Here is a 70,341-nt window from a genome sequence, read left to right on the forward strand (position 1 = left end):
CATTTTGCAGCCTCCTAATGAATTCATGCATTTAGACAGTGATCAACCATGACTGCTAACATACAAAAGGAGAAACATATAGATAGTTATGTGCTTCCAAATGGATCAATGAAATAGTCTTGCCCGCCCCCCCTCTCCCCGCCCCAAATCAAGCCGGGATCTAATCAAGCTCCAAGATCTAACTACAATTTAGCAATCAGCAAAATTCAGACTGTGAGAAGCTGTGAGGACAAATAATTTTGTTTCTTCAATAAATAAATGTGTGTGTATGTGTGTGTGTGTCAGAAAGAGAGAGGGAGACTGAGATATGAAGAAGGAACCTAAAAGACATTTATCAACTATTGTCGCTTTGTACTTTATTTGGGATCCTAATTCAAATATACAAATTTTTTAAAAAAATCACGAGACAATTGAGGAAATTCAAATACAAAGTGGGTATTTTATGACTTTTAACATTGCTGTTAATTTTTTGGGTGGGTTACTAGTATTATGGTTATATTTTTAAAATAGATTTCACTTTTTGGAGATATTGAAATTTTTACTAATTAAATGATAAGATGTCTGGGGTTTGCTGCATAATACTCCAGTGGTGGTAGCCAGGTGGAAATAGGAGGGGTGTAGATAAAACAAGGTTAACCCTGAGCTGACAACTGTTGAAACTGGATGGTGAGTACATGGAGATTCATGATACTGTTCTCTCTACTTTTGTTTGTTTCCCATGTTTCCTAATGAAAAGCTAAACAAATTTAATCCATGATGTCTATGCACGGGACAGTTGCCCATGAAATCTACAGAATCATTAGAATCACAAAATATCTAGGCTGGAGAGGACCCAGGGATTGCTCACCCAGCCTTCAAGCATGACTCCATAGATAAGAAGACCAAGACCTGGAGAGGTCCGGTGACATAGATAAGATGACATGGTGAGCTTTGCTCCTCTGCCACTGGGCATGTGCACCTCTCCCCGCCTTCCCCACGCCATGCCCAAAGCTCCCCTCCCTCTTAGTCACCAGAAATTATGATGATTCCTTATCAAGTCCTGATTTTTCTAGCTTTTCTTTATTTAATCTTCAATTATGAAATATTTCAACCAAACAAAAGATAATATGATACTACTAAAGCTACCACACAGATTTAAAAAATGTGAACATTTTAAGATTTTCTTCAGTTTTTTTAAAGGTAACAAAACGTGATAGGTAGAACTAACTGAACTCCCACATTCTTCTCCCTTCCCTCCTCACAGATACAATTATCCTGGTGGCATGCTGTGTTCTTTCCACTTGTGTCTTTATAGTTTGTTGTGTATACTCAAATTTATAATTGTTTTGTGTGGATTTATATTTGCCATAAATAGTATCATATCGTATATTTCCTTTTGCAACTTGCTCTTTTCACACAACATTGTGTTTTTGAGATATATCCAAGTTGTTACATGAAGATCTAGCTCATGCATTTTAAAGCCTCTATACAATTTCATTATACAAAAATGTATAGGTTTTTCTTTATGTGTTCCTCCAATAATGCATTATTGGTTATTTACAGTTATTTTTTGCTGCTTCAAACAATGGGGCAATGAAAAATCTCTGTATGTATCTCTTCGTGTGTTTGTGTAGGAGTTTCTCTAGTGTATATACTTGGAAGTAGAATTACCAGGTCATAGGGTTGTGTTGCTTCTACTTTACTATTGCCAAATGCTCAACAAAGTGGATGGGTGACCCAATCATGCTCCAACAAAGCAGGGTTTGATGACACTAGTCATTCCCCATCCTCCTGGAAGCTGCATGTTATTAAACTCAAAAAGTTGCCAATCCAATGGGAATGAGTTGTTCTGTTTTGCTTTTGTTTTTTGAATTTGCATTTTCCTGATGACTAGTGAGAATGGGGCATTTTCACCTGTTTCCTGGCCATTTGTGCTTCCTCTCCTGTGAATCACCTGTTTCTACATTCTGCCCATTTTTCTGTGTTGTTTACTTCCACATACTGACTTGGAAGAATTCATTACATATTCCAGATACCACTTCTGTGTCCGTTATAGGCGATGCGTTTATTTTTTTCATGCTTTTTTATGGCATCTCTTGTCGTACAGGTGTTTTAAATTTTAATGTAGTCAAATTGACCTCTTCTATTTTTTTCATTATAGCTCTCCCTTTCTGTGTCTTGTTCAATGATCCTTTCCCTACTCAAACTCCTAAGGTTGCTCCCTAATATTTTATCCTAAAAGTTTAAGGATTTTAGTCCGGCTGGAATTATTTTTGTATGTTGTGTGAGGTAGAGATCCATCTTCCCCTCCATAAAGATGGTCTGTTGCTCCAGAACTATTGCTAATAATGCTTTTCTTCAATGATACATAATGGCACCTAGGTCATAGAGTTCATCTCTATGGAGATTTATTTATGGACTCTGTTCTGGTCCACTTGTCTATACACGCACCAAGAGCACACTTTCCTGCTGACTGTGGCTTTACAATAAGTCTTGATATCTGGAGGACAAATTCTCCTTTCTTACTCCTCTTCAAAATTATATTTGCTGTTATCGGTCCTTTATTCTTCAGATAAATGTGAGTATTAGCTTTTAAAATTACACAGAAAGCATCCTTTTTGGGTTTTGTTTAACACTGCATTACTGTATAGATTGCTGGGAAAGACAGCTTTTAAAATGAAACCGAATTTTCTCATCAGTGAATATGGTATAGCTTAATGAGACAGGCTGGGTGGGACCTGGGCCCCTTTGCTGCAAGTGCTGCAGTGCTTGCACCTAGACACCTCTCCTCAAGCAACAGAATACAAAGAAACTGTACGGGACTAAAAATAACTGTGTGCATGGTGCAGTTGGGGCAAATTCTGGACCCAAACGATACAAAGAGACCAAAAAAACCCAACTGCCACTTTTGAAGAACCTGGAGCAAAAACAGGGTACTCAGCATGCCCCCTGCACACACCACCACCTAAGGGGTGGGCAAAACACCTAAGCCGCCCCTCTGACCTGACCCCTGGACACACCCCTATCCTCACACCATATAAGAAGCAAGGTTGCCCACCCCCCTTGGGGAGCGAGCAAGCAAGGGAAACTGTTGTTTGTTCTCGCTGACCCTTGCTGCAGCAGGGGCCCCAATAAAGCCTTGCCTGAATTTCTTGTCTGGCCTCTAGTCAATCTCTATCGATGGGGGAAGGCCAAGAATCCTGGTCGGTAACATTATGATCTGCATATACGTCTTTTTTTTTTTTTTGGCTGCATTGGGTCTTAGTTGTGGCATGCGGGATCTTCACTGAGGCATGTGGGATCTTTCATTGAGGCACACGGGCTTTCTCTAGTTGTGGCTCTCGGGCTCCAGAGCACATGGCCTCTGTAGTTTGTGGCACGTGGGCTCAGTAGTTGTGGCATGAGGGCTTAGCTGCCCCGTGGCATGTGGGATCTTAGTTCCCCAAACAGGGATCGAACCCGTGTCCCCTGCATTGGAAGGCGGATTTTTACCACTGGACCACCAGGGAAGTCCCCTGCATAAGTCTTTTTAAAAATTATTTCCTTCTATAACATTTAATATTTTTCTTCATAAAAGTCTTATGTAGCTTTACTTAGATTTATTCATAGGTCATTTTTGTTGCTATTGTAAATGGGTTTTATTTCTTTAAATTACATTTTGTAATTGATTACTGCTTATGAATAGGAATGCTATTGATTAATAAATATTGATTTCAGATCTAGCAACTTGATTAAACTCTCTTACTTGTTTTAATTGTTTGTATATTTTCTAAGTATATAGTCATATTATTTGCAAATAATCATGATGTTCTTTCATTTCAATCATCATATTTGTTATTTTTTATTCTTTTATTTTGTCCTATTGCATTGGCTAGAGCCTTCAGCACTATGTTGAACAGAAGCAGTAATAATGAGCATTCTTGTTTTGTTGCTGACTTTGAAATCATGCTTCTAAAACTTAACCTTTATCTATTATTGGGTTGCTGCTGGTCTGATTTAGCTACCTATTGTCAGATTAAAGATATTTTCTTTTATTCCTACTTTGGTACTTTAAGGAAAGTCATGAATGGGTGTTGAATTTTACAAAATGCCTTATCTGTTTCTTTTGATTGATAAAACTAAGACTTCCAGCTGTGCTGAAAAATAAGCTGTGTTCTTCAATAATTGGTTGTAGGGTTCTATGTCTCAATTATGTTGTTCAAATCTTCTATATCCTTATCAATTTCTCTCAGCTTGATCTACTAATTTCTGTTAGTGGATATGTTAAAATCTCCCATTCCTCCTTATAAAATTCTGTCCATTTTTGATTTATGTAGTTTCTATGTAGTTTTCTTAGCTTGGGAGCTCCCACTCTACATTTAAAGTCTTTTATCTATGACATTAAAGGATTCCCCTTTCTTTCAAGGTAGGCTATCAAAATTGTTTTACTTTTTTTTTTTTTTTTTTGGCTGTGCTGCGTGGCATGCAGGATCTTACTTCCCCAACCAGGGACTGAACCCAGGCCCTGGCAGTGAAAGCACCGAGTGCTAACCACTGGACCGCCAGGGAATTCCCTGTTTTACTTTAATTTTATCCAACATGTCTGTCCACACGGCTAAAGGGAACCCTAATTAGCTTGCTGTTAGATTTGCCAGAACTGGACATGCCAGACGTGCTTTTTTTCAAGTCTTGTCACCTATTGTCAGCAAACACTTGCATCTGTGATATTCGCAAGAGACAAGACCACAGCTCCATCTCACTCTTGCTTCTGGCCTCAGCAGAGCGGGAGGCCCCAAGGGCCCGCTTCTGAGCCATCAGCCCTGCGCTGTCTGATCTGCCTGGGAGGGGAGTTCGGAGTCAGGGTCAGGGTGAGCACACTGTGGAGTTTTCTGGGCGTTGACAGATGTGCCCTAATAGATGTGAGGAAGGCCTAAGCTGGGCAGTGGACACTTCTGTCCTCCTTTGCCTTACCGTCCTATGGTCTTCATCTTGAGATCGCTCATCTCCTCTTCTATCTGTGGGATCGATTCTTTCCAAGCTTCTGAGCCAATCCTAACGATGCAGCTGGTGCACCACCCACCCACTCATTCATCCATCTACTCATTCATCTATCCAGCCAGCCAGCCAGCAGCAACATCGTACAAACACTACAAATTTTGTGATCTTGGAACTTCAGTTACATCATCTATAAAATGAATACAATAATAGCATTGACTTCATAGGACACTTACGAGTTTAGAATTAGACAATGCTTATGAAGCACTGGCAGACACATACTAAGTACTCTATTAATAATAGTTATTATCTTCATCACACACTCACTGATTCATTCAACTAACATTTCCTGATCACGTACTGCGCATTAAGTACCAGAGATACGAGACACAGTCCCTGCTCTCAGAGCTCACTGCCTGGTGGGAGGGCCAGGTGGACATCAGGAGAGAGGAGGATATCATTAAACTAATAGCCACAATACACCATGCATAGCATGTGCCACAGAGAGCTGGCAGAAGATGCTCCAACAGCACAAAGGAGACACAGCCAGTTTAGAGTAGGGAAGCTGGGGCTCAGGGAAGGGCTTCCTAGAAGAAGTGAAACTGAAACTGAGTCCTAAAGAATGAGCAGGGGTTCCAAGAAGGATGTAGGGCATTCCTGGCTGGAAGAGAAACACATACGAAACTTAAAATCAGAGCGTGGTTTCTCAGGGCATTGGAGGCATGTGTGACTAGTGTGCAAGGTCAAACAGGAGAAAAGGTGAGACATGACTCTAGAAATGCATGGCTGGGCCTGGGGACAAGTTAAAAGTTCAGACACTGCGCTTGCCCAGGGCCACCGACGGGCTCCGAACAGGGGAGTGGCGAGGACAGGTGTGCAGTTTATAAAGGTCCCGCCTGAGTGTATCAGCCAGGCAAGGGACCCAGATCACGTCCAGTGATCCGGTGCACGGAACCCCAAGTCTTTGGATGTTAATTGAGGTGGGGACCTAGAGCCTGGGGCCCATCATGGGCCGTCTTGAACTGCAGCTCACCCCCTTTATTTCCTCCTCGTCCCCCTGCCCCTCCTGGCTCAGGCCGAACTCTGGCCTCTGCAGCTCCCTCCTCCTGAGTTTCACCAGCCTGCTTGACCTGAATCTGAGCCTGGCTTTTGCACGGGAGGAGACCGGCCAGGGAGAGGCAGCAGGAACTGGGACGTCAACAAGCTGGCATGGAGCTAGAACAAGGCAGAGGGGAGAACTAGGTGGGGCGGGGGAGGGGCATGGGGCAGGACATGCCCTCTTACCCCAGGCCTTAGCACATGCTGTTCCTTCTGCCTGAACACTCTCCCCCCCAACCTCCCTTGGGCATGGTACCTCTGCATTCTTCCAGCCTCAGTTCAGCTCACTCCTTCCAAGACCCCCTTGCTCTGACTCCACGCCCTGGGTAATGTCTCAGCTCTGTGAAGTGACATCTTCTGGTTTGTGCCTTCACATATCTCATGGAGTGGCAGTTGTCAGCTTATGTGACTGTTTCTCCCAGCTGGCTGAGAGCTCTGTGGGGAGGGCAGGCATTGTGTCTTACTGATCTTTGCATCCCAGCACCCAGAACCATGCCCGGCACACGTTAGGTTCTCACTATAGAAATGTTGGTTGGATGGATGGGTGGATAGAAGGATGGCTGAAGAAATGAGTAGATGAGTGACTGGGTGGGTGATGGATGGATGGATGGAAGCATGGGCAAGATGGGTGGGTGAGTTCTAGAATGTTCTCAAGGCAGGATGACTTGACTTCCATGACTACTGTGGGCCATCTCCCTTCCATGAGGAATTTCCTCACCAGTCCTCTTGAAGAGGAGGCAGGGGGCCTCATCCCCTGGATACTAATCCTCCAAACAGTATCATTCAGTCCTGCCCACCAGGCAGCTCCTTCACTAAGGGTGGGCTACTGAGTTTAGGGGAGGGGGAGGTATGAGTCACAATCTCAGCTCAGGCTGTGTGACTCATGGTGGGTTATTTACCCTTTCTGGGCCTTAACTGTCCCATCTATCAAACCAAGGTCTCAGGACAGATGTCTCTTCAAATACAAAAGGCTCAATTTTGGTGTAATGTTTAAAAATACTTGATGAGTACGGTACATTTTATAGAGTACGGTACATTTTATAGAGTACACTTTCTATTGTTGTCACAAAAGAATCAAATGATGCTTAACCGTGTAAATAAAAAAAGGTTCATCAGGTTTGTCTGCTATACTTCATATTAAAAATAGTTCATTCTCAAACACTGCGTTCTTGAAAAAAAAATTTACACTCCAGCATCGCGGGAGAGTCTCTGGCCACTTCATAACATTTAAGAGTCTTGCCGATAACACTTCCAGCTCCAGCATCCAGATCTCTGTATCTGTTCTTTCCCGTAGACCCTGTAAGTTAGGACAGTCACTGCCCCTGCTGGGGTCTGGGCTGCCTAGGGGTGGGGAACAGGGATGGCAGTGACTCAGAGAGAGGCCTGAGGGTGACTTGGTCTTAGGAGAGTCACTGCCCCTGCTTGGTCTGGCCTGGACCCTTGTACATAACCTGATGTGACCTAAAACCGTGACAGCTGGCTTCTGACGACCACGCCCTCTCCATGTGCTTCAAACAGATCTCCTTGCTTTGAGCAAAGGCAGCACAACAGAACTGAAGAACTGCAGAAGCCAGTCCCTTCTCTGGGCTTCAGTGGTGAGCACTGGGACAGCCCACTTGCCCTGAGAAACGGGATAATCTCAAGCCAGTGAAAGCTCATCCTTTATTCACCAGTACTGCCCTGGGCCTATGAAGTCCTGGGCGCTGCCCTCCAGGGAAACTAGTCTAGCTGTGCAAACAGGTGTGTGAAATGCTGCAATTAGTATGAGCCTGGATTTTTGCAGCAATAGTTAGGGGGTGACTTTGAAAAGGGCTAAGAAAATGATATCAGGGCTTCCCTGGTGGCGCACTGGTTGAGAGTCTGCCTGCTAAGGCAGGGGACATGGGTTCGAGCACTGGTCTGGGAAGATCCCACATGCCGCGGAGCGGCTGGGCCCGTGAGCCACAACTACTGAGCCTGCGCGTCTGGAGCCTGTGCTCCGCAACAAGAGAGGCCGCGATAGTGAGAGGCCCGCGCACCGCGATGAAGAGTGGCCCCCGCTTGCCACAACTAGAGAAAGCCCTCGCACAGAAACGAAGACCCAACACAGCCATAAATAAATAAATAAATAAAAATTTAAAAAAAAATGATATCAAGGTTTTCTACCATCCTGTGGAGGAGAAGGCGTGGGCAAGCTCGGGGGATTAAGGATGGAAGTCAGATTGTTTACAATACTTGGGTCTCTCCCCAAAGACTCCAAGAGGCCTCACAAACCTCAGAGTGCAGATGAATCACCTGCAGAGCAGTAAGACGCAGCTTTGGGCTTCAGTAGGAGGGGGAGATGCGGTTCTGCAAGGTGGGAAGCGTGGGAGAGCAGCGGTGGGTGGGGGAGAGAGGAAGAGAGGAAGCAGGCACAGCGTGAGGCTCGGCGTGGAGAGGCTTGGTGAGCTCCTTGTAGGACAGCGGCCGTGATGACAGGAAGGGGTCAAGGCACCAGCAGCCGGTGCCCAAGGATGTGTCCCCAACCGCACTTTCACAGGTCAAATGTCTCTCCCCACCCTCGACTGTGAGCTTCTAGCGCTCGGCCTGAAACTTGGTCATCTCTCCATCCTCGACCGTGCCCAGGAAATCTTGGTAGGACAGCCTTTCGGAGGTAGGTCGCTTCCCCTTCTCAGAAATGGACCTGATATTGGCCTTCACTCCCAGCAGCACAAGACTGGAGGTGAGCATTATGAGAGACACTTTTCTACCTGCTGGGGCATGCAAGCCTCAACTCCAACCCTATCTCGGCACCGATGGGCAACCCACTGGGCAAACACAGAACTTTCTGGCCAGGGCCTGCCATCTGGCCCCTCTGGCCCTCTGCTGTGACGATCAGACCTGGACAAACAAGGAAACTGTGGTTCAAAGGGGTGATGCTTTTACTCAAGTTTGTGCAACCAGTACAAGACAGAGCTGTCAGCCAAACTGTAGCCCCAGATGGGCATTCTTGCTACCTGCTGGAAGCTTCTCCACTGTTAAGCCTGAGAGGACAACCGGCTCCAGATAAATGACCCGTGTGTGCAGTCCAGCTGTCCTTTCTAGGCTTAGAATAGACTGCTTTATCCTGATCGTCACTCCTTTTTTCAAATGTCCAACTCCCTTTCTTGTGTGAAATTAACAGTAAGCAATTGTTTGTGCTGATTTACAATGACTGACAAAATAAGGAGTTGGAAACCGTGTTAGTCCCTAGTTCTAGAGAGATTTTGCCCATGGCTGCATGACAGCCAGGAGCCTGGGAACCATCCCAGGCCAGCCCTGCCTCCCTGAGGGCACTGCCCTACATTTCCTATCCTGCCCCTTCTGTAAATAAATCTCTCCTCCTTCAGAAACGCACCCTTAGTGAGCTAGAGAGCGGGATCAGCCCACAACATCTGAATTTAAGCTTAAAAAAGATGGTGGAGGTTTTCAGGGTCCTGAAGTGATGTCACAGACACTTTGCAATTTCACTGGAAGTTCATCACACTTCATTTTTTCCCCAAAAAGTTTTGCAGTGACAGCTGTAGAGGACTTTGGTGTCACCTGTGGGCTTCCCCTCAGGGGAAGTTAAGCACTCCCCTTAACTGTCCTGCGAGATCACTTTTTAGGGCCGGGGGCAGCATGGCAGTGCTTTGAAAAGAGAAGAGCTCACGTTTATGGATGACAAAGGAAGCTGCCCAGGACCCAGGACATGGGGGTGACAGCGCCCCGCTCTCTTCTTGGGGGGAGTGGGGTGGGGAGGGGGGGAGGCAATTAAAACGCAACAATCAAACCAACCTTTAAATAGTAACTTTTAAAAATATAAAAACAGCTCATTACAATGACTTTTCATTTTCTCTTTTCTTCAGGAATCAACTTGTCTTCCACCCTCGCCCTCCCTTGTGGGGAGAGCCTTAACAAGAGGTGGCAGCTGAGCATCTGAGACCCAGAGAGAGAGGAGGGAGAGAGGGAGGCGGGGGATGGGGGGGAGAGAAAGAGAGGGGGGGCGGAGAGAGAGAGAGAGACAGACTCTGGATACGCCTCTCCAGTCTTAGAAAGGGAAGGGCGCCTTGCCCGTCTCTGCAGCCATGCCAGGTCGGGGGAGGGGCTCACCCAGGAACAAGAGTGGGGTAGGGGGGTGGTTCACCAGAGCCCCTCCCTCCTTCTCACCAGACAGAATCACGCATTATAAAATAATCCATAAAAATGCAGTATAAAAATTATCTTCCATATGCTACATCCATGGAGAGCCCACCACCAGGACTCACGATGGCCTTTAGCTTTTCCTTAGAAGAAGAAAAAATAAGACCAAAAGGAAAAAAAAAAAAAACCCAAAAGACCAAAAACCCACCAAAATCCTAATACCTCAGACCATTTTGGTACCAAAAAGTGGCACCTGCAGGAGACGATATTCTACCTGTAAGCTGTCTGGGCTCCTAAGAGAGATGGGATGCTACAAGAAGTCAGCCCCGTGTGCCCCCAGCCCAACCCCAAGTCCCCTCTCCCCAGGCAGGGGGGAGATAAACCTCAGACTCACAGCTCTGCAGGTTAAATACACACTTTCCCTCTAAGGAGAGAGGAGGAGGTCAGAGGCAGGAAAGGGGAGAGAAGGCATTTTATGAAAGGACATCACTTCTAATTCCTTTTATTCAAATTAAAAAAAAAAAAAAAAAAAAAAAAAAAAAAGCACCCACATCAGTTACTATTTTTCCTCTGGTAGCTCCCTGAGCTGAGTTGCTATGCTTTCCTCTAATTTTGTGTCCTTTTTAGGTTGTGTCCGAAGATTAAGAAGGGCTGGAGACAGAGTGGCTTCGAGCTTCCATTTCTCATCAGGATAACCAAGTGTGCACCAAAGAGAGACGGAGGTCGAGGTTGGGGTGGGAGGAAGGAGGGGGAGGGAGGGGGAGGGAGAGAGGGGGAGGGAGGGGGAGGGAGAGAGAGGAGGGAGGGGGAGGGAGAGAGAGAGAGAGACAGGGGGTCAGACACCTGAAAGGGGAGCATGGAGCTCAGGAGACTACAGAAAAACCCACCATTGCTGCTGCAGTCAGCCCGGGCTGTCACCCATCTCAAGCTCTGTCAGTCCGTCAGTCTGTCTGGAGCTTGGTCCTGACACGTCTCAAACGATTCCCAGGTCCCCATGGAGATACACTTGTCCAGGGGGGTACCTGAGAGCCAACCTGGCTGCCAGCCGCAGTGCCTCTCCTCCACCCCAGGAGTTTTCTCCCCATCCTACTCCCTCTCCATTCTGCACCCCGCTCCCTGCCTCCCCTTCCCAGATGGGAACTTCTGTTGTTTTTTTTTTTTTTTTAAAAAAAAAAAAAAAGAAAAAAGCCACCACCACGAGTGGATTACAAATACAGCAGGCGAAGTACACGGCTGGCACTGCCGGTGGGAAGGGGCCTCCTCCCCCCGCTGACCAGTCCGAGATAGGAGTCTGTTATTTACACTTTTCACAAACCTTGTGCGCTGCACAGTCAGGGGCGTGAAACCCCCCCCCTCCCCTGGCACAAACATGTGGTCCACGCTCCAGTGTCCCCGAGCCAGGGCAGGGGAACACATCAAAAACAAAGGGGGAAGGAAAGATTCATGAGGGTGTCTGTGGGGAGCCGGAGCCACGAGCCTCCCAATCAATCTATGTGTAGCATATCTGCCAGGATTGTTAAGGGGAGGAGGAGAGGAGAAATCCATCAGAGTCCGTGAGTCCCATCAATCCACGCCTGGGAGTCCCGACTGTGACGGGGGCACCTTCTCAGCCGCGGGAGCACAGCGCTGGCCCGCTCGCCGCCCATCCTCCACGTGCACGGAGCCCCTCGCCGGGGTCTCCCTGGCACAGCTGTGTCTGTTTCTCCCAGAGTTTGACAGCCCTGTTACAGTCCTTGTTTAGTAGATGACCTCATAAACCGTGGCCTTCTTGTCACCAGAGCCTGTTACAATATATTTGTCATCCGCCGAAATGTCACAACTCAAGACAGACGAGGATTCCTTAGACTGGAGGAGGAGAGGAAAGAGAGGGCGGCGAGAGAAAGGACAGAAATTCACTTTGTGGGTACTGGACGCCCTTTCAGTGCTCTCCGAATTCAACCGCCCTCTGCCCGCCCTGGAGCCCACACTGCAAGGCCTTCAAACACAGCCCTTCCCGTTAGAGGGGCCCCTTCCACCTGCTGCCCCACAAGGAAAAGCTCGTTAACAGGGCCCAACGTGATCTTTACAGTCAGCTCTGAGAAGCAAAACAGAACACTTGAGCGTGAGCTTTGATCCTGAGTTTACAAACAGGAAGAAGCTTTTCTGAGCTGGGAGCAGGTGTCAACAGGCCAGACTCTCAGCCTGGTGAGCTAAGAAAAAGGATTTGCACCTGAGTTTTGAAGCATCCAGTGTAACTGGAGACTTGAAAGTTACGTGTATGACACACTAGATGCCAGACTTCTAGCCTGAATCCAGAAAGTGGCTTGTTGGCTCTGAGAGCAAAAGTGTGACTCTGTGTGTGTGTGTGTGTGTGTGTGGCATGTCTCTGTACGTGTGCGTGTCTGTGTGTGTGGGAGCGTGTGAGTGACCAAGTGAGAGGGTGCAGCATCAGGCCCCAGGTCTTGAAAACTCACAGAAAGCCTCTTCCTTCTCTCCCATTTCCTTCTGGATCCTTCTCCTGCCCCACCTCTCTCCCTACTTTGAAGTGTTGAGATGAAATACGAACTTACTTGAATATCAGACAACACTGCTCAGAAAAAACGCTGCCCAGTTTGCTCCAATGCCCAGCACACCTCCTGCGAGGGCTCAGCGTGCAGGCCAAAGCCAAGAGCATGTTTTCACTTCTCCTTGCTCTAGAAATCCTACAAGAGCCCCTGCTTAAAAGCCCTCACCCTGAGGGGTCAGATGCCATTAGCAGCAGAGTGTGCGGCCCACTGATGTGCCCAAGTCCAAGCCCTTGCCTCTGGAGAACCCATCCTGGACCCCTGGCAGGTAGGGGCTGGAAGAGGCCGGGGCAAGTTCTGCTTTACCTCCCCCACCCCTGCCCCCATCACCGCGGACCTGCCCTGACTCTGGGCAGAATCAGGAGGGGTGCTCGGATGGCGGGTGGTACCTGGAATATGCTGGCTCCATACGGTGTCCTCCAGGCGTTGAGAAGGTTATCTTTCCCAGTGCTCACAAACCACTTGCCTGCAGGCGGGAGGCAAAGGAAACATCAGGTTCTGGGCTGCTGCCCTCTAAAGTGAGACCCGCCCCATGCATGGCCGGCTGCCATGGAAACACAGTGTGAACCGCTAACCAGTGCTGGGCCAACTCTTCACTTGTGAGAGGCATTTTGTAACTGAGACACAGTAACACAAACATCGACACCCAGAGAATGCCTTTCTGCGCAATCAAGGGGAGGGGAGGGCAGGCTGGGACGGAGAAAGGGAGGATCTGCAGTTAATCACAGGGATTACACTGCCCAAAAGATTCTTTTTAAAGCCTCTAAGGTCGACTGATCCATCTCGATTCTACTACTGGAGACGGCAGGAAGTACTAGGAATGACAAAGCTCTGAGTGGCTGGAGACCCAGCTGAAGGCGGCGGATCTCTGCAGGTGCGCTGCCAGGGCTCTGCCTGCGTTAATATCCCAGAGCTCCCAAAGCCACGTGGGGCACCTGCAATTCCTGGTCCACAGAAAGACCCGTCGGGGTTTAGAGAGGACGGGACGCATCAGAGCTGCACAGCCACAACTACTGAGTCCGCGTGCCACAACTACTGAAGCCCGCGCGCCTAGAGCCCGTGCTCCGCAACAAGAGAAGCCACCGCAATGAGAAGCCCGCCCACTGCAACAAAAAGTAGCCCCCACTTGCTGCAACTAGAGAAAGCCTGCGCGCAGCAATGAAGACCCAACGCAGCCAAAAGGAAATAACTAAATTTAAAAAAAAGAAATAAATTTATATATATAAAAAAAAAGTGGGCCGGCAGATATTCCAATCCAGGGCTATGGCCACCAAAGCCTGGGGTCTGAACCACCTGGAAGCACTGCTGGCAGGGCTGTGAGTACTGTTCCTCTGCCCCAAGCCAGCAAGGTCTGGCTCTGGCCTGGTCTCACAAGTGCTTGATACCCTGTGCAGTATCTGCATCCGAGGATGCAGAGGCGGATGCCAGATGGGGGGTACTGGTCAGGGTCAGGGGGCCTGGTTCTGGGACCGTGCTCACTTTGGGGTTCTGGCCCTTCTCTAAGCTTTGGGCCGCATCTATGCACGGAGGGCAGGCCAGGCCTCCCGGGGTTCCCACTCCCCCAGGCTCACCGCAGTAGGCGAATTTGAGGGACAGCACGCAGCTCTCGTGCAGGTGCAGCTGGTACTTGTCGGGCTTGGTGTGGTGCAGCACCTCCACGTTGCTGCTCTCCATGCCCACAGCCAGCCACTCCCCGGTGGGGCAGTAACCCAGCGAGAAGATCTGTGGGGATGGGGCATAAAGAGATCAGCATCCTCCAGAGCCACAGGGGTGGGGGTTCCTCGAAGGCCCTGCTCTGGGACCCTGAAGACTCAGCGTCCCACCACTCCTTCCCCCAGCACCTCCTCACCTGCCATTTGCAAAGTCAAGCCCACCCCCCACCCCTAGCCCGATAACCCGGGGGAATGGGATCTCATGTTTCATCCCCATTTGATAGGTGAGGAAGTTGAGGCCCAGAGAGGTTGCTGACTCTAGAAAGTGGCAGAGCAAACTCAGAGGTGGCACAGATATTTCACTTTCACAGTTATTCTCTCTGCCTCAGTGACTTCTGCCTTTCCTTAAGAAAAATATGAGTAAATAAAACACTAACGTATTGAATAGCAAGATTAAAATATTAAAACGAGTAATAAAATAACAACAAAAAAATAGTAATACCTGGCACTTATAGAATGCTTTCTATGAGCCAGGCTTACAGCTAAGGCTTTTAGAGGGACCATTTCAGGCGCTCACACCAGACCCGTGAGGTAGCTATGACTATTCCCATCCCATGTGAGAAAACCAAGGCCAAAGTGCTCAACGGTAGAGGAGCTGGGAATCAAATCCAAGCCGTTGGGTCAAGTGTGTCCAACTCCAAAGCCTTGTCGATTCTGTTTCATTGCCACTTCCTCCAGGAAGCCTTCCCAGATGGCTCAGGTTGGTCTCAGGTCCATTTGCAACGACCAGGTGTGAGGGTCCCTTTGTCCCCTGACCCAGCCACTGGGACCTGGGGAGGGAAGGCCCCACGCTGCTCCAATGGAGGGAAGGGGGGGGTCTCGGGGGCACACCTGGGAGGTGAAGTCATGCTGCTGCAGCTGCCGGCCCTCCCGCAGGTCCCAGGAGCGCACGGTGTTGTCCAGGCCTCCGGTCCACAGCTTGGTGCCGTCGTGGGAGATGTCTATGCAGCTGGCCCCATCCGTGTGGCCCTGGAACTGCCTAGGAAGGCCAGGCAAGGATGGCGGTGAGCTCCGGGGAAGAACCGATGCCAAGCGGACAGCCATCCCAGGGGGCAGGCCAGCTCCGCCCGAGCAGAACAGGAAACTGAGGTCCATCGTCCCCCGGGGAGCTTGCAGCAGAGCCAGGCCTGGGCCCCTCTCCTACTCTGCTCAAGGGTCTTGGGCAGGGGCAGTTCTGGGGGAGCAGGTACGTAACAGGGGAACCCCCCTTAGCCCGACACCCCATGCCTCCTCAATCTGCATTCTTGATCCATCCTCGTCACCCCGCATGAACCACGTGGCCGAGGCCATAAACCAGCTGCATGGTGCTATGACTAACGCAGATGGCCACACTGCACTGAGGGCCGATGCTGGGCCCGGCGCTGGGGTTCGACTCTAAGGAAGGGGCTTCACTCTGCCCGTTGCATGCAGGGGAAACCGAGGCACGGAGGTTAAGTGACTTGCACAAGGTCACACGGCGGCAAGACTGAAACCCTGCAGCTTTGCTCCCGAGGCCCCACACTTAACCACCAAGAGGTACTGCTCCTCTACTCTGGTCTCAACGCCTCTCCTTCTCCTGCCCTGTCTGTGTGTCTCCACTCATCCGAGTCCCACACTCCCAGGCCTGCTCCAGCTCCCCTTCTCCCCAGAGCCTTGTGCAAGCTCCTGGGCCAAGAAGCCCTCCATCCTCTACCTATGCCGGGCATCTGGCACAAGCTGTTTTCTCACCTGGGTGCCCTCGCCTGCGCTGTTCCGGCCGGCCCACAGCACCTCGGACAGGCCAGTCGCAGCAAAGATACCAGGCACGGCCAGCGAGGCCTTCCCGAGGACGAGGACCCCCGCTCCCTCCCGTGCCTAACCTGACCAGCGTCTGGTTGTGCAGGTCCCACACGGCAATGTTCCCGTCGCTACAGCAGGAGAAGCAGACTTTGGCGTCGGGGCTGATGGCCAGGGCGTAGCAGGCCGGAGCCGAGGATGTCAGCTCGGCCTTGATGCGGGGCGTGGGTGAGGCCAGGTCCCAGATGGTGAGCGTGCTGGCCTCGCCGCCCACGATCAGCGTGCGCCCGTCGGGGAGCAGCTTGCAGGAGCGGATGTAGTTGTCCCTGTTCTGGAGGGGGAAGGGGCAGTGTTCAGCACCACCCACCTCCCCTGCTGGGGACCAGGAGGGTCCACAGCACTGAGCACCCTGGCCGCTTCTGCTCACTTCCTGCCCTTACTGAAGGCAGCTGCCAGTCCGACCCCGCTCCTCACTCACCCCACTCCTCATTCACCCCCCTTTCAAACTTTCACTCCCTTCGTCACAAACCCCTGGAGGTCAGCATCATCTCCCCTTACAGACGACGAAAGTGGGGCTCAGGGAGGTTTGCCAGCTTGCCCAAAGTCGCCCAGCCAATACAGGGCTGCACCTGGCCGGGGGGGATGGGGCTCTCCCCCTGACCCAGGCTGCCCCGCTCTCCTAGACCGGGTGGAAGGGACGCCCGCAGCCCTGGGGTCCTCACCAGGCAGTCCAGCTGGGAGATGGGGCTCTTGCTGCCCGGCTGGCTGATGTCCCAGATCTTCACGCAGCCCTTGCCACCTGTGTAGACGTGCCGCGTGGGGTTGCTGATGGTCACCGCACACACCACCTCCCCGTGGCTGAGTGTGTTGATCTGCCGGGCGTGCCTGGGGATGCCGGGGCCTGCCAGGGCATCGTGGGGGAAGGGCACGGGCTGCATCTGCCCGTCAGCACTCACGTGGAAAGAGTAGGCTCTGGGAGGGGAGAACCACACTTCTGCCATCTCCAATCCTCTAACAGTTTGCACAACTCCTGCCCAGTTTGACCGGCACCCGCCCCTGCCTGGCCTCCCTGCCTCCAGGTGTCCCCTCTCCCCAGATCTCAGGGCACCTGGTAACCCCAACCTCCTTGGCCTGGCTGCACTGGGCCGGAAACTGCTGCAGAGTCCAACCTTGGCTTCTCCCCCCGCTTACAGATCCTTGCTCCAAACCAGGTTGCTGACCCCCAACTGGCCGTGGAACACCCTTCCCCACCATCTACAGAATCCCGAACACGCTGACTCCAGAAAGGACCCAGCTTGAACGCCACCCCTCCTCTAGGAGCCAGTGGCATTAGGGAGGAAAACCTGTTTGCGACCCTCCAAATGAATCAACAGGGTGCACATGAGAGCCAGGGGTGAGCCAGCGTGGTCGGCCTGCTGTTTTAGGTGCCAGCTGTGGGCAGAACCCACAGGAGCTCCCAAGGCCAGGGCAGCTCCACGGCATTTGGTTGGGAGACCGCAGTGTCCGAAGTGTTCCTTCCCTCTCAGAGCCCAGGGACCACATCCTCAACCCCAGCCCTGTCTCGTTCCCCTTTCAGAGGGAGCCTGGGGGCCGTTCAGGAGTGTGGCCAGGCAGCTTTGCTGGGGTTGCAACCTGGCCTATGGGTACCCCAAGAGGGGCAGACACCTTTCCTCAGGGGAGGTCCACCAGGGCAGGGGATGGGTGGGTGGGTGGTGTGCTCTCCCCTGCCCTCCCCAAGAAGCAGAAAACAGCCAAAGCTTACGGTTTTCCACCAGGAATGGAGGCGAGGCTGGAGGGCAGGCCCGTGGCCCGCATCGGGGGGTGAGGGTCAAACCCAACCTGCAAGGCAAGGCCAGGCCAGCCCTTAGTGAGGGGTGCCGCCATACGTCCCCCCACTATACATCCCCCCCACCGGCTTCCTCCCCCACCACCTCCTGTCCCACCGGCACGGCGCTGCCTCTTCAGAACCCGAGACAGCTGGGCAGAGCACAGCCCCTTGTTCCAGAGAGCGCACGGGCCCAGGAGGGCCAAGTGCCTTGTCCAAGACAATGGCAGGAACAGGCTGATGGTCCAGACCCCGAACTCTGAACCGGTTATCTTCCACTCCCACCCCCAGCTCATTCTCCCTGCTCTGCAAGGCCGAGCAGGCCCCTCCTCACTTTGTTCCCTCCCCTGGTGTCCCAGAAGGCTTGTCATGTGGAGAGGAGGGCCAACCTGGGTTCAGGAGATCAAGAGAAAAACCGTCTCCTGGAAGAGGACCTCCCTCTCCAGTCTGAACTGCTCTCAATAAACGGCAGACAAATCTTGGTATAACGGGCTGCCCCATTTGCCAAGCCCCTGCCTCGTGGAAATCGCCCGACTCACCGTGGGATTCCCACCCCCACAGAGCCCAGAAAGAGAGGTGTCAGCCCCGCTTCCCAGATGGGAAGGGGCAGCCCACGGAGGCTGTGTTGTGTGAGGTCACATGGCGACTGACGGGCAGGCGGGGTGGGACCCAGGTCTGCTGACCCCCAAGTGTGTTCCACTCTTATTCCTAATAAACTCTGCCCCGAAGGCAGCTGCCTGGTCGCTGGGCCTGGGAGGTCCCCTTTGGTGTGCAGGAAGGGCCACCCTCACCCCCTCCAACTCCCCCGCTCCTTACCCAGTCCCCCCAAAAAAGGAGCCAAAAGGTCTACGTACAGCTCCAAAGCTCACCATTGGCGATCGGCCATAGGCGGCGGCAGCGGCGGCGGCAGCCGCGCTCATCTGGGGTGGGATGTTGTGGAGGCCGGCGTAGGCGCTGGGGCTGGTGAGGGAGCCGTTCATCTCATGGTGGCTCATCATGGCAAAGGGCGCAGCGTAGGAGCTGGTGATGGAGATGGGCGTGCGCAGGGCCGAGGCTGCAAGGAGGCAGGTGTCAGCCGGGAGAGGCCACCAAGGGGAGTGGGCCCCCCATGCCTCCATCAAGGGCAAAGCTCAGGCCACCAGGCTGCCTCCCCGCCCAGCAGCAATCCTTCCTGTGTTCTAAAGCTGCCTACTCCAGGCAGTCCTCCTGGACTGAACCCACCGACCAGAGAACCCCATCTTCACAGCCTAAGAAGGTTCGAGCTGAGAGATGTGCCCACCACTTTTTATAGAGCAGGACTCGGAGGCCCAGAGGAGGGGGTTGTTCAGAGCCTCACAGAACAGCAGAGGCAGACAGATCACTGGTGTCCTGACCGGTCTGAAGCTCCTTCCACACACCTAGTGCACAGTGGCTCCAGTAAGCACTGACATCGGTGTTGAAGCACCAGGCACTCACCTCCTTCTCAAACCTGACCAAGTCCCCCAGAGACGGGCCCTGGGAGAGCCCTGACTCTGACCCCCCTCCCTGGCCCCCATCTGTGAGGCTCCAGCCCTGGCCTGGGGCAGACCCCCTCCCCTCAAACATGGTCAGCCCAGCCCCATCGTGCCTACCCATTATACCTATCGGGTCCATGCCTGGAGGTTTGCCCGGCATCGACCGGAGTCCCGGGGTCGTGCTGGTGCCCGGAGTTGGGGCATCGTTCCTTGGGGTTGGTGTGTTGGACTTGAGCCCAGGGGTGGAGGATTTGTCATTCTGAAAAGGGCAGATGCAGAGACCAAGGGAAGCCATGAAGATTCCTTTCTCCCAAGAGCTGGGCACCACATGAAGCCCAGTGCTGGACCCAGCTCTGAATCTTCTGCCCCACAGCTCCTCAATTCTTGCCCAATCTTGTTTGGCAGGGACTGTGGTAATTGTTCCCATTTAATAGATGCAGCAACCAAGGCTTAGAAACATTAATAATAAGCACAGGGCTCAGCCTGTAAGTGGTAAAGCCAGGATTTGAACCCGGGCCAAGCCCCAATCCGTGTGCTTTCTACTCCAGCCCTCTGCCTTCCACTTAGCACCACTCCAGATCCAGACCCTTTTCCAGAACCTTTTCCCTCTGCCCCCATGTTCCCCACCCTCTCCTAGCCTCTGCGGCGCCAGGGGCAGACCCCACATACATGACCAAGGTCTTTGGTCTTGGAGGAGGGCGTGCTGCTGGAGGAGGCCACCGAGGCGGGGCTGGTGGGGGCGTCCTTCTTCAGGCCACGGGCCTTGTCCAGCCCGTTTTCAGGAGGGGAGTGTGCGGGGCTGACCCGGGGCGTCGCTGGGTCCTAAAAACACAAGCGATGTGGGGATGTGCTAAGCAGTGACGAGCCTGTAGTCTTCTCTGCTCTGGGGATGGGAAGGGAGTGGGCACGGGGCATGGGAAAAGAGCCTGGTCCCAAGTGGGGACAACCAGTTTTTAATGACCTAGTCTGACCCCTTCATCCCACAGATGGGGAGACTGAGGCCTGGGTGGGTGGAGGTGAGCTGCCCAAGATCAAAGACAAGTTCAGGACTCCAAGCTGGGCAGCTGGGCCTCGGCCCTGGGTAGATCCTTTCCAGCTCCCCCTCCCTTGCTAAGGCTGACCCCCAGGGGGCTCACAACCCCAAGATCCCAGGGGTGGTGGGAAGAACAGAGCTGACCTGGAGGACCATGGGGACTGGGAGCCAGCCCTCCCCTGGGATCTTCAGGGGCCTCTCTCTGGAGACCCATCCTAGGAACCCAGCAACGCGCACGAATGCCCAGCCACCAGGCAGCCAAGCCCTGCCCTCCTCCTCCTGACCAGCTGGATGCCCCAACCCCAAAGGCCTCGTCACCCAGCTGGGGCTGCTGGTAACGGTGCAACAGCCGAGACACGACAGCTCCCACCCAGGACAGGAGCAATCGCCAACCACCCCGCACAGGGACAGCCGTCCTGCGACCTGGGCCGGCCCTTACCTCATTGGAAACATCCACCACCAGATCGTCACTCTTGTCCCCGTCACTGTCCTGCACGGAGAGGGAAGCCAGTGAGAGGCCACGCCCACCCCAGACTGAGCCCAAACCACGCCCCCTGCTTCCACCAGCCAGGATCTGAACCCCGGCCAAACCCCGAAGTCCACACTCTCCCCACTCAGCCCCGCCAAAGCTGACCTCTTCTCCTTGCTGTTTGCTAGCCCAGACCCCAGCCCCAGGGTCACTCTGCTCCCACGCCCACAGGCAGCCTCACCAACACCTGCCCAGTTATAATATTTCTAAGCCTGCTTTAACGTGTCACTCTGGAGCCAGACACCTCTCTCCAGCTGGCCTGACATCCACCACCATTTGCAAGTGAGAGCGCTGGTCTCGTTCCATCATTCCCATCACTGTGTGGGAGGGGTGATTAGCCTCGTCTCCCAGAAACGCAGCTGAGGCTTTGGCTGTGCAACGTGTCCAAAGCCCCAGAACAGCCAAGTGGCTGAACACGGAGGGCCGGGCCCAAGGGCACCGGGTCCCACACCGCATCGCCCCCTGCCCTCTGCCCCAGCTCTCAACCCTGCTCGGCCTGGCACAGAGCAGACACCGTGACCACCTGTAGGGTCGAAGTGTGGGGATGCCAGGGACGGCCCCAAGAGCAGACCGGAGGTTCTGAGGGGGCCGTGATGGCAGCAGTGGGTTGTTGGCCCATCGGGGGAGGTGCCCCTAGCTCTCCCCAGGCCCCACGAAGGCCGGGATGACTTCCCTGTCCACTGCCTCCTGGCCGTGGTCCGCAGGCTCACAGGACATCGGTCTGTGGACGCTTCCCCTGCCCGGGCCACCTGCCCTCCTCAGTGGGGCAGCGTCTCCTGCTCCCACCTCTTCCTGACGCTCCCACGACTCAGGCCCCGTGGGGTCTCCCCCAGCCCAGCCCACCCAATCCAAACCCCGGCGGAACCCGCCGCGCTCTCAGACGTACGTATCGGCTCAAACTGTCCTTCTCCTCCGCTTTCCGCTTCTTGGCTTCCATGCTGTAGTCCGCGGAGCCCCGGTGCTTCTCACTGGCCCGTAGGCTTTCCGAGGGCGACACCGAGTTATTCTGCAAGCAAGAAGGAGAGTTAGTATGAACATTTCATGCACATATTGACGTAGCTAAGTGACTCAGAAGGTCAGCTGAGGTGTCATGTGTGTCCTGCAGATCTCAGCTCCATCGGAGGTTCCCCAGGGACGCCTTCCCAACGCCCCAGACTCGGTTCCCCTGGGAGCGACACCGGGAGCACGTCAATTCTCTTCTGTAGCTGCTGTTAGATAATTAACCCAGCACGGGCCATTTGCCTCCGGCCTATGAGACCGTATGCCTCATGAGGGCGGGGGTCACGCCTGTGTCCTCCACCGCCCATCTGTGCCTGCCACACATATTTGCTCAAAGAATGGAGAAGCTGAATCTGCTCTGGGTCTCGCAAGATGGATCTGAGCCGACAAACTGGGGCCAAGCGCAATACTTCATCAGCTGAACCCGACAGGAGCGTGGAGACTGATGGGGACGGGGATCGCCGGGGTGCCAACAGGCCTCCCAAGTGTAGGAGGGCAATGGGGCATTTTGTGCGAACACCCTACAACTACAGCATGGCCTCCTACAACTTTAGAGAAACGCCAGGGTTATAAAGAAACAGAAAATGCAATGTCATGAAGCCTTTCCCCTCTTAAGACAGGAAAAGGTATAGAGGACAGGGAGACTCCCCCCCTTTGTAATGACGGGAAAGGAGGGGCCCCAAGACAATGGGCAATGTGCCCAAGGTCCCCCAGCAGCAGGCAACATGAAGGAAACCCAAGTTTTTTAGGCCTGGAAGAGACTTAACGAGTTCTCCCTTCAACTACAAAGCAAGTGAGGACGAGAAGAGTTTGGAATTTCGGGCCTGGGAAGAGGGAAGGTGGGCCAACAGGTGAGGCAGGAGAAGCACCCGCCAGCGGGCCCGGGGACGGAGCGGTCCTGGAAGGGGAGAGCTGCCCACAGAGGAGGACCCTGGCTGGTGGTGTGATGGGTAACCAGGAACGGCAGGCATCACGTGGCCACCAGCACCGGGCTGGGAGCAGGGAGGAAGGAGCTACGGGCAGGGGTACCTGCCAGCAAACCTCTGTGCCAAGAGAAAAATATCACAACCCCCTCTAGGGGGCTGCCGAGGTTTGCCCCTTCCTAAGAGACCACACGACACCGTCCCTGCTTCGCTCAGCACCCTCTTCAGGGCACCTGCCCTGGATCAGGCCTGGGGCTGGATGCCAGGTGTGGAGGAAAGAACAAGACACATTCCCTGCCCTCCAGGAGCTTCAATCCAGCTGGAGGGAAGGCCAAGTCCACTTCATCCCCATCCCCACCCCCAGGGGTGTGTGACGAGGCCACGTGGGGACCCAGAGGGACGTCTGCTCAGAGGAGAAGGGCGTCAAGAGGCAGGTGGAAAGTCTCCCCACTTCCCCAGAGGCCGGGGTCGGCGTTCTGGCGGTGGGGGGGGGGCGGGTGCGAGTGGTGCGGGAACCAGCCGCAGAACTTTATTTCCTCCCCTAAGCCGGTTTCTGGGCAGCCCTTCCCTGCCAAGCTTCTGCCTGAAGCAAATTAAAATGGCAGAGTTATCAAGCCTTGAAGAAAATATGGAGGTTATAATGGAAGCGCAGCTCAACCTTCCCCGCAGCCGGGCAGGCGCGGCGGCGATACACGCACAGCCGTGATTCAATTAGCCGCGGCGAGCGCCGGCAGAAAAATCGCCGTCATTTCATTTCAGTTCCTCTGACGGTGGCCGCCCCGTGCTAAGCAGCGGCGCTCCCAGCCCCTCTGCTCTCGGGTGGGGCAGGCGGGGAGGAAAGGGGGGCGCGCGGCTGCTCGTGTTTCTCCCCGCGACCAGGGCCACGGCTCAGAGAACAGCGGGCTCTTTCTTCTCCTGCAGTCAGGCTGAAAACCCTCGCTGCTACCGGAGGAGAGTCCTGTCAGGCGTTTAGCGGCATCGATCCAGCCCGCCTCTGGCTGGCAGGCGGCCAAAAAACTAAGTATTTTTTATTGCTTCGGCTAGGCAAGGAAATATGAATGAAGCTACCTCTAATTGGACTCCAGACTAACCCCTCTGGGACAGCTTCCAGCCCATTCCACTCCGACACGGCCCTGTCTTTCCTGCCGGGGCCTCATCTGTTGACAACCTGGTTTCCAAAGGGCTGATTACGTTTGTCTACACTCCCTCCAACACCATGGCCGCGTGCACACATGTGAGCCCCTACTGCCTCTCCCCGGGACGCCCCACACCCCCTCCCGGCCCAGGACGGCGTCCCGATTCGTTTCCACGGAATTCTCCAGTGGCCCAAGGATGGCCCCTCTGCCCTGAGTCTGGATGTCGGCGAGCACTGCGGAGCGAAGAGCCCAGCTCTTAGGGGTTCCCCATGGGTTCCTTTTAGCAGAAAGCGTTCACAGACGGGGGCACAAAGCCAGAGCCAAGAGCGACGAGGATGAGCATGAGAATGTGTGAAGGCAGGGAAGGGGCCGAGCGCCCACTTCGCTCTGCGGCAGGTCCCTGTTCAGCAGGTAAGCTCCGGGATCCCGGGTCCTGTTCTGAGCAGGGGGTCTTCCTAGCTACGCGGAGAGGCCGGCTGGGCAGGAATATTGCCATGTTACAGACAGAGAAACTGAGGCTCAGCGAGGCCAAGAGGACTACCCAACATCCCATGCATCTGGGACCAGACTGAGCCTTGAGGTGTCCAGCCCAGCCCTCCAACAAGGCCACCTACTGGGATCAACACTGAAGCAATCAAAATGGATTTACAGTTTCAGCTGTTCCTTTCTTATGCACCTAGCCATTCCTGGGCCCAAATGACCTGGATTTCTGAGCACACAGGCAAGTAGAGAGGGGACGTGAGCACTGCCGCTAATGGGAGGTTTAAAGTCAGCCCGGGTAGGGGGCTGGCAAGGGGAGGTGGGTCGGGATGGAGGCGCCGCCCAAGGAAGCTGCTGTCTAGATGGTTAGTTAACTGCCTGACCTTCCAAGTCCTACTTAACACGAGGTAATAACCAAAGCCATCCTAACAGATTAGATGGCCCCAGATACAAGGACGGCGATGAGGAATAAAATAGCTGTGTTAATCGCTGGAGGATTTTTTTTATCCAGACTCCACTGTGCTTATTCAGAAGGCTTATTCACTTGAAACAGAACCTCTGAGCCTCAGTGTGATCAGAAAGATTTACAACAAATCTCAGAGCTGACAGACACGCAGGCAGCCTGCCCTTAACGCTCTCTTGCTAGCACTTTCTCAAACCGAGTTAAAGCCTAGAACAGGGAGAAACCTCAGGTGCTGGGAGGAAATGAGGAGGATATAGGATCATACAGGGGTCAGCCAATCTGGGGGGCAGGGAGGCACTCCGGCCCCAAACGAGGGGGGGACACCAGGGTCCCAAGCTCTGGGTTAAGCCCTGTGACTCCACAGCCCCCCTCGGAGGGCCCAGGGCTGGCTGGCTGGCTGACCTCTCCAATAATCACCTCTCATATAAAAGGCGGTTGGTTAGTAGAGCCCACTTAGCCCAGCTCTTCATTTAACAAATGATGGCCCTGAAGCCTGGAGAGATGAAGGCTTCCCCAAGTGCAGGTCACTCAACAGGGGACAGCAGCACCTCTTTCACGACGACACCCTTCTCCCAGGAGCCCACACAGGGTTAGGGCTGACCCTCCCCCAGCACCCAAATCCCACCCCCCCCCCCACAGGTTCCAGAGTGCTGGCACTTACCGTGCTGGATTCTCTCTCTTTGGGGACAGAAGGCCAGGACAGGAGGAGGGGCAGGTCCCCCAAGACAGAGAAACAAAAAAGAAAGCAAGGTCAGTCTCGTCCAGTTGGCTTTTCTGCTTTGCTAGTTCACGGGTTCTAAAACGGACAGCGGCCTGGCTCTCTGAGTCACCACGGGTCAGCCAAGGTAGGGCCATTAGGTGACGTCTCTCAGTTTGGAAATTAACCGCCCCAATTCCAATGCTTCACCCGGCCACCAGGCCCCGGTGGGGCAGCGGGGGGGATCTGTGGCCTAGCTCTCCCTGACATGCCGAGAAGGGCACCAAGATTACTGGTCAGCAGTTTTTAAAGCCGTAAACTTGGGAAGGATCGTGCTTTGCAAAATATCCATAGGACCTGGGAGTTGAGAACATTATTGTTATTTAAAAAAAAAAAAAGGAATTATGGGAGTGGTATTTTGGTGGTGTTGTTTTTTAATTAACACTCTTCTCTGTTTCTTTACCAAGACGCCCCTGGAAGCTGAGGCCTCTGATTATTTGCCCGGCCAAGCACTAGCTCCCTGATCCTCCTGTCTGTTGTGGGGAGGCCCTCTTCCTCTGCCAGGAGGACCATCCTACTGCAGGGGCAAAAAAACTTAGTCTCTGGTTCCCATGACCTGCTACTACCGCCCCATGGCCCCGGTCCCGGGCAGGACGGTAACACTCCAAGGCCCCTGTGCCCAGGGTCAGCTCATAAGGCATTCGCCATGTGCCCCAGTAAATATGTAAGGGCAAATCAAACCATCATGTGGTGCACCTTAAACAGGATAGTATGTGTCGATTATCTCTCAATAAAGCTAGAAAAATAATATCTCAAGGCAGACCACACAAGGTGGCAATCTTTGCAAAGGGTCTGCTAGGAAGCCAGGCCCTCTCCTTTCCCGATCAAACTAGGCCCTCCCAAGGCCCTTCTCGGGCCCTTCAGGGGTCTTCACGGGACAGGCTGGGTTAAGGGTAGAGGACGTTCTCATTCCCAGTCTTCCCAATCATCTCCCTGCAGCAGTGTCACCACCACCTCTACTTAAAGACAGTCCCTTAACGAGTCTTTACTTGAGCGCCAACTGGGTATCTTTTCCAAAGAACTCGGTCTCTGTCCAAGGACTAATGATCCTGGTGAGGATAAAACTCTTTCCAGGGTAGGAAACAATGGCAACAAAGGGCTCCGTCTTGGGACCCACTCTTGAACTCTTATGGGAATTTGAAAAGAGACCCTCAGCTTGGCCAGGAGGGCATCCTGAAGGAGTGGGACTGGGGCTGGCCCTTGGAGGGTGCACAGGGTGTGGCTAGGAAGATGGGAAGGTACTCCAGGAAGAAAGGACAACATGTCTTCCAGGGCAAAGAAGAGCAGGTACACATCAGGGATTGGGGGGTGGCCTGGGGGATGGGGGTCCGGTTTCCGTGTACCAGGAACTTAATAGATGGCGCCAAGCCTTTTGCTAACTCCTGGTCCTCGGGTGACAGCATTTGCTGTGTCTGTTCACAGAGGGGCCTCCAAAACCTCTGCCCCCCACCCCCGCCCCGGGCCGCACCTCTGTGGTCCAGCTCATGGTGGTTCTTCTCGTCCTTCACCGACAGGTGGGCCTGGCTGCCCAGGGCACCAAGCGCCAGCAGCCCTGAGCTGCTCCCCGTCACTGGGGGGATCCCTGGAGGCTGGAGGCCTGACGGGTGGGGTGGCAGCTGCACCGGGGGGCCGTGCGTGGCGTGGGAGAGGTGCTGCGCCTGGAGCTGCTGTTGCTGCAATGAAGTTGGTGGTGAGTGCGGCTGAGCGGGGAGGGCCGGGGAGGCCCAGGCCAGCCCTCTTGCTCCTCCAGGAAGTGCCGGGGGAACATGCCCCCCAAACCTCTGCCCCCAGCTCAGGCCACACATGCTGTCATGCTGGAGGAAGTCTGGTAATGGACCACAATTGAGACACAAGATTTATGATGGCAAACACCCCATCTCCTCTCCAACCCCAGTCTCAGGACAGAACTTCTCAATGCATGTTTCCAAGCCCAAGATAAATACAGCATGCATTTAAAAGCCAGTCATCGGGGTTCCCTCTCCGCTGAGGGCGATCCACTTTTAAGCTCCTCGCGGTCACAGTTTTGCTCATGCTTACATGCCTGCAAACGTCAGCAGCCAGCAGCCAGCGTTTCCCACCCTGAGCCCGTACCCTGGGGCAGACTCCTTAATTCTGAGGAACTCCACGCCTGTCTTACAGAGCGGGGGCAGGACACAGCAGAGGAGTCCCGAGATCAAGAGGAGTTTGGGGCCAGTGGAATGAGAGCCAACGTCACTGGACATCAGAGTAGAGAACAGGGTAACAGGAAGAGTGGGGGCTTTGGAATCAAGACAGACCAGGATTCAAATCCCAGCTCTGGCACTGACTAGCTGGGTGACCTCAGGCAGGTTACTCACTAAGTGATCTCATAACAATAGCTGAACGTTTCCCAGAGGCCTTTCCATGGCTCCCTCCCCTTCCAAAATCTAGTCGTGCATTAAGTCACTTATTATCAATAGCAAGGATTAACAATCCCTAATCAAGGATTCCACTCAGCACTACCCTCAGAGCCTTCTTTTCCCCCTTCCCCTTGTGCTCCCCCAGCAGCCAAGACAAAGCGCCCTTTATCATTCCCAAGATTGCGTCAAGAACCACGGGCCCTGTGGCGCAAGCTACACCACAGCTGAATATTTCATAGGGACTGAAATATTTCTTAGGAATGGCTGGGCCCTTGGGTACACATACATCTTTCTTCTCAACGAGCACAAAAGGAGGGAACAGAAATTTACTGAATGCCTGCATGAATGCCTGGGCCCTTTCCAAATATTTTCTCTGACCCTTCCAACTACCTGGCAGAAGGGTTCTGCCCATTTTACAGATGGCAAACTGGCACTTAAGGGCTGGAGTGGGCGGCCAGTAACTAGCCAAGCCTCACCACTAGTGTGGTATCTGGACTCAAATCTGTCAACCACCGACGTCAGCCAAAGAATGTTCCTAAAGAGACCCTCCTCCCCAAAGCAAGAAGAGTTGGTGGGGGTGACAAAGACCCAACACGTGACAAGCTCGCCTGTCAGTGTGAACCGTGGCTCTCAGGCCACTGATGACAGACAACAAAACACAATGAAGGCCCACAGTTCTGGACAGACGTGAGGCTCCAAGAGGCAGTGAGTGTGTTTGAGGTCAGGGATTAAGAGCCCCGCTCTTCCCCAACTAAGCCGCAAACCGCCAACCTGGTGCACCCCCAAATTTAACAGCAACCCCAGTCACACCACACTCCTGGCCCCAGAGAGCTCATTTCTCAGTTTGGGGAGAAAGGCTGGGACCCACGGCCATTGCTCCAGACCTAGGACATCTCTTGGTGGGCAGTTTACAGAAGCTGCTGGTGGGCACTGGTCCAGGTTGCAGCCTGACCCCAGATCTGCCTCGAGACGCCAGAACAGAAATGAAGCCGAAGGGCCCCCTGGAAACCCTCCCCATCATCCGGGTCACAACAGGTTCCTCCTTTCTGAGAGTGATGACAGCTCAGACTCTGGAGCCAGACAGACTAAGGAAGATGTCCCGCTCTATCTTTTATCAGTTATAAGACCTTAGACAACAGTGGACCTCTCTCAGCCTCAGTTTCCTCATCTGCAAAGTGGGGATCAGAGTGCAGCCCATCTCTTCAGGCTGTACAAGGATCACGTGCATTACTACATGTGAAGGCAAAGTAGGCGTTCAACAAACATTAGCAAAAACTATGAGTGGACCACAAATAGAACTGCATCTTTCATCTTTCTCTGATCTTGGCAACTCGTGAGCTCCAGAAAGAAGGGACCTTGTTTTATCCATCCCAGCACCTCGAGTGGGGCCTGGCATGTTTGCCCAATACACATTTGCTGGGTGAATAAATGAAAATGTTGGAAAAGGGTTTACACAGAGAGGCTGGGAAGTCAGTCAGCAGAGTGGCTCTGTCCAAAAGCCATCCACCTTCCCAGATCCAAGCCTCCTCTTGGTTGGGACGACGAGCATCAGCGATGCATCCTGCTTCCCAAAACATGAACCAGCGAACCAGCACCAGAAGCTTGGAACAAAGGCTGTGGTTGCAGTGGCTGTTTGGAAGACAGTGGCTTTCAAAGCTGCTGAGCTTCCCAGACGGAGAGGGTGGTTTTCAGCCGTGGCCCGTCAAGCAGGAGTGTCTCCTTTGCAACAGAGGAAAGGCAGCTTCCGTGCACTTCTCATCTTCAAATACAAGAGCACCTCCTGCACAGCCAGAAATTCCCCTGAGGTCTGCTCTGGGTGGTTGGAAGGCATAGTCGGGAGCGGCCCAGCAGGCTCCAGGAAGCAGGGACTGAGAGCCGACCTCCTCCCAGGCTTCTCTCCTGGGGCGAGGACAGATGCCAGGCCTTGTCGGGCCAAGGGTCTGCTAACAACAGTCCTGGTTGCGATAAAAGAGTGAGATAAAGTCTTTGCCGCAGCGGGGCAGGGGGAGCTGGCTGGCACTGATCCACCCGTCTCTCCGTCCCCGTGTCGCAGGCAGGGCACAGCCATCCTCAGGCTGCATTTCTATCCCTGTGACGTATCTATGACTTCAGAGGACGATGTGCAGAAACACAGTGACATCCGAGTGGGAGGGCGACAGCATTTTCAAATGGGGACAAATGGGATCGGGTCCACCATCCGAGGAGGGCACTGGGCTCACCACTCTGCAGCAGCCTGTCCCTGGCTTCCACCATTCCCTCCAAGACCACGATTTCTCCATCTACCATAGGAAAGGACGTGAACAACCCACCCCCCAGCCCCAAAAGAGGGGTGAGGCGTGTGGAAGCAAGCCCCCTAGTGAGCATGCCTTCCTCCCACCTTTAACATTTCATGCTGGAACAGCAACCTGTCAGAGAACATGTCCCGTGGGGCAGACGTGTGTCCCTGTCCTCACGTGCGCCGAATGCCCAGGTCCCCGGCTCCGAAGGTATGGCCACTTACATGGGAGGCTGCCGGGGAGGCCCGCGCTGGCCGAGTCTGTGTAACTGGACTATGCACATCGCGCTTCATGCCTCTGCTACCTGATTTAATGCTTCGCTTCTCAGCTTCATGATCTGGGTTAAACCTAGTGAAGTTGTCTAAGCATTTCCAGGGCTGAGACCCACCAAGGACACCCAGACAGAGTCCTAACTGCGTAAGATGCAGACGCCCTGCCCTCCCAGGAGAAGCAGAGCAGCCCCGGCCTCTACTTTCTGCCCACGGAGGTGGCCCCCCAGCTCCAGGCTGAATTGTGCCTTCATGCTCTGTTATAGTTTGGAGAGCTCACAACAACCCCGTTATCCCCATTTCAGAGACGGGAACAGGCTCAGGGGGAGGCGAAGGAACTCTGCTAAGCCGAAGTAACCAGAGCCAGGACGCAAACCCAGCATGACTTCTCTCTACCACGGCCCCCTGGCTGAGAGAAACAGATGCGTTCATTCTAAGGCACGCTCTCTGCACCATCCTTCTCCCGGTCAACTGAACCCAGCTCATCAGCAACCTGGAGGGAATGCGAGAACCTCAGGACTGGCTTCAAAATACCCAGTGTAGTTTGTAACAAGCTAAAACCTCCCCCTTCCTCACCCCGCTCACCCAATTTAAAAAAAGTAAGAAGCACCAACAAGGACCTACTGTACAGCACAGGGAACTCTGCTCAATATTCTGTAATAACCTAAATGGGAAAAGAATTTGAAAAAGAATGGATACATGTATATGTACAACTGAATCACTTTGCTGTATGCCTGAAATTAACACAACGTTGTTAATCAACTATATTCCAATATAAAATAAAAATTGAAAAAAAAAAGTAATCAAGCCAACACCTGTATCTTCCACTAATAATTTCCAAGGGAATGCAGGCCAAATTGTCAGTGGGGCCAGTGAGGTACGTGTCCCTCCTCCTGCCAGGTTCAGTGACCTTGGACCAGCACGGAGCAAAGTAAAACGTGAGTTCTGAAAACGGTGGGTAGCATCAGCTCACAGGGTCTTTAATCTGCTTGGGGAGGCCATGTGCAAGCTGCTGACCAAGGGACAGTATTTCACCCCTCATGCTCAGGAATCTTTTGACCCTCGAATGATCCCCCAATAACTTGGATCCAAGAAAAAAGGGTGTGTAACAGGTCTGCAGTAACTGGGTCCTGGCAGGCCCCGGCGAACAGACACACACCTTCAGGCCTGCCTTCCCCAGACAGTCACTTGAGTTCCCAGTGGCCCTGTGTGGGGTGGGCAGGCTGGGCCAGCAAGCCTGGGCTTCCGTCAGCCCCTCTGTCCCCTCTCCCCTCACACCAAGCTGACGCTGGATTCTGGCCTCTCTCACCTGGAGGGGAGGCCCTGGAAATACTCTAATTCATGTCATAAATACACACCACTAGCTGCAGGTATGCCCACGCCAGATGTGTCTACCTGACCTCTCATCTCTCTCTGTAATGAGCCAAGATGTGAACCCAGAATCCTTCCACCCCATGCCCAAGAGAGCCCCAGATGACTGACTGAAGAGGGCACGTCAAAGGAAACTTGCCCAGCCCTTCTCCATCTTTTCGCAAATGGGGAAAAGAGGCCAGAGGAATGAAGTGACTTGCCCAAAGCCCCCCTAACTCCCAGACCAGGGGGCTGGGCTACTTCTCCCCCAAGAGGGGCAAATCGGACAGTACCACGTGGGTAGCCACAAGGCTTTTGGGCCCTTCCCTTCACCGCCCTTCCCTGCTGGGGCAGGACTCCTGCCCTTTGGCCACCAGCCCCCCCGGCCCCCTGCCACCCTCCTCCCATCACTCTCTCGAGTCAGCCCGGCCGCAAGCCCGCTGTCCCTCTCCTTCCTCCTTCACAGGATGCCCCGGCTCAGCGAGCCATCCTCAGCCCATCCTCAGCCATCCGTAATTCCTGCCTTGTGAGGCTCTGTCAGGCGCAGTGATTAGATGGCTGCCTTCTTAATGACAGGGAGACGGCCGCATTCACTCAGAGCCGGAGAAGCAATTACCTCGAAAATGGGGGTCACAGGCCCCACTCGTTGGCTTTAATTGAATTCCAATATCTGCCTCGAGCTGCCTTGACCTAACGTGTAGCTTCCTAAATACTCCTTGAAGGAAGTGGGGCTAATCCAAGCAGCGCTTCTTCCCCCAATTCCACTCTTTTCTTAGAACTTAAAAAAAAAATTTTTTTCATAAGAGGATTTTAATTCCAAAGGGGTGGGGGGGAGACAGTGGGGGAGAAGGGACTCCACTGTGGCCATGACAGGGATGGGAAGGCGGGGCCTGGAAAGCGGATAGGGACGAGGAGCTGAGAGAGGAGAAGTATCAGAGAACCCCGATGTGCCACTCATGTGCCACTCTCAGCAAAGCCACCACGCTGTGAATTAGCCACTGAAGAGGACACCGGTGCCACACCAGGGCTGGACGGGAGGTAGGGGGGGAAGAGCCCTAAGCCGAAAGCCAGACTGGGGCCTCTGGCCTGGCATTGCTCCTGAACCGTGTGTGACCGTCTGTGAATCACTCCCCGTCTCTGTAAAGCAAGGGCATCGGCTGGATCAGTGGTTCTCTACCACGGGCCATTTCATGCACTACCCCTGCCGGGACATCTGGCAATGTCTGGAGACGTTTTGGGGTGTCACATCTGTGTGTGGGGGAGGGTGCCACTGGCATCCAGTGGGGGGAGGCCAGGGCTGCCGCTGAACACCCTACCGTGCCTCCTTACAAAGTATCTGGCCTCGAAGTCCACGAGTCTTGAGGCTGAAGAACCCTGGGCTGAGATGGTTTCCAAGGAGACTTCAAACTTTTACCATATTATGATTTCCCTGCTGGGGGCTCTGCCTCCCAAGCTCACTGGCTAAAAGCAGTGACCAGTCACTCCTGTTGCCCGTTCTGGCCTCCTCTCTGCTCCTGCCACACAGTAGGTGAGCGTCTGCTCCTCCCGCCTCAACATTGTCAGGACTCAGCCGAGGCTAACGCTCCCCCGGCCAGCCCCCAGCAGCACTCAGCAGCTGCCAGCGGACTCAGACCAGCAGGACAGAACCCCGTAACCATCACGGGTCCCAGTCATGTGCTGGAGGATCAGGATCCGCCAGCATCACTCTGTCCCTCCAAGCCCACCCCTCCCGGCACGCCTGGCCCCAAGAGATGAACTGGTCCACCCCCTCCTGTCACAGATGCAGAAACTAAGGCCCGAGGAAGAGGTGGGACTGCCTGAGGTCACATGGGGAAGAGGCTTCACTAGAACACAGGTCTCCAGGTTTCTGCCCCAGAATGAAGAGCCCAGAGTCATCATTCATCCCACCAAGCAGAACATTCTAGGCCTTCAGTTCCACCTTGAAATAATGACCGTACTTCAGAACAAGAGGAGGAATGAAGACCAATCAGAGGGCTAGAGGGACCTCAGCCAACCAGTCTACTGCTTCCCAAGCCTGACTACCCTTCTGAATGATCTAGAAAACTTCAAAAACACAGATTTCCGGTTCCACCCCAAACCTATGGAAAAGAACTCTGGGGTGAGTGCCCTAGAATTTATTGTTCAGAAGCTCCGTTGGGGACCTGGACTCAGCCATCTGTGGATGGGAAGCAGTGATCTCACCCACCCTGTTCATTTTAGGGACCAAAGGAGGACAGGTGCATCCTGAGGCTAAGAGCCTTGCCCAAAGTCCCCTTGAAAAACCTGTTTCTCCTCAGATGCTTGTCTTAAATATCCTTTAGCAGCCTCATACCAAAGCAGCAAGCAGGAGAAAGATGCTGTGTCAATCCCAGAAACACACTAAAGATGTAAGCCCGGTAGGAGCACTAAAGGGGAGAGATCTGGCTTCCTCCTTTCACTGAGGGGCCAGACCAGAAGTGGGCCTCACGAAGCGCTCTGCATTATCTTTTCCTGTTCCCGGGTGAGATGGGACTCCTAGAACATCAGGGAGACCTAGCCAGGGGCCCTGGCTGGACTTGACATGGGCCCATGATGAAGACTTCGCCAGGCAGCTCAGCGCATGGGACAGCAAGGCCCAGACCCAAATGCCACAGCACGTTTCACATCACAGTACAGCAGAGACAGTTCTGATCCCAGGTGGCCAAAGAAGGGCAGACCTTTGCCAGTGAGGGGACAGGCCCCTGGGGAGGTGGGAGAAATCAGGTTGGCCTCCAAGGTGATCCCAGAGTCCACACCCCCCTGCAATGTTGGAGACACCGAAAGCCGGGAAAGGATGGGGCTGATGAATTTTGAGGTGGATCAGGGCGTGTTGGGCACCCCTTTAACTTGGGGACTGAGAGGCAACCGGGGAGCCACAGGGGGAGACCTCTAGGTGGGTCCAAGCCCATGAGATGCTGGGAGAGGCCGGAGCCCTGGGGCTGCCATTCTTTGGGGCCAGCTAAGGTCAGGGTCCATCTCTGGTTATGGTAAATGAGAGGAATAAAAGGGCTATACACACGGTGAGAGGCAGATTGGGGAGTCCACGTACCCCGATGATGGCGTTCAGCTCCGTCATGGTGACCTGCTTGGCTCGCTCCACCGCCTGCGCCACCTGCTGCTGGTGCTGGAGGGACCAGGTGTGGGTTAGAGGCGGCCGCCGTCCCCGACCGACCACGGAGGCACGGGGGTAGGGGACAGGCGGTGACACAGGAGGCAGAGGAGGTCCACTGACCAAAGCAGGACACAGGGAGGACGGGGTACCCTTTAAACCCTTCTCAACGCGTGCCTGTTACTTCTGTAATCCACACTTTCCAGAGTTTTAAGTTAAAATATAGAAGAGCCAAAAAAGGGCTATCTGTCCACCGTCTCCCTCCGCCACGCAGACAAAAAAACTGCCTTCCAGGCATCTGAGAATGGGCTGGATGTTAGAAGATGCTACTGAATGATTATTCGTTTTCTAAATGTGGTGACAATAGTGCAGGCACGTAGGAGGGTGACCCGTTTTTAGGAGAGGCAGCTGGAGCAGTGAGTGCTGTGAGTTGTCAGGATGTTTGCAACTTACACCCAAAGGGTTCAGAGAAAAAGTACGTGTATCTACAGATACTCAACCTGTATCTATCTAAATAGAAAACGAACAACAACAACAAAAAATGGCACAACGTTATAAGCTAGGAATTGGGTGATAACGTGTCGATGTAGGTTCATCAGTTACTCTGGTGTGGGATGTTGATGGTGGGGAAGGCTAGGGGACATCTCTATACCTTCCACTCAGTTTTGCTGTGAACCTCAAACTATAAAAAATAGAGTCTATTTAAAAAAAAAATTTTTTTTAGTGCATTCATTCCCTTCAGCCTTGAGGTGAAACCCACTTCATAGGCAGCTGTCTCCCCTAATGGGTTGCAAGCTCCTAGGACATCACTATATCCTGTTTTTACATGAATTCAATCATGCATGGGTCACTACTGCGACTCAGAGACCCAGGAATCCCGGAGGGAGCGAGGGTGGTCTCAGCCACTGAGGGGGGCCTGGAGGGCAGGCCTGCCCCAGGCTGGAGTGAGCTCTGCTGGATGGAAAGGGGCCCCTCTCGGGCAGCCCACCCATCTGCCCTGCACCACGGGGCCTCCTTGGAGATGCTTTTCTCCTACTGCCCACTGGTCCAGCCCTGCCTCAGGTGGGGGTCTCTTGCAAAAGTGTGCTTAGAAGATGATGTGACTGACTTGGTCATGCCTCTGATGAGGACACTCTGTCCTGGGGGCCGGGGTCCCCTTTGGGTAGTGGTTCTCCTCGCAGGGTCTGGCCCTTGGTGCTAACTGGCCAGGCTTCCTTGCTCTTAGATGTCTCCAGGTGTGGAAGCTGGGGCACGGGGAAGCAGAGGCTGGGAATGCTGGTTGGGATGGGGTAGGGGCGGGGCGGGGCGGGGAGGCAAAGAGGTACCCACTGCCCACTGTTAGCCCCGCCGCAGGCCAGGACCCTCCTCTCAGGGCTCAGGCAGGGGAAAAGAACAGGTTTCACCGAAGGAGCAAGTGGCCCCTCTGATGTGCCAGAGGAGCTTCTGTAAAGCCCCAGGTGGTCAACTTCAGTCCACATGAACGGACAGGGGCTGGGGCTCCGGTGAGACCTAGGCAGCCACTGGGCTGCTCTGCAAGAAACGGAGGGCACAGTAAAAGAAGGGCTTACCTCTTGTGACAGGAAAGGCATGATCTGTGCTAAAATCGTGTTCAGTCTCTTCGCAATCTCTGTCTGCAAAGCAAAAGAGACCGCGTGAGGCTCAGGCCAATAAATCAAGTCGCCAAAATGTCAGACCGTGGAAGGACAAGCTCCCCCCCAAACCGCAGACCCCCGACGGGCTCCATCCTTCCACCCTCGGTGGGCCTCCTGCCAGGAGGCCTCGCTAAATCCACAGCGTGAAGCAATCTCTTCCAACTCCCTCCAACCAGGCTGCCTACATTTCAGGGAGCTCCAATTTCCTATCAGAGGTGGTCTCTGTGTTTGGTTCAGAGTATCCAGTTCGCCTCCTCTGGATGGAAGCCCTAATCAAAACAACGCAAAACTAAACAAGAACAAGCTCCACGCCGCCCACTGCGGTGAAACCCATCACAAACAAGAGTGAAACGCAGTGTGGTGAGAAGGAATTGCTATGCCCAGCGGCCCCAAGGGCAACAGCAAGTCAGGCTCTCAGGCTCCCAGACAAATCAGGAGGTGATGGAAGACGCCCGGCTGCATGTGCCAAAGTGCTCCCTGGGGCCAGCCTCACACCCGGCGATATCTGCCTTAAAGGGTCTCCCTCGCCCTCCACTTTTCACTGCCGCCTCTCCCCCACCAGACCGATCCCTCACCCTTCTATGTGCTGCCCAGCCTGAAATCCCACCGTTGACGCTTCCTTTTGGGGGGCATAAAGCACTGCCTTCTCTAAGATGATGCTTGGGATGTAACTGATTGGATCCCTAGCCCTTCATCTAAGTTGACCACAGAAAGGCAGATCAGTTCTGTGCCCCACCGCTAACCCTCCAGAAAAGATCACATTCAGAAAAACATCAACTGATTTTGCCACCCGTGTTCCATGTGAAACCATCTCCGATGAAGAATGGTTTAAAAAAAAAAGAAAAAGAAAAAAGAAAAAAACAGTGGGGCTAAATGGTTAACTGAATCCAGACAGGAAGGCCGAGGACCACTGACAGACAAGTCTCAGAATTGCTTCTCTTATCTCCTTCTGAATCCCGAGGCCACCAGGACTGAGGTCCCAGAGCTGGCTTCAAGGCTCTCATCAGCACATAGCAATCTTTCAGAGACAAAACCATGACAACAGCCTTTAAAAATCTGTGATCATCTGCATGTCAAATGACTCTGGATGAGAAATCCTTGTGCACTTAAAATAAAAGCAACGTTGTCTGAAGGCTTACAAACAGACCCTGGCCCTCAGGAGAATTCCTGGGGCCAGCACCCCCTCGTCCCCCCAGCCCCCAGCCACTGATGAGGATACCCCTGGCTTGTGAAGAGACAGGCCACGGACCAGGAATCTGATGGGCTTTTGTGGTCCCACGTCCTGGGGCTGCTGGCAGGCTCCAACTCAGACCGCCTGTCCAGGGCATCAGGGGCTCCTGGGTGGGGATCAGAGATCACCGCTCTCTCCTGGAACACTCTAGATTCTCAGGAACAGGCCCAGTCTTGCCCACTATGGGCATCTGGGATAAAACAAGTCTTTGGTGCGAAAGACAGTCCCCCATATCCTAGACCAACTGAGTGCCAATAATGGTCCCCACATTTCTAAACTTCCAGGGTGGAGAGGGTATATCATCCTGGCTAAGCCCCATGAGACTCACAGCCACATCTGCACATTCGGGGTATATTCCAGCAAGGGCCCTGTGCAACAGTGTGTCATACAAACTGGGTTTGTGAGCAGCAGTGCTATTGACATTTGGGGCCAGATAATTCTTTGTTGCATGCGGCTGCTCTGGGCGTTGTAGTGTTTTTAGCAGCAAGCATCCCTGGCCTCCGCCCACTGGATGCCCGTCATTCACACTGTAAGGAACCTGGGACGATTACTAATTATTGTATAAATTATTAATCTAGGTAAGTGGGAAGAGTTCTACTCCAAAACAAGGTCCTTTCTCACTTATGTTCATTTTTCTTTCCCCAAATTGATCGATAGTGGGCAAGGGGGATAAAATATAAGAGTCAGGGTTGTATAGGTCAGGAGTTCTAGAAACAGTCAACTCAGTCCAAACCTGTAAGAGCAACATACTCACTCAACTGTCACATGTTTATGTGCCAAATAAGAACAGAAAGTTTTATTTAAAACAAAAAGCAAAGAGAAATAAACAAAATAAACCATCCTCACTGCTAGGGAGCTCATTGGTCCAAGGCTTCTCACCTCAAATGACTGGCATAGCAGAGCCTGGTACATAGTAGGCGCTCAGTAAATGTTGAGCCAAAAGAATCTCGCTGGCCTCCCCGCATTTATTTTTCGAGACTTTAGATTGCGGTGGCCCCTGGCCAGGGATCTGGGCCTGCCCCACTGTGGGGGGCATCTGGGGCAGGGGCAGTGGTGGACGGAGTGCTGACCTACAACCAGGAGGTAGGGTGGACAGCAGCACAAGTCCTTCATCGACAGGGTGAGGCAGCGGTCAAGCCAGACCAGCCACAAGCCGCCCGTTGGGCTCTGGCTGCTGCGCCCTCCCCAGCCAGGAAGGCAGGCGCAGGCTCTGAACCTTCCCCATCACTTTGGCCTGCTCAGCAACTACAGCTCTCACCATTTTGGGGGTGGGTGGTTATAAAGGAGTCCCAGCTGTTGCTTACTTCCTCTAGCAAACAGGTCAAGTGTCAAGATCTTGGTAGGTGAAGGAACAAAACAAAAAGTAGCTGACCTTCCCTCTCCCTGCATCTTTTAGCAAATGTGCGGCCACAGGCTGCCCCCAGGTGGGATCTTCCCCTGCAGGGCCTGGTCCAGAGCCCAGCATCCTCTGGTTATGAGGAAAAATCTGCCGGGATTTCATGTAGCTCTGCCTGGTTCAAGACTTGGCATCCAGGCTACTAGGTGACCACGGCTGGGTCGCTCAGAAGCCCTGAGGGTGGCTCAGACCAGGTCCCCTCTCACCTCACCCTTCCACCCACAGGGAGCAGTTCTTGCCTCCCAACCCCACACATCAACCAAGGGCCAGCAGAACAGCTCCACACAGATATGGAATATTCCAGAGGCCTGGGCTATCAGCCTTCAGGCTCTCTCCTGGGGCCCAGACTTAATGAAAAGCGGCCTCCCCGAGTGGCAGGAAGGACTCTGGCCCGCCACGAGTTAGGACTGTACAGTGCTGGGGGAGGGCAGAGGGAAGGGGGTGGTGTCACACTTGGTCCCTGTCCTCGTGTCTGGGTTTTTTTTTTTCTGGGAGGAAGCGGGGGTGGAGAAAGCATGCAATCCCATCCCTCCCAGCTGGGACCGTCCCCTGCCGGGGAGCAGCTCTCCCCTCCTGGTCTCCCCACCACGTGGAAGCAGGAATTGAGCCTCGGTCTTCTCTACATAGACCATCCAACCCTGAGAATGGGCTCAGCGCATGCTGGTGCGTCAAAGAATGAACAGGAAAACTGTTCCCTAAACGATTTTTTTTTTCATGTTTATTTTTTTGAGGGTGGTGACGGCAGGAGCGGAAGCTCCTGCAAATAGAAAGTTGACCGGACAGAACCACTCTTAACAACAACGATAATAATAATGGCTAACATCCGCCGACCCAGCTGTTCCAAGCATTTTGCATGTGTGAGCTCACAAGAACCCTACAGGGAAGGCATTTCTTATAAATCTCCAGTTTTCACATGGGGAAACTGACGCTTGGCAATTAAGCGACGTCTCTAAACGTCTTCCTACCAAGAAGCCAAATTTTGACATTTTGAGAGAGCTCAGAGAAGTATTTTTGAAAGAAAAACTACTGTCAGGGTTAATAATTGACAGCATTTCCGATTAGGGCAGCTGTTAAAACAGCATTTGATCCAACTCAAACAAGCTCTAAACATCACTTCCAAGAAAGGAAAGAAAAAAAATCAAGACGTGTGACTTTAACAATTGGGACAGGTCACAAATCACAAATCGGAACTAGATCCTACGCTGGAAAGCTCCTTTTGGCCTTCAGGGCAGCCTGTTATCAATAAGGCAACTGGGGCTCACGGGGTGGACCTTCATCCTTCCTCCATCCTGGTCCCAAAAGGCCACTGCCTTTGAGTCAGAGCCTCGGAGGAGAACCTGGGAGGCGGCGGGTGCCAGGCAGCGGGAGGACGGCTTCCTTTGGAAAAAGGTGTTTGGGGAGTCTGGTGCTGCCTTTGAAAGTTTCTTTTCAAGTGTGGTTCAAAGAAGGCCGCTTTGCTGGTGGAATAACATCGGTCCTCAGAAGGAACTAATCTACTCAATGCAGACAGAGAAGCCGCTCAGAGAGAAAAGCATGCACAGAGATCCTGCGAAATCTGGAATCTGCGCTCTCAACTAGGCGCAGGAGGTACACCTGCCCTGTGTCTCCGTCCAGGCTGTTAGGCAATAAATGACGGAACACAAGATGGGGTTGGGGGGGGGGCGAGTGTAGTTTCCCAAAGAGTAGTCTGCTCCACGTGCCTTAGTGACTCCCATTCACGCGGTCATCTCATTAGAGCAGAACCTCTAACCAACCTGCTGTAAACGGAGGGCGCCAGAGCTTTCTCAAAGTACACTGCTCCAGCCACACCCTTGCATTCACATTTGCTGCTGTTCCCATCCGTTGGGCCTTTGACCCACGACACTGAATGAAGGGAGATGGAATCTGCCCTTGGTCCACACCCCGAGCAACCTCTTGCTCCTGATCGGCAGCACCCAGCCTGTCTTCGGTTTTTTTTTTTTTTTTTTAATTTAACGGCCTGCTCAAGCCGACAGCCACTTCCAGGAGACCGTCTCTCCGGTATTTAAACTGCCAGGTCGTCTGGACCGATCAGCTCTGGAAAATGCACACTTCATTCTAACCTCAGTGCAATAAAAACAAGGAGAGGGAGGAAACTGGCCGCTTTAAAGAACATGTTCTGACCCCGGAGCCACACCGAAATGACCTGGCATTGCCTCCCAGATCGGCCTCCAATCTAGCTGCATGGCTTTGGGCAAATCCCTTCCCTCCTCTGGGCTTCAATTCTGTTGTCTGCAAAACAGAGGGATGAACTGAATAACTTATAAGATCCAGGAGCCATCATTCAGAGTCTGAGAATGCTAAACATTCCTGAGTTGCTCTGTGACACGATTCCTCCAGAAAGCTCAGTAAAACAGAGCAGAACGTGAGTTTAAAGGATGAGCAGAGAAGAGGCAAGCCAACTCGAGACACGGATGGATGCCGGGTAGTGGGCTAGGCTGGGGCTGGCTGGGCTTGGTCCCCAGGACCAGTCTTCACGGCACAAACCATTCGAATGTGTCCATCAGCCATACTGCACACAACAGCCACAGAGCAGACAAGGAGCAGTGATGTCCTATCTGTAAGTGTCAAGCAGCTCCTGTCCTGGTTCTTTCCGTGATTCACAAGGAGCTGAAGACAGCCAAGCAAGGGCTCTTCAAGGTGTCTCATTTAGTGGGAAGTAACAGCAATTAGGCAGCCAAAGGGCCGCTCCTAGGCTCCCGGTTTCACTTCTAAAACAAGGATTGCTTCACGGGACAACCAGCGTCTTGGGAAGAACAACGTGCTGCGATTCTGGAGCCCCGTTTGTGGACGTGTGCGAGAAAAATGAGCTGAGGAAAAGATACCTATGTGAGACGTGAGTTACACCCCAAGTCACGTGGAAATGGTGCTTCCCCCCACCCCCAGCTCTGTGTCTGACAGGCCATGTGACCTCTGGACTGGTGGCTGGGCCTTGGGTTACTCCTCTTGAAGCGTGTGTGTCTGGGGTGGACACTTGGTCTGCTCTGGGGTTCTTGAATTTGGATCGGGTTCTACCTGGTTCTCTGACTCAAGTCCTGGGGTGTTCAAAGTGAGTCAGCCTCGTCTTGAATTAACATCACAGGGGCACAGGGAGAGGCTGGGGGCCACATAGAAGCAGGAAGCTGCAGCAGCCAGGTGCTACAGTCACCCCGCAATCAAATACTGGGAGATTCCAGAACAATGCATCTGAGCAATTTTACCTTAAAGTATCCCACTGCATTTCCTAGGCAATTCTAAATTGATAGGCCCTCAATTATTGGACTACGAGATGAAATTCCTTGCCAAGCAGTTTCTCCTCGGACCAAGCTCAGAGAGCTCTGAAATAAAGCAAGTGGGTGTTTTATCACCAGAGAGAAGGAAGTCCAGGGACAGGGAGGTGTGAGGCCTCCAGCAAAAGCCAGTGCGGGGTTCCCAGGCCCTGCTCCATCCCTGCCAGGCACTGGCTCTAGGGGAGGGCAGCTCCACGATGTCTTTAAGAAGGGGGGAATAAATGACCCACTTAGCAGCCCGGGAGATAATGACCCCTGCTCCCTGCAGGGGCTGGGGAGGTTTACATCACAGATCACTCAATGATAGGTGAACCTCCTTAAAGGCCCTTTTAGCACTGACACATTGATCAAATTATATATAACTACAACGCCATTAAATATTTATGCTTCCGAGGAAGCCTGCTGAATTCTTTATGTCGGGAGGGCTTGGAACAAAAAAAGGCCCAGCCCTGGTGTGACCCTGAGGATCTGTCTCCCGGGGGAAGGAAGGGGACACTGGCTGGGGCCAGCCTGTGACACTGGTCCCCGTGCCCTTCACACAGAGTAAAGACGGCAGAGAGGATTTAACACACTTGCCCTTACCCAGCGAGGACAGATGAAAAGCAAGGGAGTCTGGGGGCCCCGAGTTGTGACATGACCTTCCCACGTGCTCCCCTGAAAGGAATCCCACCTTCCTTTTCTGCGCCCACCAGAAATCTTGGACATTTTCTGCCAAGAGTCTAGGGAGTAAGGGAATTGGGAATGGTGACGCTGAGTGAGGAAGCGGGGGAGTGGCGTGGGTGGGAGAACAGAGGAAGCATCTAGGCCACTGACCCTGGAAAGAGTTGGCAACGCAAAGTCTGGAGACCTGCATTTCCGCCCCAGGTGTGTCCTGCGCTAGGACCTCAGCTTCCATTGCATGAAGGAGGCAGATTTGGGTCCAAGTTAAGAATCAGAGCTCTCAAAAACGAATTAGGTGCTCTGTGCAAGTGAGTACCCCGTCCTGGGGAGCATTCAATGGCAACCCTACAGGGACACGGACGTGGACAGCACTCCATGGGAGGGACTTGGAAAGATGACAGCCAAGTCCCTCCCTGGCTCTAAGACTCGAGACTTTCATTTCTCAGACTCTCAGTTTCCATCCACCGGGCTTCCTGTTAACAAGATCCGATAATCTTTAAATATTTGTTCACTTTAATTTCTTGGCTCCCAAACACATTAAACTCTGCTTGCCTCCCACCCCCACTCCAGGGAATGGCCCTCAAAGAGCTTGCTTGTGTAGATGGAACAGGGAAAGCCTTTTCAGATTACAGCTTCTCCCAACACTGCCCATTCATCCCAGGCACGGCAGACCCCACCAACCCCCCCATCCCTCCCTCCCTCCCTCCCTCCCCTCAGATAACCCCCTGGTCCCCTCCCCCACCTTCCCAGACTCCACTGGCCAACTCCCGCCAGGAGGGAAAATTCTCAATTCATCCCTGAGGCGTTGCCATGGCAACCCCCAGCCACCTAATCCCCCTTGGAACATTATGCAAATCTCCCTTTGCCCCTCAACAGGCTGTAAAAGTCACATTACCCTTGCAGAGGCGGCTCGTTAAATTTTGGGAGTCTCCCTGTAAGGTCAGCGCTATGACTTTTTAAGGACAGGGGCTCTCTGGGAAACCTGGGTGGTGGGAAGGAGAAAATGAGGTGTTGGGGAAGAAACAGACTGACTGTGGGCAGAAACAGTCCCCTTTTACCCACCCCACCCCTGAGTTCACAACCCAAGAGCATGGCCCTTCCTTAGATTAAAAGGGTCAGAGGGGCCTCTCTTCCACAGACAAGGATGGCAGGAATGGTGGCATTTCATAAGCCATAAAAATCAAGATCAGTTATTTAGAAACTTGCTTAAAGGATCGGCTCCCTCTCAGACTGGCCTCCTCCCAAACCACCAGCACGTTCAACATCTCATTTCACAGACGGAGAAAATGAGGCCCAGAGAAGGCCCAGCTGCCCTAGGTCACACAGCAAGACAATGGCTCTGGAGCCAGAATTCCTCCCCCTAATCAAGGGTTCTAAACCAGGGCAGGTTTTGCTCCCCCAGGGACACTGGCAGTGTCTGGAGACATTTTTGGGTGTCACAACTGAAGCGGTGCTACTGGAAATTAGGAGGTAAAGGCGAGGGACGCTGCTCAATATCCCGGGAAGCCCAGGACAGCCCCACACAGAGAATTATCTGGCCCCCAAATGCCAACGGTGCCCAGGTTGAGAAACCCCAGTCTACACGTCGCTGACACTCATGTTTCACAGAATTCTTAAAAAGCTTTGTCTGAGGACTTCCCAACACTGGAATCAAAGCCTTGATGTACAGGTGGGTCTGAGGGTGGGCCAGCGTGGAGACCACAGAAGACCACGCCTTGATGTGGCCTCTGGATAAAGATCACTGGTCCAAATGAAACAAGCCGAGTCTCCAGTTCTGAACCCGCCCCTGGTCCACCGTGACACCACAATCGGGTCACTTAACCTCTTGAAACGTCAGTGTTCCTACTGTTAGGTGGGGCTCTTGGTGTCCACACTGTAGGGCTGGCATGTGGAGCCAACAAGTCACAAAGGAGAAAGGGCTCTGGGAAGTCTCACAACATGTGCAACACCAAGGAGCTGGGTCCTCGCTCTCTGAGGCCTTGGCAACTTTGGGGACTGTCCCGTTGTGAGAATCCCCTGTTGAGGTCTCCCCACACACAAGGGAGGTACTGTGCTAAGCGGTTAATATGCATCATTTCACATTATCCTCAAAACACTCTCTATAACTGCACAGTCCAATATATGAAGCCACCGGCCATGCGTGGCTAGCTAACGTTAATTAAAGTTCAATTTGAAACTCAGTTCCTCGGTCACAGTAGCCACATTCCAAGGCTCAACAGCCCCACGTGGCTGGTGGCTACCATACTGGACAATAAGATAGACACTTCCACGACTGCAGGAAGTTCTACCAGGCAGCACCACTCTAATAGGTAGGCATCCTCATCATTCCCATGACAAAGTCAAGTTCGCAGAGAGCAAATGGCCTGTCCCAAGTCACACAGCCAGTAGATCCTAATCTAGGACTCAAAACTAAGTTTGTATGACTTCAAAGCCTGTCTCCTAGCCACCGGGACAGGCCGTCTCCCAGCCCCTGGTGCTCTGCACCTAACTTCCCAACATACCCCTTCGAGAACCAACTGACTTCTGATAGACAAACTCTGACTCCACTGGCACCTTCATGAAAAAGGGTTTATCAAAGACCCACCACCTGGAGGCCTGGGAAATGCCCAATGTTCCTACAGCACCAGGGGGGGATTAAGACAGGGGCCTGGTCAGGGGGATAGCGAGGGAGAGCCAGGTGGAGATCCCTTGAGAAGTGGGGTGAGAACCAGGTTAAGAGATTAGAGAGAAACCGGAAGGGGCTAAGAGAGAAGACCACCCACGCACACACCCCACCACCACCACCACCTTAAGGAGTTCCTGCAGGCTAGGCTCCCCGGTGCCACACACAAGTGCCAGGTGACACAGAGACCAGCGTCAAGCCAACAGTGGGAGGACTGTGGCAGGGGGAGGGCAGCTCTTTGGGGGCTCTAATGCTTCTCCTCGTTTCGGGCTGGCTTTATGGGGATACCGTTTCTCTGGGATAAAGTGTGAGGTCCTAGGAGATGGGGCCATCAACCTCAACTCCTCCGGAGTCTTGCGCTAGGACTTCTGCTCTTAGGCAAAGCAAGATGAACGCTGGACGGCAGCACTCTCCACGGGTAAGGGGTCTCTGAGGAAGGGCCCCCTTCTCTTCTCGGAGTAAGTAAGCGTTTAAGGAGAGGCTAAAGCACCCACTGACTGATCAGCCCTGGCCCGCTCACCACCTCCATCTGCCCTATCTCATGGGTACTCTTTTCCCACCAGGCCATTTAGCCCCTCATTCCACACCATTTGGTATCACCTGCAGCTTCTCCCAGGCCCATGAGCCTGCCCGACCTCTTCCTGGGCGGGAAGTCTGATAGTCTCCGTACCCCGCTCGCACCTCAGCTGGAGGACTGCCTCCCACCCCTTGCCCCCCAGACACACTAAACTGCCCCGCTCGGCCCCAGCAGAGATCACCACTGGTTCACAAAGCACGTCCCTGCCAAGGTGCTCAGTTTCAGACCAGGAGCAGGACGGACCTGTTGAGGGCTCTCCCTTGAGAAGTGTTTGGGGACCGGGTAGGGGCCCTTCCTCCCCCAGCCCTTTGTCACATAGTCCTCACCTATCGGCTGGGTGGTGTAGGAGTCTAAAAGAAAAACCTCCCCAGCCAACCAGGCAGGAAGAGTCCCCTGCCCTGCCCCCAGGTTGCAGGACTGGTGGAAAGAACTCTTTCTGCCTTTGAGGGAAGATGTAGCCTCCCAGGACAAACTAAAAAGTTCTCATTCGGAATTAAAAAAAAAAAAAAAAAAGCCGAAGAGCTGTGAACAATGGTTATCAAGGATTTAAAAGGGCAATGAGATAAGGCCCCAACACTTGGAACTCCAGGCCCAAATAGATAGCTAAGGCATGACAAGCATTGTTTACTAATTTACCTCCAAGCCATTAACCCTTGCTTCCTTGCTACTCAGGTCCTCCTGTAATCCAAATTCAGCATGCTTTCCCTGGCTCTTCCCCATTCCTTATCTCCCCCCCAATATCTCTGCTTTATCATCTTTCCCCAACTATCTCGTTCCTCACCCCCCTCCCTTTCTTCCCCTCTCACACTTAAACTGTCCTGTCATGTGAGACGGGGGGAAAAAAAAATGGTTAAGCCTATCAGAGACATGTTATAATACAGGTTTATGACACATATTTCTTCCTACCAGCACGACTTTCGCAACCACAGGCCTCTCTCAGAAACCTGAGAAAGCCTGGTATCCTTCCCAGAAGGTCCGTGACGCTATACAGGGTCAGGGAGACTCCCAAACTGGAACACAACAGTCCCGGAGTCCCCCACAAAATGCACACTGTGCACCGGGTTCGGGCTCAGGGGCCCCTGTGAATACAGTATGGTCTCGTCCCTCAGGGCGCTCAGAGCCTCCACACCGCCCTCCTCCCCTCCCAAACACAGCCCTGTGGCACCCTGAAGTATACAGGTCATCTTCACACGCCAGGCCTTTCGTGCCAGGCTCTGATGCTTTCCTCCTGGTGTGTGTGTGTCCTGGACCCAAATGCCTGTGAGTTTAGGATTCTAAGATGAAAATGTCTAATCTGCTCTGCAAACAATCAAGTGCTACAGAAATACGAAAGGCTATATTATTATAATCTACAATATTTGGTAGATCAAATTTTCACTCTATCCTTGACAAAGGCTTTCTCTTGGGATTATCTGGAGATGGCGGCAGCTGCCCCAGCACCCCGCCTGTGTCACTCATGTGGCGGGTGAATGAAACGGGGCGCCTCTGAGAGGACAGGGCAATGGCCACAGCCAGACTCAACCCCAAAGGGGCTCCCCTGGAATCTCAGCCCCACTCCTGGGAACTTGGTTCTTCCTTCACCCTTCAAAGGACGCAATTGGTCAGGGGAAGTTCTGGTGACAGCAAGTGAAGGGAGCCTCTTCCTAAAAGGTTGTTGAACCTTCAAAGTCGTGACATCACTGGGGTGAAGGGGACGGAGGTCTTTGTTCTCAGGCAGAATCTTCAGGGCTGAGTAAATGGGTCCCCTGGCTCATCCCAAAAGCTGGGATGAACCTCCCCTGAAGAAGGCAAGTCCCTGACCTCCCCATCTTCACGATTCCCAGAGGGGCCTCTGCAAAAGAACGACCTCCTGGAATCTGATTTGAGGGACTTCGAGGTCCCTGATCTGACTCCCCAAAGGCTGACCCCTCCCCCATCAGATGGCCTCTGCCTGCACATCCACGGTGACAAGGTGACAGTCTGGAAGCCTGCTCGCTCCACCCACATGCTCACCGTGCAACATCCCTAGCAAACAAAAAGAACTCAACATCACTGCTGGGGAGAATTGCAACTCCCCCATTATCTCCTCCAGAAGACCCTCGGGGGCGGCACCAAACCTTCCTTCTGTGGCAGCAGGAAATTCCCCCCCTTCCCTAAGTTTCTCCTTAGCCTCAACCTGAGAAGGGACATTTATTTTGAAAGGCAAGAGAAAAGCAAAAGCCAAGGGAGAAAAGCAAAGAGAGAAGGGGAGAGAAAGCATCTTGGCTGTGATCTTGAAAACAAGATATTGTCCCTTTAAGCATATAAAAACAAGGCCCTTGAGTGCGCAGTTCTCACTCTGGTACACAATTATGGGTGCTTTCAGCTGTCTAGCACTACTTCAAGTGCTCTCTTAAACCAGACTGTCAATGGCATGTTGAAAGCTATTTTGCTGGCTGCTATCATTAATAGCAAAGTGGAGAGCTGGGCTGATGAGAATTAAATATGGGGGAGGGGGCAGGTCATAACCAGTCATTACAGAATTACCAATATGAGCAAGAAGACAATGCCACTTTGGGGAGTAAAGTTCAAACCAGCAGATGACGGTGGGGAAGCAGGCCACAGACTGCAGGAAGCGGCCCCCCCCAACCCCGCCGGCCCGGCAGATGGACTTGGGCCAGCCCTGGAGAGCCATCTGGGGACCAAAGAGCCACAGAGCGGCGAGTGTGAGAGCAGAGAGGCCTTGGAGATCACTTTGCTGCAACACGTCACCACCTCACCTCTTGCCCCAAGTGGAGTCCCCCCTCCCCGCCCCGTTCCCAAGACTTGTGGACTTCTGGCTTCCGGGACACACCTGGCTGCCTTTCCAAGCACTGCTGCTGCCACCCCCGGCGGAGCCTCCACTGGCAGCTCCTGCCTAACAAATGCGGCCCTCCCTTTAAGACGCGGCTCAAGTAACAGCCCTTCGGTGTAGTCTTCTCTGACCCGACTCCCCTTTCCCAGGAAGGATGAGCCCTTCTGTCCCCGGGGGCTCCTCCTGTGACACTGGCCCTGTTAGCACTTACTTCACTGCATTGCAATGACTTATTTAGATGCCCGACTCCCCCGTGGAGGGAAGGGTGTCTGTGGAACAAGCCCCAGACCACACCCGGCACATTCCCAGGCCCCTAATAATCGTTTTGGGAATCAGTCCAACCCCCTCATTTGACTGATGGAGAAACTGGACGGTGAGCGGTAGGAAGAAGCAGGAGGAAGCCTGCAGAGCCGGCGGCCAGCCCGCAACGAACAACCCCCATCTCCGACTCACACCCTCCGACAGCCCAGTAATCCTGAGCAAAGAAAAAGCAACGTGTTTACTGAGCGCCCATTACGTGCTAAGTGCACGCAGGTGTCCTGAGCAGAGGGGCTTGCCCCCCAGCTATGGAGGTGTAGGAGGACCTCCTGCATGCAGATCGCAGCAGGGCACACCACTGAGGTCCAGCCTGGATCACCCTTTTTGCCCCTGGCATCCCAGGATTTTGTACAAACGGGATGGAAAAACATTTTCCCCCTGCGCAGGAAGGAAAAGGGAATTCATCCCTTGGCTGACTCACTCCTACAACAAAAAAGAAAACAAAGGGCCTCTGACCTAGGCTAGACCCTTCCTGTCCAAGCTGGGGAAGGAGGAAGCCACAGACAGAAAGAAGAACTCCGTGCCCTCCAGGAGCTCCTGGTCCAGCAGGATTCATGGAGAGTCTTAAATAAGGAGAAAGGCAGGCACCCCAGGCCAGCGTGACGAGAGGAGAGACTGTTCCGGAGAAAAGCGACAAGGCAAGAAAGTCAGAAGGAAATCAGTGGGTAGAGCGGTTCCTGGATGCCAGCATTCTGACCAAAATAAATGACACTCAAAGGTTTTGTTCTTAGCTCGACTCAGATGCCACACAAATAGGCACTGCCCTAGTATGAAGACCCAGGTCCCTTTCAATTTGAGTGTTCCACCTTCTCCTCACCAAGACAGACTTGATTCCGGGACAGGGTTTTGGTAACCTCACCACGTGCTGGCCCCCTCTGGCCACCCACACATTCACAGCGGCCACAAAACTTCAAGATGTTATCCCTAGAGGTCTTCCAGCCCAAGCCCCTTGTTATGTAGGTGACCCAGAGAAGGGCAATGACAAATGAAGATGTCCCATCTCCCTCTTCATCCATGTTCATGGCCACCCCCATCCTTAGGTGAAAGAGTCACAGGTTTTATCACTTTACCTTACCTGTGACCCTTACCTCCGGGATTGCTAGTTATGCACTGTGTTTATCACTAGGCGCACTGAATCATTAGTTGTGCAAATAGCTAGCGGATCAGAAGAGGACCCTGGGCGGGCAAAGATGATTCATCCGATATGGTTATACAACCAGAAATGGGGGACTTTGGTGTTGCCAGGTTTGGGGCCTTAGCCTCCTGAGATAACGCAGAAAGACGCAACAATAATTAAAGACACAGAGTGCTATTAGTTAGTAAATAAGCGCTCTTCATTTCTTGAGTTTTGCTAAGAGACCTGGGGTCAGGAGGAAAAGTGGCAGCGGCAGTGCCTCTGCTAACATGGGACTGGATACCTTGGCTCCCCTGCCTGGGCCTCAGTTTCCTCATCTGTGACTTGAAAGGTCTGCAGGAGATGCCAAAGGGCTCTCCCAGTTAGAACAGAAAGTTAGAAGAAGTGTTGCTCGGTGACAGGAAAGTGGGGGCGCGACACTGTCCCCAAATCAAAAGGCCTCTGGTGCTCTTCCAAAACCTTAGCGCTCACCAGCAGGGGGGTGAAAAGACGGCCTGCCCCAGCTTCTCAGAGCATCAGTGCCTCAGACTCAATGCACTACGACTGCTCTGGAGTGCTTGTTTCTACGCTGGTGATTTGTGGCTGACAGTGGAGAGCGCCAGCCTCTGCGGGAACAAGAAGGGAACTGACGAGCTGGCCAGCCATCATCGCCTCCCTGGCCTTGCTGAATCACCCTTGACATCCTGCCTGGAAGTAGAGGCTTGGAGGAGGTGGGTGACCTCTTGAAATCTCGGGCCAGGCCCATGATGCTGTAACCTCTGCTTTGCCACAATTAGGGAGGGAGGGGAGGAGAAACCACCTACTGCCTCTCTGGGATCTGACAGCTTGGAAAAAGAACGGAGAGGGAGACAGAGAAACAGCCAGGAAAGGAGCCAGCCACAGTTGAGTTTAACCTCTCGGTAAAATAAAAACGGGCTGGATGCACCTCATCAGCTGCCCTCTGTCAAGACTCAGGCCCATCTGGCAGAACCTGAGGTTCCCAACTAATAGGCATTTCCCACAGAGCCTGCAAAGGGCTTTTGAAAAAAATACGTGGCGGTGCTGGTAAGAGGTGTGTGTGTGTGTGTGTGTGAGAGAGAGAGAGAAAGAGAGAGACAGAAAGAGAGAGAGAGCGTGAGCGCGCAGGCTGAGGACTGCCACACTCCCCAAGGTGCTAGTTCTGGAGAGCGTCCATTATATAAAAGTACAGACAGTCCCCGCCCCCCCGCCGCCCCCCCCCCAGCTTCAAGATGAAGAATCCAGCCTGTTTGTTCCAGGCAGATGTAATCACACGAACAGTCAAGTCTAGAGGGCAGGATACTGCATGAATAATTCAAGCACTCCAGTCACTTGATTGTGTGTGCAGATAAAACACCAGTCAACCGCTAAACAGGTCAGCTGATAAACTTGTTTGCTCAGGCCTAACCACCATCCGCCAAATGCACCCAAGACCCACACTACAATTAGTGGCTGGTTTTCTTCTGCAGAACCCTTGCACGCCTAGGGAGTGGCCAGCCCCAGGAGGTCAGGGCTGCATTTCTCAGTGCAGGATTTCTTCACCTCCTTGCCTCTTTGTTCCTACACAGCCATCGGGCGATTTCGCCCAACTCAGAGATTGCCATAAAACCGGCAAAGGCACTGAACTCAGAGCACGGAACACTCCTGCTGGGAAGCAAGTGGGAGCTGAGGCTGGAAGGCAAAGGTGAGTGGCAAACAGGGTAAAGTACTGTTTAGAAGCCAGAGGCCCAGATTTGAGTCCTAGCTCTGCCCTCCTCGCCTCCCTGAAGCTTCAGTTTCCTCGCCCACAAAAAGGGGGCAAGGAATACATCTATCTGCCTCTGGCAGCTGACAGGATTAAATGAGACCATGTCGCCAAACCTCAGGCTTTCTACCCCTGAGAACCTGGTTTGGGGACTGGCCAGAAGTCCCAGATGCACACAGCTGCTCCTTATGCAAACCCCACCACTGAATGTGCTAGGAAGGCGAATAACTCTTCCTGGGTTCAGAGTGTCCCCAGGACTGCAGGAACAGCTTCGCTCCACCAGCCAAGGTGGATTCTTTGTGCCAAAGAACCATCCACTCACAGACACGGGGAGCGCCACCCACGCAGACCTCAACATGCAACGACATATTACACCTTAATTACGAAGCTCTTAGAAGAACGGCTGCTATAACTTTTAAACCTGGGTGCAATTACCCTGTTTAAACACACCCAAGATACCAAGCGCTGAGGACAAAAAAAAGAGGGAGTGGAGAAAGGGATGAGGTGGCATCCTGCATAACAGCCCAAGGTCCTTGTACACCTGGGACCCCGGCTGCACTTCACACATTCTTACTGGACCAGTCAGACCCAGTCAGTTCCACCTAAAGTTGGGCAGTCTCTAGCCCAGACTCCCGAGGAGGAGAAACATCTTTACTTACAAAGTGGTGTCTGTTTGCAATTCCTGTGAGTCAAGAAGTAAAAACCTGGTAGCCTTCATGTGCCTCCCCAGATTCCTCAACAAACTCAGCTCCCTTTCTGGCTGCCCTTCACCCAACACTGGGGGGGGGGGGTTCCCTCCAGGAGGGGAAAGGAAACTAGATTCCAAAGACTCTCTGCGAAGCCACTGGAGTGGGCAGACAGGAATCTACAAGCATTCCAGAGGTCACCTGCCCTTCTCACCTGCCCTGGGTCCTGCCCCCTTAAAGAACGAAATTTAAACCTTGTAAACCACTGTTCATTTAGAGCAGAAAATCCATTCAAGGCACGGTCACCAAAGGCTAGAATGAGTCAACAGTCTTCTGAGATTTCAAGAACACCAATTGTTAAAGAGAACAACCGGCCTGCGCCATTTCTCCTTGCCAAGTCAATGCTAATCGCTGGCCAAGCCAAATTATAGGCGGCCTCTCCTCGGAACACAAATACACAAACAGGCCTCTCCCACAGCCCAGCCCAGCACCCAGGATGAGTTACTGATATGCACCAAGATAAAGGTGTTTGTATTTGCCCAGTTTGAGGTATACTGTTATTAGAAGAGTGACAATAGGAGGTAGTTTACATATCCATCACACACGAGCTAAACTGGTTTGACTTCAGGCTTTCAAAGCTGAGCTCAACCCCCAGCCATCTCAAAAGTCCTGGCTAGGCTGCCCCAGGCTTGTTACTTCACCTCTCGGCTTCATCTTCCTTCTCTGAAAAATGGGAAAGACTGTGGCCGCCTTCATGTTAAGATGGAGATAAAAAAGTTGCCTCATATACATAAGGCATTGGGTTGTATTTCATTCTGGCTTTATATTTTTAAGCGGTTGGTGGCTTGTTCCCTTAAATTTTGACAGCTCAGCCTGGCTTTTAAGACTCTTGAAGTTTAATCTCATCAAGGCAGAACATCGTATTTTTGTACACACACACACACACACACAAACCCTCCTGCCTTTCCTCTTGAAAATTTTACATTAAAACAGGTAGCAGCCAGCCACCTCTGGGTTTCAGGAGGTTGTAAAGCAGATCCTGAAGGGACAACTTTTCTTTTGCTCCTTCCTCCTCCACCAAGATCCAACACCAGGACAAACTTCACAAGCTCGGACGCTAGAAGCTCAACATGTCCAAGAAATCAGCCAAGCCTCAAACCCTGAATGTCAAGGGCTGGATCCGTTCACTCTTCAAGGAGGAGGAGGAGGAGGAAGAGAAGAACGAGGCTCATTTTCAAACAGGAGGGACCATTTAAAAAAATCTGTGTATTAGGTAAAGTTTTTAAAACTAGACATATATGTTAAAGCACTTACCTGCTTATGCATTTCAATGTTCAAGCCATAGGACATCTCGTAGTACTATAAGTAAAAAGAACCGCCGTTAACGCACAACACTGATGTCTGTTTGTGTTCCACAATCAGCTTTGGGGAAGGTTTTGGCAAAATGGTACTTTTATGATACATTTGCTAAAGAAGTTTAAGTCAAAGCCCAAAGCCAGCTATAAAGGGGTTGCAGAGCTGAAGACCGCCTCATGAGTGTTGTTCTCATTGCAACAGAACATCCTATGTGCAACAGTATTATGAAGAGCGGGGCCCTCCCTCCCACCAGCCCTGCCTGTGCCATATATCCTGTTTATACAAGGTTCTGGTTCAACAGGGAATCATGTGTACACTGGGACCCTCTCGTCCTCTGAGAGTTATTTAGCAATGTGTCCAAGGCCTCTTATGTGGAAAGCAGTGCAGGGAGCCTCGCTTAGGGACCTCCGGTGCCTTCCTCACCAACAGATTTAAACTTGCTGGAACAGACACTGACTGGGAAAAGGGCGGACGTCTACACACTGTCCCAGGGCCGATGAGATTCTCAGTTGGGGGATCCCTGAGCGTACAGTGGAGGCAAAAGCCTTTAAAAGGCTCCTCCACTGTCAGAAACCCCTGGGAAGAAAGGGGGTAGGCGGAGGGGCCTTATGTCCCACTCTGGCTAGATCCCAGGGCTGCAGAGCAGTGAAGTTTTCAAACACTCCCAGGAGATCTCTAAGAGAGATTTTTATCCAACCCTGACATAGGCTGATCCAACCCTATCTTACTAGCCAAGATAAGACAACCAGCCCTCTGGGAAACCTTCAAAACACAAATTAATGGGGCACAAAGGAAGTGCACAAGTGCCTGGCCTGGGGTTTGGGTTTCTCTTTCTGCCCCTCCTCTCACCCACCCTCCTCCAAGTGGCCGGGCTGAGGGAGGCTGGTGAAGGGTCAGAGGGCACACTCGGATTACACGCGCTCCGGGGCTGCCCATCGGAGGCCGGGCAGGGGACCCGGCTCCAGGCTCCCCAGGCCCACGCCGCCCCGGCCACCTCTCACCATCACATAATGGCGCTGCATCTCCGTCTTCTCGTTCGCCAGCTTGTCGTATTCCACTTTGAGGCTGCGAGGGCAGAAGGAGCCGGCTCAGACTTGGCGCCTGCACAGCCTCCTCCGAGGCCCCAACCCAAGGGCCTCTGGGAGCCACTTTGTCACTTTCCTGACACCCTCCCCCCGGGGGGGACCCCCTTATCCCGCAGCCTCGGGCGGAGGGGGGCTTGGGTACCCGACACGCGGAGATGGAGCGAAACAACTTGAAACTTCCCGCGGCCGACAGAGTGGACTTATCCGGGCCGCGGGGGGGACGGGACCCCGACGCTAGCTCGCGACCCCCAGAACCCGGAGCGAGCCGGCTCGCACCCCGACCCCTCACCCTGGGGGCGGCGCAGGGAGCCGGGAGGCTGCCGGCAGCAAAGGGTTAAGGCGCCGCGCTCGGAAAGGGGAAACAAAAGGAGGAGGCCCGGACTGCCCCGCCGCCCCGGGGTCGGGAGCCCGCTCGGTCCCCTAGGAGTGGTGGCAGGAGCTGCGGCGGAGATGCCCCCGCCCCGCCAGCCCCGGGGCGGCCCCCACTGGCCTTACCTGTGATATTGAGCTTGCAGGAACTGGAATTCGTCTTTGATCCTGTCACAAGACTCAGCCACCGTGAATTTAAATCCCGGCTGCCCGGGCTGATGGGGAGCCTGAAGCCGGCGAGGACAAGACAGCGGAGGGGCGGGGGCGTCAGACCCGGCTCCAAGCTGCCCAGACCCCTCACTGGCTTTCCCCGTTCTCCCCCCGCACCTCCCCCCCCACCATAGGGGCCGCCCTCACAGCCCAGAGCCTTTCCAGCAAGTTTCTCAGCTCCCCAACGGGGGAGGGGGGGGGGCTAATCTCTCCCTATTGGCCGCGGGGCTCCCATCCCTTTCACGAAGGGGCTCCCATTCCCTTCTGGGGCGGGGGAAACACAACGAGTGAGTTGGGAGACTTAGGCGAGGGGGCGGGGGACAGCGTGAAAACAGTTCCCCAGGACCACTGGCAGCCCCCCACGCCATTAGGGAGGAATTAACCTCCTCTCGTAACGGCGCCCCCCCATCCCCATCCCCTTTGTGTGAGCGCGCGCGCGCACACACACGCACACACTATAAAGGTAGCAACAAGCAAAATGGAGGTGCCAGATAAACTGCCTCGTTTACCCTGCCATGATAGATGCTTAAATAAACCGAGTTGCAATTACTCACCGGATGTCTGCCTTGCGGATACATGGCAGGGAGGGGTCGTGATTCCGAGAGCGTGGAAGCGCCGAGAGCCCGGGCAGGGGAGGTGCGGGGGAGGGGGGAGCCAAGCCCGAGCGGGGGGCGGCCGGGAAACCGAGAGCTCGCCCCCGGCCCCCCCAGCCCGCTCTCACACCGAAATCCCAGAGTCGGGCGCCCGCCCCAAGCGGAGACAAAGAGCCGCGGAGCAGGCGGCAAAGTCGTCGGCGGGCGCCGAGACCGGGCGGCGGGCGCGGGCTTTGTGCACCTAGGGCTCGGCGGGCTGTGGCCGGCCGCCTTCCCCCCGCTGCGTGGAGCGCGTCAGAGCCGGGGGCTGAGCGGACATCGTCGTCTACCCGGCGGGTCCAGAGCGGGGTCCTGAGGTTAGGGGGCCCCTCCTGGGGCAAGCGCGGGCGCCCTCCGGTTCACTCAGCGCGTCGCGCCAGTAGGGAGGCGCGCCGGGGCAGCCCCAGCATCCGGGGCGCGCGGGTCCGATCCCAGCGGCGGCTCTCGGCGAGAAGAGGAAGGAGGCAGGCACCGGGGTGGCGGCTTGGGGCCGCAGGAGCGCCGGAGGGTGAGGGCGGGAGCCCGGCGCGGGCGCTTCGACGCCCCCCCTCGGAGAGGAGAGCCTGCTGTTCTGTCTGCTACTGCCGCCGCCGCTGCAAGCCCTTCCCAGGGCCGAGGAGGAAACTCCGGGCTCAGTAGGTGGGAATCAACCGCCCTGGCATCCTAACTCCAGCAGGCACAGGAAGCCGCAGCAAAGGGGTCCTCGCTGCTCCCAGCTCGAGCGCCGAGTCCCCAGCGAGGAGCGCTCGGTGCCGCCGCCGCTGCCTCGGAGCGCGCAGGCAGGAGAGCGCTAGAGGGGAGAAGCAGCCCGAGACCGGGGAGCTCTGTGGCTTCCTTCCTTCCCCTCGGATAGGCTCTCCTCTCGCGCCCCGACAATCCCCCCAAACACACACACACATACACACACACACACACACACACACACACACACACTCGCACCAAAAAAAGTGCCCCGGACCTGCGGATACCACACACAGACAGGCGAGGGAGACGAGCACGAGGTCTGAACTGCCGCGAGAGCAGTTCCAAATAGGGACTGAAAAGTAACAAAATAATGTGGCAGCTTCGCCCGGCGCTGGCCAATGGGAGCGCGGGGCCCCCACGTGGGGCTGCCGGACTCGGCCTGCGACTGGGCGCCGCCGGGCGCGACGTCACAATGCCCTCTTGTGTCTAAAACTATGCATGAAAAGTAGCAATCAGGCCCTACCCGCTGGTGACTTTCGCATGGGAGTGAAAAACAGCGCTCCTCAGATCAGGAATTAACCGAAAGACATATAATAAATAGATATATATTATAGTCCTGTGCTGCTAGGGGTTTTTTCCCCTCCTCTCTTTTTTTTTTCCCACGATCTACTAGCAAATAATTATTTGGCGGGAGGGGGAATGAGGGAAGACAGAGGAATAATAACAAAAGAAAAAAAGACAAGCTGTACAGTCCTCAAAACCTGTGGCTGGTAGTAATGTATCAGTTTATTCTGCAGTGGCGGAAAACGATTCCTCCCTCTAATCCCATTAGGTCTGCAAAGCAGCCCAATTAGATACTATAAAACAAACAAAATCACTTTGTCACTTTAATGTTTTCACAAGATTTAGGACTGATAAAATGGTGGCTCCCAAAGTTGCCTCCCACCTTAAAAAATTTGCTCGGAACTGAGGGTGTCCCTTTCTTTACCCCTTCTCCGGCCCACCCCCGACCCCACGGCCCCCAGCTTTTCTTCTTTGTTCATTTGCCCTTCTTTTCAGAAAGCCAAAAAAACAGCATCTTTGATGTGCGGCGGCTGCCCCCGAGAAGTCGGAGGAACTCTTGCTTGGCGGGCACCGCAGACGGAAGAGCCCGACTCCCGCGGACACCCTGCTCAGTCCACGCTGTCCCCACCCGGGGCTCCTTCCCGGTGGAGACGGCTACGCCCTCGCCGCAGCTGCTCACTGAGAGCCGGGGCCAGGGAAGCGAAGTCGGGAATGCGGTGGCGGCCTGGCCTCACCGCGGCCCGGGAGCTCCGAGTTCCGACCCGGTTTCCTCAGCCTGCCCTCGGCAGTGTCACCGCGTCGGCGGAAACCTGCGGAGCGGCGCGTGTGCGAGCCTGTGGGCGTCTCGGCAGCCAGCCTCGACGCCCCGCGAGGCGCAGACGCTCATCCGCCCCCGCGCACTCCTCTCCCACCCTCGCCCCCGCGCCTCCGGGACTCCCCGCGCGGTCAAACAGGCCGCTCGACAACGGGGGCCAGTTTGCCCGCACACCGATAGCCTCCATCTCTGGTGCTCGGGGTTACGTCAGGGCAGACGGGCCTGGGGGACGCGGCCCTCGAGAGGCTGGGAAGCTGGAGAGGCAGCGTCCCAGAGCCCACGGGCACCGCCGGGTGGGCGGGCCCAGGTGGGCCCCCGGACGCTCCCCTCCAGCATCTCCGCGAACCCGCACGCACCCCGGGGCCGTCGGCGGGCCCCGGATCTATATTTTCTCCTCATTAGGAGCTGGAGTTCGCTTTTGCATCTTAATGAGGAGCTGAGAGCGAGCGGGCGCTCGGAGGCCGGTGCGATGGGAGTTACACGTGAACACCCGCCTCGGAGTTGAACCTCCCCGCGTCCGTTCCGGCCGCCAGCCCCGAACCGTGCTCCTCTCTTCATTTATTTATTTTCCTAAATAAAAACATAAATCGTGTGCGGCACGCACCGAAGGGCGGAGGGGGGAGAAGCCCGGCTCGACAGATGCGAGCATCTGGCCGCAGCATTCATTAGACACAAAATGGCTCCTCTTTGGAGCTTCCTTTCCCCCTCCCCCTTCTCTGCCCTCCCCCCTACGTCACGGGTGGGCGCACCCGCTTCCCACCCGCCCCGCCCCTTTCTCGCCCCTGCCCCCACGTGGGGGCCGCAGACCCCGCCCCCGATCAAGGCCCGGAAGGCCAATCAGACACGGCTGATGGGACTCTCTGTTACCGATTGGTGAAGCTGCCGAGCGCTGTCAGTTCGAGACCAAGGCTGTCAGTCAAAACCACGCGGGGTGGGGGAGCGCTGACAAATGCCGAGGCTTCTGAGCCTCCCGCTTGCAAATAGTGCTTGGAATGGCTGCTTAATTAGCTTTGAATGGCTTTTCCTTCCAGCTCAAACAATCTGTCACTACCATGTGGTATAAAGGAGCCATGCATAAAAAAGTAAGCAGAGGCTAAATATCAATTTGATTTTGTGTATCAAAGGAATATTTTATTTTTCTCCCTAGTAATGAAACGTATCAATTTAAATAATAAAAGGTAAAAACACACACACACACACCAAAAAAAAAAAGAAAGAAAAGAAAAAAAGAAAGAAAAAGGAAAAAAGCCAAACTCCACGGTTCTCCGACTCCTGTGCAAGCCTGAAACAGGTAATTTCCACGGCCCACGTTCAGGAGGAAGCCTGAAGCTTCCCCCCACTCTCCCCCCACTTTTAAACTTGCATTAAGTGTTCTGTTGTTGTCGTCCAGAAGTCTAGAAGGAGTGATGGGGGAGGGGTGGCAATGTAAAAGGAGGTGGGGACGGGGAAGGGGGCAAACTTTAAAGGGAGCTCTTTGAAGCTGCTAATCAAAGTGGAGGGGGGGTTTAAGACCCCATAAACTGGGGCTCCCGCAGCAGGTCTCGATTTGGGAGCTGAGAGGAGAGGGGGGGAGAGCGAGTGTGCGTCTCGCCCGGATTTATTAAACACAATGCCTTCAAGATGCCCGGGACGCGGCCCCTGTTCCGGCTTTCTCCCTCTCCTCTCTCACTCGAGACCGGCTCCGACGGCGCCCGCCCGCAGTCGGCCGGGCCCTAGATCAGGCCTATGCAGACCGTGGCCAGAAGAGACGTCTCGGGTTTGGCGTCGCTCCTGCCCCGACGTCCACTCTCCTGGGGACCCCATGAGCAGAGCAGACTCACGTCGAGTTCACCTGTGAGCCCCAGCCCTACGGCCAGCGCCGGGCTTGCAAGCTTGGAGGAGCCCGCGGGGCGTGTCATCGACCTCGTTTGGCAGGGAGCCGCCTCCTCTGCAGGGCCCGACTGGACTGCTCCGCCACCCAGTCCGAAATGATAACGGCGCCCAAGCACTTTCTGTGTACAAGGCAGGACACTGCTACCCAGGCGAGAACTCTCTTCATCCTCACCTCACTCCTGAAGGCAGCGGCCTGGCTGGTAGTCCATTTTATAGAGTCAAAAAGAGAAGCCGAGAAAGTTCAGTAACTTGCCCCAAGCTGGGCAGAGGTGTCAGGATTAATAGTCCAGGGCAGCGGGCTCAACAGCCAACTTCAGCGCCCCCTTTGCTAGCGCGAGCTGGACCGGCGCGAGCTTTTGCAAAAGGAAAGGCATTCATTCATTCATATTCACTCATTCATTCTGAGGGTCAGGCGATGAGGTCAGAGGCCCAACTCCCCAGCCCCTGGCTTCCACTCGCTCTGCACCCAGCATCACTCCCAGCTCTGCTGGGCTGTCTGGGCCTCCTGCCGGAAGAGGAGCGGAGAGGTAAGCAACCAGGCCAGCTCCCCTTTCAGCTCGCCACCGCTCTACCCCCCACCTTGCCACCCCACAAATTAGGAAAAACAAGGAGAAAAATCATTTTTTTTATGCTCGAGAGAGAAAAGAAAAAACATGTATACAACACCCCGTCCAAAGCGCTTGACAATTATTTTTAAAGAAGGAGAGGAGTGGAGAGAGAGAGTTCAAACGTCTCTGTCTCCAGTTCTAATTGGAAACGTTTCAACTGTTTATGTTACAAGAAGTGTCAGGGTCATTTGCTACCGGAGAGCTGACTTTTCATTGGCTGCTTAATTGAGTACCTCGGAGTCCACCCCACGTGGGAGAGGAATTCCTGGCATAAAAAAAAAAAAAAAAAAGTCACCCGGTGAGACAGAAAGTCCGGCCTGGATTTGCAGAGCGGAGGTTCCCCAGCCCCTCATTTGGGGTACAGGGTGGTTGGTGGGCAGCTGTTTGCCAGCTCCAAGAGCTGCTTTTCTGGTTTTTAAAAAATAATTGTCAAACACTTTAGATAAAGTGTTAGTATATGTTTTCTCCTTTTCCCAGCAATCAAAGGGTCTGACTCAGGTCAGCCACTGGGCTGTGGCCTCCTATTTGAGGAAGAGCTCAGTAGTACCTTGGGTGGGTTTCAGATCGCTCCCAATCATCCCTCCTCCCCGCCCCCCAGCCTCCACTGGCTTTGATTTTCTAAAGGTCTGTTGTTGGGACTGCCCAAAGGGAAGCGAAATCTTTCTCTCCCCTCTCCCCTTTGGTTGATTCTGTAAGGCTCCTCTGATGATTGGCCCTTGACTTGCTAGCGCAGTTCTGTCCCCCCACCTTCAACACCCCTACCCGCCCCCCCAGTCATCCCCAGCCTTCTTCCACAAGTGAGCACCTCACCACAGAGTGAAAGGAAAGGGAATTTTTATTTATTTAACATACTCTTACATAGTGCTTAACTCTGTCCCAGACACTGTTCTAAGCACTTGACAAATATTAACACACTTAATCCTCTCACAGTGAATGAAGTGGGTACTATCAGTATCACCCCTATTTTACAGAGGGGGCAATTGACACGCAGTGGTACAATGACTTGCCCAGAGTCACTTCAGTGGCTGATGGACTTGAACCCAGGCAATCTGGCTCCAGAGTCTTCATCCCCCCACACTCCACTGTGCAAGCTTGGCTTTCCTGGGAATGGAGATCAGGGCTGCAGGACAGACCACAGGAAACTGGAGGGCCCCAGGAAGTCCCAGAGGGAGCTCTTCCTGCAACCACCTCATTTCAGGGAAGGGAACTGAGTTCTGAGAGGCTGGGGAACTTCCCAGGGTCTCCCTACCCCTCTTCCAGTTCTCTGGCTGGTCCCAGCTATGTGACCTTGGGGGACTTATTTAATCTTGCTAAACCTCCATTTCCTCGTCTGTAATGTGGAGATAACAATCCTGTCCACCTCAGAGGATTGTTTTGAGGACTGATGGAGATAATGCATGCAATGTACTTAGTACAGAACCTGGCACATTAAGTGATCAATAACAGTTAGCCATGTTGGCCATGACGACGATGATGATGCAGAACCATCAGATGATTCAACTCCTTGCACATTTTGTGGGTGCCTGCAGAGATGAGGAAGGTCTAATGTCCCAGCCCTTGCAGGGAATAATCCAGGCAGTAGCCAAGCCCCGGTGGGAACACCCAGCTCGCTGAAGCCCCTCCTGAGGTCATCAGGCCTTCCCCTCCTTCTCTGGAATTCCCATTCTTTATCATGGTCCTCAGATGACCTTGGACATCCATACTGCCCAAGGACCCTTGAGGTGTGTGTGGGAGGGGGAGGGCAGAAGGGAGGGGGCAATTCAAAGCTAAGCCTTGGAGGGCTTGGAGGGGTGAGGGGTTCTGGGGGCAGAGAAGTCCGACTAAACAGCAGTGGAGTCCATAGCATTTCTGAGAAGACAAGCCACAACAATGAAGTATATGAGTATAAAGTAGTCTGGCTCTGAGGCAGAACAGGAATTGTGAAGGGGGGCGTTCTCTGAGGGCTCCCTGGATGGGTGGAGCTTGAGCTCAGCCAAGAAGGATGGACAGAAGTGCCAGTGGGTAAAGGGGACCAGGCTGAACAAAGACTTCTAACAGAAACCTTTCCCCCTCAGCCTGCGCCAGGGTGCTTTCTGCTTCCTTGGGTCCTTTCTGTGTTTTGCCACCTGACAACGTGCTTTGGCTCCCTTCCTTAACACCCCTGCCCTCATCCCAACTTCTATTTCAGACTCCAGTGAAATCTGTCTCTAAAGTCTCCTAAGGTCAGGAGAGAGGAATCCACTCATTAATACTGTGTGGCAGCCCCAGCCTGGGCATCAGGAGGCCTGAGGATCTACAAGATCCTGGGCAAGACCCTGAAACTCTCAGGGTCTCGGTTTCCAGATCTGTAGAATGGGAACAGTGACACTTGATTGCTTACCTGGCAAGAATTTACAGAAAGCCTACTCTGTGTAAGACCTCTTCGGAGGTACCAAAATCTAAGGGAAGCCTTTGCCTTTGGAACATACACAAGGCAGGACAACCCCTAATTCCAGGCTGTATGTAGGCCCTAAGAACCAAATAGAGTCTATGCAGGGAAGCAGTATTGGGTAGAAGGGTGGAGGTTGACAGTCAGGGAAGCTGCCTATAGAGGGTGGCCCCCGGTGTGGCTAAGTGGAGAGGAAGGGGAGAGTTCCAGACAGGGGCAAAGGTGCCCAGCCGGGACGTTCTAGAGAATGCTGGGGATGGTTTGCTTGCCTGGTGGCCCAACTGGCAGAGGAGGCCACCACCTCTCTCCGGAAAGCTAAGGGCAGTAATTTAATGAGCCCCTCATGTCCATCTGAGACTCTGTGCTGAGTAGGCATGGAATGTGTTTGTTCACCTGTCTTTAGCAGAAGCTTAAGTCTGGAAACATTCTCCCAGCATTCCATCCAAAGCCGAGATCCACCGCATCCCGCTGTTCCCAAGGCGCACTTTGCTGACCTCCACTGACTAAGGGCGCAGGGTTTCTATGCCTCATGCCGGAACCGGGTAAATATTTATCGAAGTGATTGGGCGTCCTAATTAAGAGATTTGTGCCATTTCTTTCTTTCCTTTTTAAGGATTCAAAGAGGAGGCTTAGGAGATTAAGAAATATTTTGCTGGTATTAATGCATCCAACTTCACAAGGATGAGGCCCATGCCGCAAGAATTATCCAGGCCAGCAAGCAGAGGGGAGCGCTCTGGGTCAGGCTGGATGATTAAGGGGGGGACTGTCACCAAGCACACGTGGTCTTTGATGGTGGGTGCGGGTTCGGCGAGGAGGGAGGAGAGGATCTGTATTTGCCTCACAGCTTTGATTTTCACTTCCAAATCTGCTCTCAGCTTTATATCCTTTTAGTAAATGAATTGATAAAAGTCTGTTTGTCGCATACAGGCAATAACAGTGAAGAGTTTGTTTATCCAGTGTGCTTACGTATACTAGTGGTTCTCAACCAGGAGGGATTTTGTTCCTAAGGGGATGTTGGCACTATCTGGGGACATTTTTGGTTGTCACAATTGTGGGTTGTGGTGCTACTGGCATCTAGTGAGTACAGGCCAAGGATGCTGATAAACATCCTACTGTGCACAGAACAACCCCACAGCAAAGAATGATCCAGTCCCAGCTGTGCATAGCACTGAGGTCCGGGAGCCCTGACAAACCTGTCTCACCTAACCTTAACAAGCAGGGGATCTCTCTCTGTTCCTATTTTGCAGATGAGCAAACTGAGATACAGAAAGGTATCACTTGTCTAGGATGTGAAGAAGTGGTTGTTGAACTCAGACCCTCTATCTTCAAACACGGGATCAGGGTCTTTAGACCCCTTTTCTTCTCTTTTCTCTATTCTCAGAGAATAGAGCTCTACCAGAAGGTAATTAGAACCACCTAGCTCTGGCATCCTCCCTTGTGTAGACTTTAAGCCATTTTAAAGGTTACCCTACAAATTAGCAATTATGTAGTTGTTCAAATAAAGTCTCTCTATGAAGGGCTGGCTCTAGACAAGGTCCTGGGATTTCCTGGTAGCTCCTCCAAGTGAGGACATTAAGTCTGGCCCCTCTGGGCATCTGTATTACACTGGGAAATAGTCAGGAAAGTAGCTGTTGGCCCAGCTCTGAAAGACATCCAGGTGGAAGGCTAAGTAGGATGAGGTAGTGTGGAGTTCGGTGGGGGAGGTGTGGCCCAGGAATGGCATATGTACACTTTGCCTTCTTTAGAGGTGCCTTTGCTGGAATGAAGGTCCTGCAGGAGGGAGCCTGGGGCAACTTGAGAAGGGTGGGCTGGGGCAAGGCTGGGGGTACAGAGGGAAGAGAGTGACGGAGACTGTGAAGGTCCAGACTGCAGGTGGACCTGGAATTCTGGGAACATGGAGAGATGGGGGCAGTAGAAGAGGGAGGGGCTTCTGATGTAAGAAAGAAGGAAATAAGGCTGATAGACCATTTCAGATTTTCATGCTGGAGCAGAATTGCAAAAAAGACTCATTTTGAAAGTCTGGAGGACCAACGTGTTGTTTGACCGCTAACCCACTGCAGAACATCTGCAGAAGGAGGCAAGGTACAAACGAAACGAAAGCCGTGTGTTCAGCTTACAGCACTATCATATCTATGGACTGGTAAGCAAGACACAACATGTAGAGCAGGGAAATATCTCCATCTGATAGATGAAAAAACTGACGATCAAGGAGAGAAAGTGGTTTGTACACTACCGCACAAGTTGATAATGGTGAGTTTGACCAGAATTAGGCCTTCTGGCGTTGGAATAACCCAGTCAGGTTTTTAAACTGTGCTCTAAGGCGGTCCTGGGATCTGCAGAAGTTGATGGGGTGGGAAGAAGATGGGGAAGTGGAGAGGGTGGAGACAGGGATCCCCTCCCCCGCTTCCGTTGGAAGCTCTCCAATTTTTATCTGTTTAATACATTAGGTTCTACAAAATACTTTGGGGAAATAAAGAGGAGGTTCCGGAGCTAAGTAAGAAGTTTTAGAATCACTAAACTACATGATATCTGTCCAGACATTCTCAGCTGTGACTACAGAATTTTCTCCCACTTAGTGAGAAGGGCTGTAGGAGCCCCACGCGCTGGGAGGGGCACTGCCAATGCCTCATAGTAGAAGACCTTGCATTGTCTTCTCGCCTAGGGAGTCCTTAGTGCTGATCTGGCTTCCCATTTGCGCTTGTGAAATGGCCTAAGCGGAAAGGGAGACTCTGGGAGGCTGAGGGCCACTCTTACACCCTCAGAGCGGGCTGGATGGCTCAAAGCGGAGAGCTGTAGATCATTCTGGGCCACCTCCCTCCCTCCCCACCACCCACACCTGCCCTTTTATAGAGGACAGAAGGGAAACCCAGGGAGACCCAGTGATCTGCTCAAGTCACTCAGCTCAGGAGCGGGAGACCTGGGGTTCCACCCCAGCCCTGTCCAGCTGCAGAGTCGGTGCTCATGAGCATTGAACTGCTCCTACCCAGTACCACCCTGCCTCATCAACCCACCATTCCTTTGTGCTTGGAAAGTCACAGTGAACTAATGCTCCACTGTCTGCTAAGCAAGGCCTTGGCACTTTCTGATACATCATCTTATGTGTTACCTTGGCCCCCCAGCACTCATCATGCATTCCAACTTCCTTAGTAGGCACCTTCCTATACTGCAGAGGCTGACAGCTAAACATCACACTTCTAGACTCCTTCCTTGCAAGGGTCCTGAACAAAAATACAGTTCAACAATTAGATGCTCTCAAGCACGATAGGAAAGCAGCAGTATGGCAGAGACCATCTCTGGCTGCCCCAATCGTTTCTGAATGGTGATGTGTTTGTAAGGATGGTGGTTTTTTCTGCACCCCTGTTCCGGTATCTAATCACTAGCTTCATAAGTGTCAAGGGTAAGTTGTGATGGGTAGTGCAGCTTTCTAAGCTCTGACTCTTGGTAACACCAGGTATTCGTCAAGTCAGAGATGCTAGAGGTGGCCATCTATCTCCCCATCCTCCTGACTGTGCCAGGCAGCCCTCCCGCCAAGGGTCCTAGAGGAAAGCATGGGGGAAAAACCTTTATGACATTGGATTTGGCAGTGATTTATTGGATGTGACACCAAAAGCACAGGCAATAAACACAAAAATAGGCAAATGGGACTATATCAAACTTAAAACTTCTGTGTGTCAAAGGAAGCAACCAACAGAGTGAAAGGCAGCCTACAGAGTGGCAGAAAATATTTGCAAATCATATACCTGATGAGGGGATAATATCCAGATTATATAAAGAACTCCCACAGGTAAACAACAAAAAAAATAGATAACTGGATTTAAAAATGGGCAAAGGACTTGAATAGGCATTTCTCCAAAGAAGATATACAGATGGCCCACAAGCACAGGAAAAGATGTTCAACATCACTAGTCATTAGAGAAATGCAAACCAAAACCACAATGATATATCACCTCAACCTCATTAGGATGACCATTATATTAAAAAAAGGAAATAACAAGTGTTAGTGATGATGTGGTAAAATTCGAACCCTTGTGCACTGACTGTTGGGAGTGTTAAATGGTGTAGCCACTACTGGAAATAGTATGGAGGCTCTTCAAAAAGTTAAAAATAGAATTACCATAGGATCCAGCAGTTCCACTTCTGGGTATACACCTAAAAACCACTGAAAGCAGGATCTTGAAGAGGTATTTGCACACCTGTATTCATTGCAGCATTATTCACAATAGCCAAGAGGTGCATGCAACCCAAGTGTCTATCTATGGATGAATGGATAAACAGAATGTGATATATACATACAATGGAATATTACTCAATTTTAAGAAAGAAGGAAATTCTGTCATGTGCTACAATATGGGTAAAACTTGAGGACATAATGCTGAACGAAACAAGCCAGTCACGAAAAGACAAACACTGTATGATCCCACTTACTTAATGTATGTAAAGTAGTCAAATTCATAGAAACAGAAAGTAAAATGGTGGTTGCCAGGAGCTGGGGGGAGGGGAAATGGGTACTGAGTTTCAGTTTTGCAAGATGAAAAAAATTCTAGAGATCTGTTGCACAACAATCAGCATTTAGTTAACACTGTTGAACTGTACACTTAAAAATGGTTAAGATGGTAAATTTTATGTTATGTGCTTTTTACCATAATTGAAAGAAAAAAAAAAAGAGGCAGCCCCTCTGGCAGACAAGTTCTGTGGAGTTCTACGTATGATTCCCAGAGGCCCAGCCCCAGCCCTCTGCTCTAGCCCTTCCAGTGGTATCTCAGATACCAATTCCTTCCACTGAATGCTGTCTGTGTCACATCGCTAAAGTGGCTTCTGTTTCCCGCACCCGACTCCTGGCTGGTACCCTCCTACTTCTTCCGGCCAACCTCCTGACTGTGCCAATCTCAGCCTGACTTGGGCTTTTGGGGTGTTTTGTCTTTCCTTGCTGTTTAACTGTTTCACAAGAATAATGATATTGAAAATAACAATGACTCAGGGCCATCAAGCCTGAGCATAAACAGATGAATTCATGCAACCTAGTGCAGGGTACATTCTTCTATTCAGAGCCCAGGTGCTCTTGGAAGACAGATGTGGGTTGATATTCTGACTCTTCTGCTTTTCTTTTTTTTTTTGCTGTGGAACCTTGGGCAAAACACTTGTTTTTGCTAAGCCTCAGTTTCCTCATCTGTAGAATGGGGATATTAATGGTGCCTTCCTGACAGGGTGGTTGTGAGAATTAAGTGGGATAACGTGGGCTGGCAGCAAGCTTCCAATGACTGTTAGTGATTCTGAATGAATGAGGGCACGTCAACTGCTTTGTCTCAATGTGTTCAGACCCCTTAGCCTCTTTATCTAAATCCAAACTTAGATGCTTTTCTCCTAGAGCTAGATCCTCTGCTCCCGGAACTTAAATATGTTTCACATTAGTGGGAGACATGAAAAGAGGGGAAGCTGGGGACTCAGAGCCCCAAATGCTGGAGGTCAATGTTAATCAGAGGGCCCCCTGGAGTCCTTGCAATGGGAAAATGCAAGTGAGGGTGGGTTTTCAGTGGGTAACAGATGTGTGTGTGTGGGTGGGTGAGATGGGATTGGGGACTTGCTCATCTGGAGCTAGCAAGAGCCTGACGTTGATGCAGCCCCTGCCCACCTGCCTGCAGCCTCCCACCCTACAAAGGCCAAATCCAGACAGACACTGGGAACCAGAGCCAGGTGGCCTCCACAGTTGGCAGTGCAGGGAGCCCCTTTCAGCCAATGAGGAGCATGCCCTCTCCAACCCAATTAACTGCAGCCTCATAACGCCTAACTAAGACGAGAACGAGGCCAGACCAAGACAGAGGAAGACCAAAGCCTCCACAACTGTGACTAGGGGATCTGGGCTGGAGAGAGTCTTTAGAAGCCCCGCGTTATGCTGTTGGTTGGGACCTGCAGAATTGAAGGCTAGAGCAGATTTGGCCGTCAACACAGAGGGGGAGCTGTGAACAGAATCCCCCTCCCAGATGGTAAATCAACAGGACTGACTTTGGAAAGGGCTCTCAAAAAGGAGCCGAAGGGGCTTCCCTGGTGGCGCAGTGGTTGAGAATCTGCCTGCCAATGCAGGGGATACGGGTTCGAGCCCTGGTCTGGGAGGATCCCACGTGCCGCGGAACAACTAGGTCTGTAAGCCACAACTACTGAGCCTGCGCGTCTGGAGCCTGTGCTCCGCAACAAGAGAGGCCGCGATAGTGAGAGGCCCGCGCACCGCGATGAAGAGTGGCCCCCGCTTGCCACAACTAGAGAAAGCCCTCGCACAGAAACGAAGACCCAACACAGCCATAAATAAATCAAAATAAATAAATTAAAAAAAAAAAAAAAGGAGCCAAGGGAGATTGGAAGAGCAGGTAACT

The 70,341-nt window shown here is 53.1% G+C and overlaps 1 protein-coding gene across 11 annotated transcripts; it reads right to left on the bottom strand.

Moving 5' to 3' along the window:
• Nucleotides 1-9,822: 9,822 nt before the first annotated feature.
• On the bottom strand, nucleotides 9,823-58,079 carry TLE3 (TLE family member 3, transcriptional corepressor). Of its 11 annotated transcripts, none has more exons than XM_082442245.1 (20): nucleotides 56,950-58,079; nucleotides 56,312-56,412; nucleotides 55,733-55,796; nucleotides 54,690-54,734; nucleotides 36,787-36,849; nucleotides 35,159-35,233; nucleotides 27,287-27,485; nucleotides 25,723-25,739; nucleotides 21,947-22,066; nucleotides 20,971-21,021; nucleotides 20,168-20,320; nucleotides 19,616-19,757; nucleotides 18,860-19,059; nucleotides 17,943-18,019; nucleotides 16,903-17,152; nucleotides 16,264-16,511; nucleotides 15,257-15,404; nucleotides 14,285-14,435; nucleotides 13,103-13,179; nucleotides 9,823-12,015 (listed from the first exon to the last, which is right to left on the bottom strand). In XM_082442245.1, the coding sequence occupies exons 1-20, from the start codon at nucleotides 56,971-56,973 to the stop codon at nucleotides 11,908-11,910; spliced, it is 2,313 nt and encodes a 770-aa protein (XP_082298371.1). In that variant the 5' UTR covers nucleotides 56,974-58,079; the 3' UTR covers nucleotides 9,823-11,907. The 11 variants fall into 11 exon arrangements, with proteins under 11 accessions (XP_082298371.1, XP_082298366.1, XP_082298368.1 ...); XM_082442240.1 differs by having other exon boundaries at nucleotides 35,129-35,233; XM_082442242.1 differs by having other exon boundaries at nucleotides 18,875-19,059; nucleotides 27,287-27,491; nucleotides 35,129-35,233.
• Between the last annotated feature and the right edge of the window lie 12,262 nt (nucleotides 58,080-70,341).

The sequence above is a fragment of the Balaenoptera physalus genome (assembly GCF_965194825.1).
Source record: "Balaenoptera physalus genome assembly, chromosome: 2".
NCBI classification, from domain to species: Eukaryota; Metazoa; Chordata; class Mammalia; order Artiodactyla; family Balaenopteridae; genus Balaenoptera; species Balaenoptera physalus.

Coding starts and splice junctions, on each gene's coding strand:
- TLE3 (XM_082442237.1), bottom strand. CDS start 56,973: ATGTATCCGCAAGGCAGACATCCG. Junction 56,413..56,949: donor ATCCGCAAGGCAGACATCCG/GTGAGTAATTGC, acceptor CGCCGGCTTCAG/GCTCCCCATCAGCCCGGGCA. Junction 36,850..54,689: donor ACATTGAAATGCATAAGCAG/GTAAGTGCTTTA, acceptor TTTGCTTTGCAG/ACAGAGATTGCGAAGAGACT.